We start from the raw sequence: 72,089 nt of genomic DNA on the forward strand, positions 1-72,089 counted from the left end.
TTCTTTTCCTCTAACTGAGATACCCAAAAGCTTTCAAAGCATACAGTCTGGACACAGCCACAAGAGATTTTTAAAATACCCCAAAACCGGCTCCAGATGTTGAGTAATCAGCCTCAATCATTAGTCACAGACAGAATAAGTCTACTCTGCCATTGATGGGAAGACAATTTCCATGTGTGCATGCATGCCTTACAGCACAGTAGCCCTGAAGTCACTTGCAATTCCTCCTGTAGACAATAAAAAACGTCTCAGCCCAGGCCACATCTCCCTAGGTAGTATTTCAGGTCTTATACTTTCCAAATGCGCATAAATGTGTCAGTTATATAAAGCGTTTTAGAAGGATTGGCATTTTTTTTTTTTTTTTGTATAAACAGCTGTCTGGATATATAGTAATAAATTACAGTTTAAACTCACTAACCAATCTGCAAAAGTCCCAAATTATATGTTTAATTGTAATAAAATGAGCTCACAAGTAATAGCTTTTAATTTGGAGTTTATACTGGGAGGAAAACCTGCTTTGATTAGCAGTAAGTGTGTGTCTGTCAGTCTGCTGGCCAGCCCGCCCATCGCACTGACATAATTGGACGCTCCAGTCACGCTGCAAACTGCGACTCACTCAGCTCCATCACATGCACGTCTTGACTCAGTCTTTCTGTTTTGAAAAGGGAGCACTACTGTTTGTTTGCATCCTGCAGAAGAACCAGCATCCTGCAGCAGAAGAACCAGCATCCTGCAGAAGAACCAGCATCGGTGCGCTCAAAGCTCCTCGGACACCTTTGTTTTTTCTTCTTCCTTCCAGAGTTGAATCTGTTTTCATTCAATGGGTCTGTGTGTGGTGCTGCTCTGCTCTCTGTTCGGAGTTCTCCTCGGCCAAGGTAAGTTATACCTTTCTGGAAGAAACTGTAAAGATCACTACTATAGCTACTGGTATTGGTATGTGATGCTGATGTGGGTGGATGTTACATTGCAAGGTAACTTTACGCACGAGTTTGTGAAGGCGTTTACAGTAAGAATGAACGTTTTAATAAAGCAAAGAGTGAGAACCAGGGAGGTGATGAATTTGACACAGGACTAGTTGAGGCATGTGATGAAAGCACAGTTACAAAGCTGGGTGCTTCAAAGTGTTGCCAGGTTGTGTTGAAATGAATCAGGGTGGAAAATTTCCACATTATTTCATCACATAAAATGTAACAAAACATCATCATTTTACTGCTTTAGAAGTTTTTACATTGTTTTCCTTCCAAACTTGCAATGTAGATAATTGTTAATTAAAGTAATTTCTAGCAGCTCTAAACTCTTTGCACACTGCATTGTGTAGGACAAAATCCAGATGCTATACATAACTTGAAATTGTTAAAAAGTAAACTGTGTCTTTAACTCTGTATTTCATTACATTTTGTTTATGCTATACCCTAGATCATTTATTAAGTGATAAAAGAAGACGTCACATGACATAATGAGTGTTCAAAAGTTTCACACAAGTTGGTAGCCAGAGTTCTCCCTGCCCTGCCCTGCCCTGCATGGTTTCTGTACTTTCTGCCCCACAAGTCAAAGGCCAAGTGCCCTGGTATGCTGTGATGCCAGGTCAGAGCGACCGGCGTCTCACCAGGACCGGGTGGTCTGTGACAGAGGAGTGTGATTTATTACATTTACAAATGCTTCCCCGGTCACACATGGGGAAACTTTCACAGTCGGCAGGGACACTTTTCCCGGAGCTGCCTTCTTTGTACGGGGGTCGCGTCGGTCACGGGTCAGTTTGGAGTGAAATCAGCTATCAGCTCGACCAGTTTGACCAAATCTCACAAAAGTACCTATGTGTGTCATGTAAAGACCTGGGAATATGACATCATAGATAGATAGATAGATAGATAGATAGATAGAGTGTGTAAAAGCTTTTTTATATCACTATAAACCTCTACATAAAAGCCTTGAGTGCAGCCTGTGAAGGAGATGCTCTCTGCTGTTGTGATGTCTGGCTCAGGCCAACTACTCTGCATGGGCGGAGCTCCACCACTGGGCTCATTAAGCCTTATTTACATGAGGCGTCTAGACGCAGGCAAGCCATGTGCATGCTCTGCCAGAACAGCCCTCACACAACCAGCACCGCCATTCCAAGATGGAAATCAGCCCTCTCTAGACAGACAATGCATCACGGAGACAGAGAGAACCGTGGCAGACTGCGTCTAGGCCGCCGGAGCACGTCTCTGTGTGCCTGGTTTGATAAAACAGCACCACACAGTTTAACGGCACTTCTGGTCTTTCGATTTAGGTTTGCTTGAGCGGCAGACAGTGGTGGCGTTGGAATGACTCTGTGATGACTTGTGGGTTTGAGTTAGTTATCAGCAGAGTGCTACTGTGGGGGCGGGGGGATCTCTCGGACAGAGCAGAGAAGTTACAGCATGAGACCAACTGACATCTAACATATTTGACTTTTGGTCACCTTCATATGAGGCATTAATGGCACAAATTTCTATCCATATTATCTTACATTTGTAAGCTAAATCTTTTGTTTTAGTCTCATTGGAACTTTGCAAACAGATAGAGGTCTTTAACATTCACAGACAGACAGAGAGAGACTTTGAGAGGACCTACTTGGTAGGCCCATGTGAAAAGCTTTTAAAATGCCATCTCATTTCATCCAGCTGCTACAAGGTTTATTGGCCAGAGGACTCTGGGATGTGCCAGACTTCCAGAAGTCAGTAGTGAGTCAGCTAATGCGGCTGCCTATAGTAATAAATCCTCTGTCTATATTCACTCCTGTCTGCCAGCTCAATCATCCTTTAAGTAGTAGCAGTGGTCACCATAATGTTTTAATTCTCTGCTTTGTTTTCCTGCAGCTTATACTGGAGAAATGACTCTTTTTCTGCAGAAAGAAAAGCACATGAATGATTGGAATAAACTCTTAGTCATTGTAATATCCTGCCCCTTCTTAGTTCTGGGTTTATAGAAACTGTTCTGGGAAATTAAGAGTTTTATTGCAATACCTACATTGTGTTGTTACTAAGTTAATCAATGCAGAAAACTGTTTGTGGTGATGATTATTCCTGCTTGTGCTTCATCTTTGATTTACTGGTTATAATAAAATTCCTCCTGCCCCTCATGGGAGAAAGCAGAAAATCCATAAAACCGAGGACTGCTATTCCAGACACTTGTCCTCCCAATGTGATCTAACTTATTATCTGAAGCTGTTGACTCTTGCCAGACTGTTTACGTCAGACGCTGTGTCTCAAACAGATGGATTTGCTCAGTGCATTTCACAATCGCTATTCCCAATAATTCAATCACTACCAGCAACACCTCATATTCTGTTACGTTGCTTCGACAACATTTATTTCACGGTGAGTTTGTTTTCCCCTTTTTTTTTTTTAAATCTCGGGGGACTTATTGTTAATAACAATTTGGCGCACTTATCCTGAGCCGAAAGCAAAATCAATTCCAAGGAGCCGATCTGCCAAAGCTATTTCACGTTTGGCAGATCACACAAACCACAGGCGAATGAATTTACTTGATGTGATTGGGACGGCTGGTTGTTTACAGAGTCGGGGCATTCCACGCTCTCTAATCCACATGGATAATAAACAGCCAGATCACCACAGAGTTGGTTGTGCTCCAGTAAAAAAAAAGCCTCTTGTGTCTGCAACAACATATTCATCATTCATTGTTTTTGGCAAAAAAAAAAGGCCTAAAGGCAATTTGAATTGCCAGAATGATTTTGAATTTCGTTTTTCCATCACGCTCTATGCCTTAGAGGACAACATCAATATCCTTTTTTCGTTAGGGTTAGATTTCCAAATCTGATCATCATGACTTGTGTCAATCAGCACGTTTGATTTTTGCAAAAAGAAAATGTTTGTCAAAGAAATAATACTTAAAGGTACAGTGTGTAGGATTTGGTGGCATCTAGTGGTGTGGTTGCAGATTGCAACCAACTGAGTACCCCTCCGTTCACTCCTCCCTTTCCAAGACTGTGGTAACGTGCTCAGAGGCCATCCTTACCATAATAACACTTAATACTTTAGGAGCAACGGAAGTCAGATGACGGCTGGCGGTACCACTTTAGCACTCTGCTGCTAACGTTACCTCAGTTTCACAAGCGTGTCGGAGAACTACGGTGGCCTACCTGAAGAGGACCCGCTACCTATGAAGATATGAAGAGCTCATTCCAAGCTCACAAAAACACAACGATTCTTAGTTTCAGGTGATTATACACTAATGAAAATATAGCTATGAATATTATATTCTATTTATGCTAATAGATCCCCCGAAATGCTACACACTGTTCCTTTAAAGGGTCAATGTGTAAGATAAGATATGGCCAGAATTTTAGAGTTTAAAGTCAGGGTGGTCCGCGATCAGACTCCCCAGTGCTGGTTTGCACTGGCTGGGTTCGAGCTAACTGCTAACTGCTAACCGAATCTCCGTCATCTCCTCCTGGCGAAGCAGCCTCCCAGTGGCGCAGAGGACGAATCGTACACAGACCCTGTACCTTTTAACGTGATTGACGAGCTCTCGGGGCAGCTCTACTCATGCGTTGTCTCATCTTGGACTGAGGGCAAACTGGATGCTACAGCGACTCACTATCGCCTCTCGATCCGGTGCTAGTCAGTTAGCATGCTCATTATAGTAGATATCTCTGCAACACAATACACAGACATCTTTGACATAACGTCAAAACTGTGACTGCTTCACATTCTGTTGCTATTTTTAGTTCATTATTTAAAATTTTAAAAATAAACTTCTGGCTGTAACTTACACATTGCACCTTTAATAATAATAAAACAATGCTTATGACTATGCCATTTGATATATTTTGCTTCATCATGAACAGCTTTTTAAGGGAACAATAGTCTCAAGGCAAGTGTGTACTTGTGAGTATGCAGGCAGGTGTGAAATGTGCAGATGCAGCAGTTCTCCACAGTGATTATGTCAGCGGGGGTCCCCCCACTGCGGCAAACCAGACAATGCCAGATATTAAAATATCCCGCTGATCCAGTGCACACTGAATGGGATGTGTACGCATTTACCTCCTTTGCACACAAACACACCTTGTGTTGTTGTTTTTTTATGTTTGCAGGAGCAGAGCAGATCTCCATAGAGGACTGCTGTAAAGATGGCCAGAACCGAGGCAACGATAACGAAGACTGCTCGTCCCTCCGTCTCATCTCCGCGTCGACCACATGCATGTGAGCAGGAGCTATATCTGCTACTTTGCTCTCACCGTGAGGTTTAAGAGTGTCGGTTAGGAGACTTGCCTGGGGCTTATTCAGATTTACAAGTCATTAACTGCTGTCACAATGTTCTATCTGCACCACAGAAGCTCCTGCACTATTGGCCCCCCGAGGGACTTGGCCCGTATCACGTATGGGATGTCTGCAGGCCCTTTAATATGAGATTGCTTTACCTTACTCCCGTAAATCTCCAGGCACATTATTCACTTCACGTGAGAGGAAGCACTAATAGTGATGGGATAATAACAGGTCTGCTGGTAACCCTAGAGGGTGTGCTGCCTGCCACAGGTTCAGGGCTCATAAGCCGGGGAGATCCGCTGCTGTGAACACACTGATGGCAAACACATTTACCGTAGCCACCCCAAGTGATCCCAAATTTGTCTAAATTATAGTGTGTGGAGGAAGAGAGGGAAAGGGGCACAGGTTTGAGGGGGAGCAGGGTGGAAGGGGGGGTCAGAAGAGGGGCTGTTTCAAAACCCAGGAAATACCTTAGAGGTGAAACGCGTCATAGAGGGAGGATAGAGAGAGAGAGGCAATAACAGGAAATCTGAACGATTACTTCAAACACCAAAGGAGAAAAAAAAAAAAAGAAAAGTAGAGTGGAAGAGAAAAGAAAAACAGGAGGGCGACTGTGCCCTTAAAAGGTTCTGCAGAGGAGGTGTGCGCCTCGACATGAATTTGAGATCTACCGTAGTTTATTTGGAAAGAGGTTTCTGGTAAGAGTTGATAAAGAGGCTAGTTGGAAATGAGAGCAGAGAGGTGAGGGGGCGGCGTTTTATGCTTTGTGTCTTGCAGTGAGACGGATATCCACACCAGACTCACTCTTAACTGATTGGACTACAAATGTTAGACAATACAATGAAATATGAGCAACTGATATTTCGATAATAGTGGTCTCATGTGAGGGGCTGTGGTTGTTCCAGATATTGCTTTTGACATTTAAGCAGCCGTGATAGTAATATAAAGTATTTTATTGATCCCTGTGGAGATATCGATTTATGATCCTCATTCCGCAGGGAGCTCAGAGGTCAAGGTCAGCTTGACTACTTCCAGTAACATTGTGTTTCTCACTTTATGTGATAAATCCGTAACATGTCATCACTGATTTCTTAGGAAACAGTGATGGTGGTGGTGATGTCATTCACACCAAGCAAACTTGACAGCACGTACTGTCAAACAGTACAACTGTTTCTCCACTCTCACAGGACACAGCATGCTTATCTAAAGGGAGTGGTTTGTTTTAGTGATATTATAATAAGATGAATTCCTCCAAAAACCACAATCCTACACCCTGAGTTAGGACTATGTGGAGGTGGACAAATGTTCATCTTGGGACTGAAATGTTGGTTTAACTCAAAGGCCTCAAGGGAATGTGCTGCTCAACCCAGTTTAAAGGGGAACTACGCCCATTCTCAAAGTTCATACATGTTATTCTTATGGTCTAAGACAGTCCCAAAAATATTAGTAAACATGAACAACTCTCTCCAAAATCCCCAAATCCCCAAAACTAGAGTGCTAAAACTCAAATTTGTGATGTCATAGGGTATAAAGTCTGGAGCTGTTCCATAGACAATGAATTGGGGAAGGTGTAATAGATAATGCTGAGAGCACCTAGGGGAATGTTGTTGAGTATATGGGAACTCTTTCTGTTTCACAATTGACAACACTACCTCCACCCCTAATGGAGTTTCACATTGTCTATACTACAGCGCCTGACTTCCTCTTCTGCTCCTGTCATAATTACTACGGTCACTAGAGGTCAATGTTGTGTTCTTTCATACCTTATTTCTGTGATCTACCATGTGAAGAGATGATAAAACCTACTAGTAGGTGTAGTAGGCACCTAATGACCCACATCTATGGGGCTTATAACGACTGATAACGCCTATTTAATAGCCTGACAAGAGTCTTATCGGCTGAGAGAGAGTAGCTCATGTTTACAAATATTGATCGAACTTTCCTAGGCCATGGAAGTAACATATTGCAATTTTGCAGTGTTCCCCTTTAAGTCAGCATGGCAAAACACAATAAACGTCCAATGCCCTCCTTGGAATCCACACAGGACTTACTCAACCCACTCATCCACACATTTTTAAGTGTGACAACTCTGAGATCCCCATCAGGCTCGCCTCGGGCTGATTTTAATGGGCTACACTTTAAGGCAGAGTTGTATTGCACCGAGGAGATTATAAATGCACCACCTGTGTTTTGTGGGTTTTTTCTTGCTGACAGGATAGTGCAGGAGCAGTGCTGTGTAACAGTGCTCGAGGACAACATGTGCACCACCGGTATCAACATGGCCAAAGACCAAGGATTGTGCGATTCGTTATTCACCAACACCTGTGAGACCAAGACTACAAAGGTGTGTTTGTACCTGCATGTGCACATATGTTCGTTTGCTTTACTAGCTGACAATACTGTAAATAGAGACAAAAAGAGGGAATGAAATCATAGCGTGCACCAAAAAAATCTCCCTCTCAATCAACGTACGTTACATCATTCTGCCGGACAGCCAGTTTGGAGGCAAATGATTGATGAGAGCGATGATGTGCATTTATGTGTGTGTGTGTGTGTGTGTGTGTGTGTGTGTGTGTGTGTGCTTTGTGAGCAGGATGAGGCATGTCACTCCAGGGAGGAGTGGAGCTTGTTCCTGTCAGATAGATTATAAATTCAGCTCCGACTCTAGAATCTTCTGCAGGCTCACGTCCAAGCACATTTCAGACTTTTTTTTTTTTTTTTGTAAATTTGTGCCCCTATGTATATTTTCACAACACATCACGAAGATAAATGCTTGGCAAAATGTACCAAGGAGAGAATGCGAGTTGGTGCGTTTTCTTTAAAAAGGATGAGACAATTGTCAGCGGGGCAGCTTGTCTTTACTTAATCGACTGTGAAGTGCAGGTGGTGGCGGCTCATACTTTAATGTGCACAGGTAAGGTGAATTAGATAATAGATATGTATGATTAGGAAATGGCTTCACCTACTTTAACTGGACAAAATAATACATTTACTTTACAGTATAGATGGTTTCATTATATTGTGTAACAAGAAATGAAAATCAGTCTCCACCTTAACCTTCAGTTTTTTCTGTAACATCAGGACACAACTGAGAGAGAATATTCCTAACCGTTGAAGAAATGCTTGCTGAGAGTTATATATGAAGATTGATGCTACTGTCGTGTCTGTGTAATAGGCGACTTATGGAGTTAATGTACAGCCAGGAGATGGTTGGCTTAGCTTAGCATAACGCATGGAAGCAGAGGGAAGTAGCTAGCCTGGCTTCTTTTTAGTTCTGTTTTTTGGTTTTCGCTTAGTCCGGTGGTAAGTATCTCACTACAATGTATTCTCATACAACGGTTCGTATGATATCTTATGATATCGTTCGTTTTCCTAGGAATGTCCAGCAACACGTGTCAATTTAAGCTCATCACATGCATACAGTCTTTTCAAAATAAACTTCTGTCTTCACAGGAAACAACTTGGTTAGGTTTAGGCAACAACACTACTTAGTTAGGTTTAAGAAAAGATTGTGGTTTGGCTTAAAATAACTCCAGAAGTGGCGTTACTTAAACTTAAGTGACAAATAAATCAACGTTGACTTCTGGTTTCATACGGGACACGAACGTCGGTCTGCTGGGCAAAAGTCCAGTATTTTTTTTACCCGACCTCCTCGCTACGCAGCGTTCATAGCCTACTCACACATTAAGCTGTTAACGAGTAAGCCCTAACGAGAGTTGTGATATTGTGGCATGTGTCCAGTCGTGCTATCGCCATCACTACACCTATACACCACACATGGTTTACATATACATTTATATACATACATTTCATATACTGTATATGCCCTCATTTCCCAAACTGAAACACAAACACACCCATCCCCCAAACTCTGCACCACCTTTCATCCCCCTCCTCCCGACTGACATTACCAGGCTGCCATAATGATTGATTGAGCATGCTTCAGGCAGAGGGGATGATGTCATCTCATCACTGTCTGTCTGTCTGTCTGTCTGTCTGTCTCGCATACTGACTCACTGCTTTTCATCTGTCACTTGGCACGTCCTCTCAATCAACCTCCTTTTTGTGTCTGTCTGGGTTGATTGAGAGCTTGGCTGTCTGTCTGAATCACGTCCTCCTCCTTTGTCAGTGGAAAAGCCGGTTTCATCTACCTCTAGTGTTTTTACCAACCAACATGATCCCACAATCTCCTTTTCTCTTTTGGTTTCACTTCCCCTGATGCATTAGAGAGCTGAGCTGAATTCTCTATGACATAGTGATTTTCCTCTCCTTATGTATGCTACGTCTGCATTATGCACCAAATATATTGTATTCTACTCTTTGTCTAGATGTGCTGCCACTGTTGTCTTCTGGGGAAGTCCAATCAGGAGCAGGGCCTACACTGTGACCACAACCTGTCGGTGGGCTACCAGTGTGGCCTGGTGTCCCGCGCCTGCTGCGTGGATGGAGCCCCAGACAACCAGACCACACCCACAGCAAAAACTGAACGTGGGTGCAAAAAATCATCAAGCATGAAGTAGGCCAAAGATTGCAAAGTTTGTTTGCATCAAAGAAGGCAACTGACATTAGGGTAGAAAAACAGAAAGCACTATGGGAAAACCTGCGCCCGAACACATTAAACATCTCAAAATATTGGAGCAAATGAATGAAGAAATTTAAAGAGCCGCTGGTGTTGTCAAACATAAGCCCACACTGCCCCCTGCTGGATGGATGTGGTCATTGCCTTTTACTCATTACTTTCACACTGATTTACTGTGTCGCTTATGAGCATCCCAGAAAACTGATGGACAGACAAAACAAGATATTTCAAGATGTCAGCTTTGTCACAGTGCAGGGAATACTCAAACAGGGATTGGACCCTGTGATGCCACCACCCCATGTAAAGGCAGATGAGGTGGTTGGGCACTGGAAAACTTTAAAAAGGGATGTTGGAAAAAAACAGGTTGATAAGCCAGAGTAGTGCAAAAAAAGTGAAATTTATTAACCAAAGTTCACCGAAGCAAAAAGCAAAAATGAAACCGAGAATTTCAATGATTCATTTAAACTAAATCAAAAGAACTGCAGCCTGACAGCAAGCTGTTCACTCTCCTCTCCCTCTTACCGATCTCATCCTGCTACTTTATAGTGCGCAGTCCCTCCCCTCTAAGAGGACTGAACGAGGCAAACCTGATCCACACCAACATCCTAAACAGAACAACAAAATCCCATGAACCCACAGAACAAATAAACTAAACAGGCTTGTGTCATACATCTTAACATATTCAAATTGAACTGAAATCAACAATTAAGCAGACACAAAAACACTGTTAACTTTGGGGAACAGGGCTCAGGGAAAAGGACAATAGATAGCCTTTTCACATTTCCCTCTCCCCTGGAAGCTTGCCATCAGGATGGCGAGACAGTGAGAAGAGGTGAGCAGGAGGTCTGGAGAGTGCAGGACTAAGGAGGGACAGGTGTAACTAATCAGGGCGGGGCAGACAATCAAAAAGGCAGGAAGTGAAGTTATCTGAAATGGGAGGAGACGTGAGTAGCAAAATAAAACAGGAAACGAAAATGATACGAATGGAAAACATGGAGCACGGCAGATTAAGACATTATTGGCCTTTAGGAAATTATAGGCTAATAGACATTCTTCTCTTTTTTTTCTGACATTTAATAGAAAAAAATACTCAGTTAAGTTAAGTTTAATTGATGATGAAAATAATCATTAGTTGCAGCCCTGGAAAAAAAATAGCAGCTTTTTTGATGGCTAAAAAAGTTATTTTTATAAAACTATCATTAACCTGACAGTAGTGCATGAGACAGATAATCTGTGAAAAATATCAGCTCTGATTGGTTGTTTTTTTAAGATAGAGGCATAAGGTGTTACAATGTGAGACATATAAATATATATATTTGTTTCCTTTCATGCAGTACCAAACAAGGATAACCCGAGTGGAGACAATGGAGATAATTCAGTATTAAGTGATCAGTGCAAAGGTATAGTATAACACGTTAAAGCTTTTCTACACCTGACTGATTTAATCTGGCCAATGCAGTGATCAATTATCAACATGTTTGTTTCTTTTTTAGGGAAATGTGCTCATAACTGTGTGGGCAATGACACTTGTGCCTGCTTCAAAGGCTACAAACTCAAGCCAGATGGAAAGAGTTGTGATGGTAGGTGGTACTCCTCCGCCTCTTCCTCTTTGAACGCTTCAGTTTATGTCACAAAGAAGTTAAAGAGACACAGAGAAAGATTTTGACACAAAAAGAACAGTAATACTGTATTTCACAATAAGAGACCCTCTGCTTTGAAACACTCCCAGATATCAACGAGTGTTTGCTGGGAGCCAGCAACTGTCGGGCGGGAGAGCGCTGTATCAACACAGAGGGCTCGTTCCGCTGCCAGAGAGAGGTCAGCTGTGGGACCGGCTACGAACTCACCGACAACAACAACTGCAAAGGTCAGTCAAACATGTGCTCAGTTTGCCTCTGTTCCTGTTGGTAGGTATTGGCATTGTGTTCAATGGCAACTTTTCGCATGATTTTTCATTATCCAGATATTGATGAGTGTGAGACCGGCATCCATAACTGTGGACCAGAGTTTGAGTGCCAAAACACCCAGGGGTCGTTCCGTTGTCTCCCTAAGGTCAAGTGCGGTACCGGCTATATCCAGGATGCCCTCGGCGCCTGCATCGGTAAGCACCACACTACAGCAGCCCGTAACAACAACTGCAAGACAATATTTGACATGTATTCAGGTGATTTTCACAGTTAGAGCCTAAAAATGACAAACCATTGCGACACAATTCACTATAAACCTTATCTATAAATCATGAGAAGAGTGAATTTATGTGTAAATAAATGTTCCTGACCATTTTTACTGCCATCACCTTATATTATCTTTAATAGGTAAACCAGCTATTTGGAGAGATATACCTTTGATAAATCACAACTTATGCATGTGTTATTGGAAACATATGCACATGTAAAATACTTTATAAATGAGACCTAAAAAAAAGGCATTTAGGTGGAGTTGACAGGCTCTCTTTTAATTTTTTTCATCATTAAATCAAACGTAATATACGCTAGCCTTTCATATTAGGTTCAATGTTATAAGAGAGCTACAACTATCAGAACAATTCGAACATTCAGGCTCCCTCATGTGGCTCAAAGGTGAACTGCAGATATAAATGTTGAATAAAAGACTGGAAGAAATTCTACAATTTCATTTGGAGACCTTAATGAAATGTCTAGTCTCTTGGAATGAGCACCAGGCGATCTGGCAAAGACGGAGTGTAGATGGACCAGTAAAGGCTAATCAGGGAAATGGGGAGCAGGTGAGTAAGTGGGCGGATGTGGTCAGGTGAGGGGAACGGCGGGAAATGGGTTACTACAGGGAGGGAGTGGTTGGATCTGTAATGACAGGGTGAGTTAGTATGACAGGTAAATGCAGAGCAGGTAAATTAATGAATGTTTAGGATCTGGCTGAAGTCGTGACAATTGTAATGACTTCATGGCCTTTGTCTAGAGCCACCTTTAGAACAAAGTTTGCATTTAAGTAACTGTATATTCAGTTATATAAGACGAACATGAGCAATCTTTTCATGTTTACCTCCGCCAAGGCCGAAGGTATAGGAAGGAGGTTATGTTTTCACCGGCGTTGGTTTGTTGGTTTATTTGTTGGTTTGTTTGTTTGTTTGTCCGTTAGCAGGATTACTCCAAAAGTTCATGATGGATTTGAATGACATATTTTGGAGGGGTGGGGGATGTGGCACAATGAACAATCCGTTAGAGGTTGGTGGCGATCCGGATCATGATCCGGATTCAGGAATTTTTTTAAGGATTCCGATTAGCCAGAACATTAAGACCTCTGGGTTTAACACATGCGAAGTGTAACTGATGACGCGTTGATGACGCATGATCCCGCCTCATTCCTTCAGAGAGAGAGACAGAGAGAGAGCGGGGGATTGGGGGGGAACAACTGTAGAATCGGCGTTTTTTCACATTAAACTCGGTGGAATTACAGTTGAGTTCGACCAAAGCACACTTGGTGATTGTTGGAAAGAGTAACGACGACGGTTTAGGTGAGTTTTACTTTGTTTCTGTCAAGTTTGAATGAAGTGTTTTACGCTGCTCCGCTACGAACAGCTGATCTCAACATAAACAAAAATACACCTGGATGATGGCGCTAACTGAACGGAGAGGGGGGCCTATCGTACTCGGGCGGAGGTCTGTGCTCTCCAAGTGCCATTCTAGTTTAATAATGTCATCTGTGTCTATATTGTCAGATATCAATGAATGCGTCAGCCAGACAGGCCCATGCCACCGCGGGCAGATCTGTATCAACACAAATGGCTCCTACATCTGCCAGAGGAACTCCGTCAACTGTGGTCGAGGATACCACCTCAATGAAGAGGGAACACGCTGTGTTGGTACGGCGGAAAAAAACTCACCATTCCTACTGTAGATGACAAAGCATCTTACTAACCTGCCTGAGGTGCATTATATCATGGTGTTGTTTGCATCCCCCCTCCACAGATACTGATGAGTGTAAGGGCGCTGAAATTGTCTGCTCAGGTCATAGTTGTATCAACCTGGTAGGCTCCTACCGCTGCGAGTGTGAGGCCGGCTACATCTTCAACAGCATCAGCCGGACCTGTGAGGGTAAGCAGCTGGTCGATGATGTTCTTACATAATATCCAAGTGTATGTAAATAAAACATATATACTGTACGTCTACTAGTACTGGTCAAATTGTGTATAAGATAATTTTGGAATCATTTTCAGCTTATCACTGTGGCGTATTTGTGTTTTAGATATTAATGAATGCAGGCACTACCCTGGCCGTCTGTGTGCTCATAAGTGTGAGAACATTCTGGGATCCTACATGTGTAGCTGCACCACCGGCTTCAAGCTATCTGGTGATGGCAGGAATTGTGACGGTGAGACAAATATCTAAATCAGGAGAATTGCAACTTCTTATACAATATACAGTATGTGTTGCGTACCCTGTAGGCTATACTGTGCATATCTTACCAGTGACTGAAACAATAGAAACCCCTGAACAGCTCCGAGTTGGACGACCTTTTGCCTTTGGTTACAGCGAACACATCTGTTCTACTACCTGCTATGGCATCAAGCTGTTTGTCATTTGCTAAGCAACATTTATACATACATACATACTGTACATGTAGTTGACTTATCTAGGTGTGCAAATCAAGAGAGGAACAATTCGTAATCCGTAGCGGAAACAAGATTCCAAACTGAAGCACTTGTCTATCACTTGCAGCTCCTACCGGCCGGTTAAAAGTAGAGAGGAGACCGCAATCAATGACGGTATAAACCAGTCAATAAAATATGTTTCCAAAATGCGTGAAGCACTGAAACCACGAGAGGTCCTTCAGCGCACAGTCATAAATAATGAGAGTGATGGGTCCAGCAGTTTAAAAGATTAGCCGTGATGCACACACGACCAAATACATAATCTCCTGGCGAAGATAACTAACTAAGATGCGGTAGCCACCTTTGAAAAAAGTCCACCCTCCAGGCACTTACAATCATGCTTTTTTCAAAGTCTCTTATATTTCAGCCAATTCTCAGTATCCCGTTCACATGCAACTCAAGTGCGTAACTGTGCAAGCAAATGTTTATGTAGTACATATTGTGTACATACTGTGTACTACACTAGTAGGACAGAGTTCATAATGGTCTGTAATCATCTTTTTTCTCTGCTTAGATTTGAATGAGTGTGAGAGCAACCCGTGCAGTCAAGAGTGTGCCAACGTGTACGGCTCCTACCAGTGTTACTGTCGCCGTGGCTACCAGCTCAGTGACATAGACGGCATGACTTGTGAAGGTAAAATGGAACCGTTTTAGCAGATACTTCGACTAATACATGAATATTTTGAAGCAAACTATAACTATACTATACTACAAAATATATTTTTCTTAATTTAAATTTACTCTCTGGTTTGACTTGTTTTTATCTCCCTGTTATATTTTTAGATATAGATGAGTGTGCCCTGCCAACTGGAGGTCACATTTGCACCTATCGCTGTCACAACACCCCAGGCAGCTTCCACTGTTCCTGTCCTGTCACTGGCTACACATTAGCACCCAATGGGCGCAGCTGCCAGGGTAAGCTGTCCTACACGTGCAGACTTTCAATGTCAATTTTCTGATACAAGTTATACTTGCGAATGTTTTGAAATCGCATTTATTTCCACTTTTTGTCCTTTCGCTCCCAGATGTCGATGAATGCGTGACGGGAACACACACATGCACAGTGAATCAGAGCTGCTTTAATGTACAGGGAGGATTCAGATGCCTGTCCTTCGAGTGTCCAAACAACTACAGGCGTGTTGGAGAGACGTGAGTATCTGGATTTACACATTTTTCTATTCTTCTAATGTGTGCTCATAACGATACGAGATTTCAAAGACAAATATTAGTAACACAACATCGACAGAAAACCTTGCACCCACAACACTCACAGAGCAATGTATCCTCATAAAACGGTTTGTATGATATCTTAAAAGTTATCCTTCATGTTTCCTATGAATGTTGACGCACGTGTCAATTTCTGCTCCGGTCTTTTCATAATAAACTTCCGTCTTCACAGGAAACAACTTGGTTATGTTTAGAAAACAAAACTACTTAGTTAGGTTTAACAAAAGATGGTGGTTTGGGTTAAAATAACACCGGAAGTAGTGAAACTTAAGTACGGAAGTTACGTGACAAATATAACTTAGTTAGGTTTAGGAAAAGATTGTCCTTTGGATTAAAATATCTCTGGAAGTGGCGTAATTACGGGAGATATGTGACAAGTAAATCAACGCTGATGTCTGGTTTCACACGGGGTACAAACTTCGGTCTCCTGGGCGAAAGTCTGGTGTTTTTTGTCTCACACGTCCACCCCGACCTCCTCCCTACGTGGCGTTTGTCGCTCTTTACACTTCCTGATTCACAATTACGTGGATTACATACAATTGTATTTTGTGGGATATATACAGCACGAATTACAGTGCATTACATCCATGTTCCTCATAGTCCAGTCTGACTGGTCGTCCTACCAAGAGCTCTCTCAATAGTAAACAACGTCAGGCCTTTTAAACCGACCCTTAATCACTTGTTATTCAAGGCTCTGCATGTCCAGTGCGCTCAATGCTGGAATGACTTCAGAAAAGATTCGGCTGTAGCATGTTCTGTTGTTTTAGAATGATGAAATGCATATGGATATTCTGTCATTGGCTCAGTGACAGTAGAGGCTGTGTATGACCTATGCAGGCACCAGCGACAGAACTTCTTGCATGATCCCACAGAGGGCACCATGACTGGCCTGTGAAGTATTGTGCTGCAGACTGATGTTCCTTCCACTGCATGCAATGCACGGCAAATTAAATTTACACCTGGTCTCTCTCTCTCTCTCTCTCTCTCTCTCTCCTTCTCTCTGTGCCTGTTTTGTTCCGTCTTGTCCCGTCCTGCCCTGCCCTGCCCCCCCCACCCTTCTCTCTTTGCAGTCGATGCGAACGCTTGCTTTGCAATGAGTCTATCGAGTGCTTCGACATGCCCCTGAGAATAACCTACTACTACCTCACCTTCCCCACCAACATCCCCGTCTTCACCAACATCTTCCGCATGGGCCCCTCGCACACCGTGGTCGGCGATGACATCCAGACCGTTATCACCGCCGGCAACGACGGTGGTTTCTTCAAGACGGAGCGGGTGCCCACCGGCGGCGTGATGTCGGTGGCAAAGCTCATCAGCGAGCCGCAGGACTTTGAGCTGTCTCTGGAGCTGAGGCTGCGTCGCTACGGCTCGCTCAGCACATACATGGCTAAAGTGCTGGTGTTTGTTACCCAGGATGAGCCCAGAGTACCTTACAATCCCCTACTAGAATAAACACAGGAGTTACGTAGGGTTACACAAGTTACTACACTCTTAAAAAGGATGTGTCATCTTTAATGCGTTGTCTCGTAGAGAAAACAGAAAAAGTTCATCCTCAATACAAAATGCATGCGATGTCACCATACGGTATGTTGATAGACATGCATGGTGATGCAGTGACTACTGTATGTAACATACTGCATAGATGTATCCAGGTCAATAGTAATACACATTATGATTTCCAATTAATCATCATTATAAGACCAATATTCATCTTTACACTACTAAAGATTGTTTATTTTTCTTGTGGATTTATGCGATTAGGTTGCCAAAAAATATGGGTAAACTGTATTGGTTTAAGGCCTGATGAACCGGCTTGGGGCCCCTAATGACCCCTGTAGCCCTTCCTGCACTCTCTGTGCATTACCTTCTTAAAATATAGCCTACAAATGTGGACATATTGTGATTGAGTAGTGCACATTCTTAAAGGAATAGTTTGATTTTTTAGGGACTAGATGCAAAGATTGATACCATATTTAAATGCTAAGTATGAAGCTACGGCCAGCAGCTGGCTAACTTAGCTTAGCATAAAGATGCTAGCTTTGCTTTAATCAGTGGGCTACCTCCGGGTCTGAGAAGTGAAGCCAATGTGGAAGTGCCTTGAGTTTGAATCCTTTCTAATAGCCAGCAGGGGGCGACTCCTCTGGTTGCTAAAAGAAGTCTGATTGTTTAGAAGTCTTTGAGAAAATGAGCCTACTTCTCTCTTGATTTATTACCTCAGTAAACATTGTAAACATTAGTTTATGGTCCCAATCGCTAGTTTCAAGTCTTCTTCAATACAGCATGATGTTCATTTAGTAAATTATGGTCCCATTTAGAGTCAAATAGACCATAAAGCAGGGGATTCTTTAGGGCGTTGTCCGGTCTGGGAGTTGTCCGTGTTTCCCTCTTACAACTTTAACCCTTTCATAGTGTGTTTTCAGTCCATGAAAGTTAATTACAACCTTTTTGGTCACCTAAAAATGTCAGCGTTTGGTTGTACTTAGCTCCACCCTCTCGTGTCACTTCTGGTTTCAAAAACCAAGTTGGTGACGGACAAAATGCTGAACTCGAGGCTTCAAAACGGCAGTCCGCAAACCAATGGGTGACGTCACGGTGACTACGTCCACTTCTTATAAACAGTCTATGGTTCTAACTCAACAAAAAAGCAAGTGTGAGTATTTTTAAGTACATTTCCTAAAATGTCAGACTATTCTTTTACACAAATTTTCAATGCATCAGATCACCACAAGCCACAGTGACTGTGAGGCTTTCAGGGACACTGGTCATCCAGGACCCTGGGGCAGCGCTGCCCCCCTTTGTTCAGCTTTGTCTATATCACTTTTTTTTTAATAAATTACCACAAATATGAGTCTGTTCGACACTAAGCATGTGTTAAAGATGACACGTCATTTTTTAAGAGTGGATATGAAAAAAAACAATACAGCACACAAAATCAGAAGAAAGAAGCACAGTTTTTTTTTTTTTTTTAGTACAGTAGCATTTTACATAATCAACTTTTTAACACTAGAATTAAGGATCATTATTCAGCAGTATGAATTAGGTCCAATTGAATGTATCTTCTTGGAGGTAAGGCAGTGTGACAGCCGCTAGGTGGCGTTCTAGGTCAGGGTAAATCATGAAATGGTAACGACCCAGGTCTGCCTACAACTGAGTGTAATTTGATGATGGTTGCATGATAAAGTCTGACGTTTTTTCAGTATTTTATGGTTTATGTGTTGGATGAACAGTTTTCTATTAAAATTGAAATAGAAATAACACATGTTCAAGTCAAATCCAGTTCTTGATAATGGTGCATTGTGGGGTTTAATCGAATACAGCAAAGGGAGCAGCTAGAATGTGAGGCCAAATCACAGATGGAGGCTTCCTCACATAGTTTCGTATTACTATTATTCCAACAGGAAATTGATACATGCAAATCTCTGATGCATATATTTAAAGTTAATGACCACAATCATCTATACACAAGGTACTTTAAACTAACAGTAGAAAAACAACAGATGTTATTAATAATGTTATTAGTTCTTATTAATGTCTCCTGATGATTGAAGTTTTCCGGCATCAGTAATTTTTGTAAACAGAAGCAAACCAGGCCTGTATTTTAAATCAGCCAAGAAACACACACAAGTCAAATTCCCCATCCATAAGTCAAACCCCTCAGTTAAATGCGCATATATGTCAAATTTCACTATTTATTAAGTCCATAAAGTAATTCCACACCTCCGAATTCCAGTCCCAAACGAGCCAGACTGGGCCTTTTAATGCATTGTTACTCCCACTTCCCAAACATCAGTTACCTTTCACCGCAAATACGTCTTTCCGTGGCAGTTATTTTCATGCACATCTCTTTAGCTCCCATTACATTTTAGGCTTAATGCGAAATGCACAGATTTCCACTGCATACTGCGGGTGTAAACCCCAAAGCAGACAGATAATCCAAATGAAGGCTGAGTAAGTGACACGCGATGGGATGCAGTGGCAAAGAAGAGGGGAAATGTGCACCAGCAGGAGAGAATATAAATAGTCTGACATGCTGTGAGGCTGCTGCCCGAGGGCTGTGGCTTATAATAACTGTAAATTCAGATGTCCTAGGTTCCTCCTGTCCTGAGCTGTCAGGCCAGTAAGGATGCACTTGGTCCCTAGTGGGGATATCCTTAAAATAAGAACATAGTGGTGCGCAGAAGGTTTTTTCCTCCCCTTTGACATTGAGTTATGGGGCTCTGGGCTCTGGCCGGTGGTCTGAACAATTTGTGGTGCGGCAACATCACCGCGCACAGAATGAATGATGCCCTGCAGTGTTTGTGTTGGGTCGTTATCAATGTGCCGACTATAAATAATAATTACCAAAAAAATAAAAGGCCCTACGCTTGACCAGAGGACTTTCATCCAAAAAGTCTGTTTTTCTTTCTGGTCTGAAAGTATTGGGGTTTTTCTCCTGGGCTGGGCCACGTGAGGCATGGGGGAGATGAAGAAGACGTATGTGCATGCACACGCACACACACACACACACACACATATACACAAGCATGTTTGCATGCACAAAGGCACACAAATAAACACACATATAGGTATTTCGGGTGCAGACTTATACATGCATTAAGACACACATGGAGCTGTAATTAGCTCCACTTGCTGCCCCAGCTTTGAAGTGCCCATCTGTGTGTATGGGGGCAGTTCACCCTGGGTCATTATCTTCTCGTAAATTTACTCTCTACCCCAACAGAGCTTTCACCTTGTCCTCTAGAGCCCCGCTCGGGTCTTTCTGCAACTCAGGCCGCGGTATTATAAACTAGGAGAACATTTTGTGGGTTTGGCGTGGGCCAAAGCAAAACTTGGACCCACCCGCTAATTGCTAATTACAAGCCCCTACCCAGTGGTGGCTTGACTTTTTGTCAGGGGCTTCTCTACTCGCTCTCCATTGAAGGAGCCCTGCAACCCAAGCCGGGGCCTGCAGGCTTTGAGCTGCAGCCTATAGGTCCCCCGAGGACCGCCAGAGATCCACGGCCCATGACTCACAATGTGGCTATATGGCTGCCATGCACATTAACTGGACTTATACATGGCAACTTGTCTGTTTTCATAACCCAATATAACCGTGTACTGACTTGTCTCCTTTGTGAAAACCGAGCTTAAATTTAACATCTTGGATGTCGAAGTCGAGGCTTTTATTTTGTTTCAATAGCTCTCTCGTGATCACGAGTTCCTCGTCGTTTCAAAGACAAACCCGTGATTTATGAGGTTGTTAGTGCCTTAGAAGCCTCTCTCAAAGTCTTATGTAGCAGACAGGTAGTGAATAGCGATACTTCAGGTGGCGTTAGCCTTAGGAGCCAGCAGAGGCCCTCCATTCCCCCCCCGACCTGTCACTGATTAGTCTGTGGAATAAACAAAGCCCTAAATAATAGGATGAGAGCTGCCCTGGGGAGAGGCTGGGGAGTTGTCTAGTCATGTTGCTCACAATTTAGGAGTCTTTTAGAACACTCCCTTTCCCCATAAATCCTCCTCAAGAGATTATCTGATGTGAAGCCGGGGATGCTCAGCAAATCCAAATATTTTTCCTGAGCAGGTTGTGGATCATTCTCTGTGAGTGCAGTAATTCATTTCCCACACCGCTTGAAATAGTGCATCAGAAAAGCATCGATGGCAGCGCGCTAGTCTCCACAAGCTACAAAAGGCTGGCTTCGGAATGACCTTTGGTTATTGTTGGTTTATTATTCTTCCAAACCACACAGCATTTGATTGTTTTTGATGTTGACTGCTATATCCAGTGTCCCTGCTGTGTTGTTCAGCTATTGTTTGTGTAGCGGCCATTGGAGTTGTCCCACTGAGCTCTTGATTACGCAGTGGGCTGCTCCCAAGGATGCCCTGTTATTGTGAACTTTAGAAAACCAAAAGGCGGTTTGACTCTGAAGTCTTTATAACCTAAAGGTCAGAGGCCATGTGTGTTTGTGTTTTCTTTTTTTTGTGGGTGTGTGTATGTTTGTTCTCTCCTTTAGAACGGCGAGGCTTGAACGCTCTGACACCATCCGCTGTATGAAGTCCTGTCAGCCCAATGACGTAGCCTGTGTTCTGGACCCCATGCACTCACTGTCCCACACCTTTATCTCCTTGCCCACCTTCAGAGAGTTCACACGGCCAGAGGGTAGGTACAGTTTTTTATGTGCATACTAATGATGGAAATGTTGGTGTAAACATGATGGTCAAACATGCAGCAAAAGTGTAAAGAAATGGACGAAATACAATAAAATATAGTTCCTTATTCCCTTTTTTTGCCAAGAGTTAGATGAGATGATCGATACCATTCATATTGGTAGGGTAACAATGAAGCTTTAGCCGGCTGCTGGTTAGTCTATCTTCGCATAAAGACTGGAAACTGTGGGAAACAGCTAGCCTGGCTTTGTTCAAAGTATAGACTGTATATAAGAAGTGTACGTAATCACCATGGCTTCACCCATTGGTTTGTGAACTGCCGTTTTAAAGTTCGGCATTCTTGGTTTTTGGCCGTCGCCATTTCGGGTTTTTGCGACATGCTGCAGCATGCTGTATTGAAGAAGACTTGGAACTAGCGATTGAGACCATAAACTCATGTTTACAATGTTTACTGAGGTAATAAATCAAGTGAGAAGTAGGCTCATTTTCTCAGACTTCTATACAATCAGACTTCTTTTAGCAACCAGAGGAGTCGCCCCCTGCTGGCTGTTAGAAAGAATGACAGTTTAAGACACTTTGTAGAACCGGTCCAAAGGTAATAAAACCCACCAGCACCTCTAGAGCTCACTACGAAACATTAAGTAGTTAATACAAAACCCAGAAGTTTAAAAATGACAATTTGTGAGTGTTGAGTGCTCGTGAGCTGATTTTCTGGACAGACTACCTAATCCTCTCTGTTTACAATCTTAAAGCTAAGCTAAGCTAACCAGACCGGTTCATTTTTACGAGATATAAGAGTGGTATCGAATCAATCTTCTCATCTAACTATCGGCAAGAAAGCAAATAAGTGTATTTCCAAAAATGTTGAGCTGTTGCTTTAACACAATACTTCAAAATTGACTGATCATCTGAACTCCCCTAAACTGTATTCTGTGTATCCTTCTATTCTACATTTTCGTTAATCCACAAAGGCCCATACATGAGAGTTCATTTGGTGACAGGACGTCCTGTTAAAATCTTTGGAAACAACGAATTTGAAGACAGCATGATGACTTTTTTTTCTCTTTAGCTCTACTTTATCTCCCTTAATCTCTGAGCGCCCATCAAATGCATTTCCCTGCAGTTGTCAGAATCCATATGACTACCTCTGACCTCCAAATTAGTTATTCCATGATGTTCTCCATGCAGTCCAGGCTTGGCTGGCCCACACCAGAGAGTGAGTGCCACGCTGGTTGGATATGAGTAACCACGGTAATCACTCGCAGACAGTGACAGCTCACAAGCATCTATTGGCTGGCATGCGGCGCTTGTTTCAGACACACTCATGCTCAACGTCACGGGGAGTTAAGCTCTTGTCATTTCTCATAAACTCTGAGTTGGGGTGTAAAGGACTCGAGGCCCTTCAGCTGAACAACAGCACTGAAAAACCTCAACCTTCCCGTGACCCTCTCAGTGTACAATAAACACAGACGTTTCCATCTCCTATTTTATTGTCTTTCTCTTAGAAAAGGAAAAGAAAAGCAAAAGTTGGCACTGGTCTGATGGCGCAATCCCAGTGTGATTATGAGGGTTTAGGCTCCGAAAGCTTTTTGTGTCTAATTGTTATCTTCCAACAGAGATTGTTTTCCTGAGAACCACGGTGCCGGCTTACGGGTCCTATCACTTAGGCAGTTACGACGTCAAGTTTGACATCCTGGAGGGCAACGTGGAGAACGCCTTCGATATCATCAAGCGGGTAGAGAATGGAATGTATGTGGGTGAGTACCGGGATTTTACTTTGCTTTGTGTGTTGTGAAGTTTGGGTGCACCAAACTAGTGCGTACATTTGACAATAGCAGCTTTAACATGCAGTCGATATCACCCCGACAGCCTGTGACTGGAATCCTTTGACAAAGGGGGCGGTATTGCTTACCTAATTTCTCAATTTGAAATGTATATAATATATGTGTATTTTTTTTTTTTACAAATCAAACTCACATGTGCACATTGGGAAGGGACAAAGAGCTCAAAAATCTCCCATAAGGAATGTCTGGACTCCCTGACATAAATACATCTGACACAGTCCGTTATGGTCTTTGCAGTGTTGTGGCATCACATAGCTGTCATCATCTTCATGGGGGCTCTTGGTGTCTGCTTCTTCGGAGAGTTGTCCTCTGAGTGGCTCTTTGAGACAGACGAAGGCCTGTTTCTGTCTCACCAAATATTTGGCATCAATTTCCACAGTCTAGTGGTCAAACAAAGTACCATTTAATTCACTTATCTACGGCTATGCTTATCCCAAGCAGATCGTTACTTTCCACAATAAGTCATGGCGGTCCGAATGCACTGGAATAGAGGGCGTGGATCTATACATGCATGTGCGCGCAAGTGATTGCAGTTGACAAGCAGTTAATTATAACTACCTGTTTGGAGACCGCCAGCATGCAAAAAAGAGCCCTGCACTAGTTCAAGTAGGAGCAGTAGATTTCCAGTGGTGTGTAACAACAACACATCTGGGGAGAAGCCATTCCCATCCTTTAGTCTGGTGGTGACCCGAGGCTGCTGCACGCCTGTCGGAGAGCTGAACTGGGAGGATGAGGGTGCTGTGAGCCTAATGATGACACATTGTTGGGCCCGTCTAGGTGTTTTTGTTTTTGTTTTGTGACGAGATGCAGGCAGGGTGGTAGTGCAAGGACATCATTCTTCTTCTCTTGCTGATGGATGAAGGGATGGGCCATCAATATTCACATCTGTCTTTACGGAATGAAATGTAGAGATCGAGGAGGAGAGAGTGCGCGAATGTCACTGGTTCAGGCGGGATTGTGGGCAAGTGTTCCTCTTGTACATTTGTGCAGAAACAGATGTGTGCTTATCAAACGAACCCAAATTCACACACAGAGACATGAGAATGTTTATAACCAGCAATAATTCACGTAAGTCGCTGTTAAAGCAGTTATAATTATATCGTACTGTTTTATAATGGCATGTTTTCGTTGGAATGCACAATGGTGTAATTCTGCATGAGCGATAAGCCTTATTTTGTAATATATCGTCTACTGTGTGTGTCTGTGTGTGTAAAGAGGATTTAGAGAGAAATTCCCTGTTTATTGTGGTGCTCATTTGCAAGGGCAAGTATGTATGTGTGTGTGTGCGTGTGTGCAAGGGAAGAATGAAATTGCAGAGAGAGAAAGACAAGTGAGAGACTGTGATTCAATGAAAGAGGAAAGAGAGAGAGAAAATATGTGCAGAAGTAATCCTGGGCGCTTTGCTTCATGTGGTTAAATGTATTGTTCCATTTCCCCACGCTAGGCCTCAGTGTCTCGCCGAGCATTAGAGCACTTAAACTGACGACCACATGAAAGGCCTGTTTGTGAGGAGCCACTTCTCTCCCAAACCCATCGGATGCTTATTGGATGCAGCTCTTGCATGTTAGCACCAGTTGCCCGTCGCACATCCAAATTGAGGCCCTGTGCACCGGAGCCCTCGGTCACCGACTGCTCGCCGTGAAGTGTGGCGTCCACGGTGCGATGAAGAAGGCCCCTTTTGGTTTTTATTTAGTGGGTTGTGCCGCTGGTGCTTTGGCCTGCAGACGCTGCTGGTTGCGTAACCATTGTGCGAGGCTCGCTGACGTGTCACTTAAGGAAGCTTGGTTTCCAGTATCTCCTGCGTCTCCAGCAGTGGTATTACAGCTTGGTGGGATGTGAAGAGCAGCAGACATTGAGGCTCCACTAATGAACAAGTGCGAGAACTCAAACTAACTTTGGCCATTATTTTTGGCCACTTCTTGTGTTTTTGAAAGGGACAAAAGAGGCAATTAGGAATCCTCAGAATCCGTTGCTAATTCTTGAGAGGTTTGATTGGCTGACGCTCTTTTCCCGTTATGCTCACTTACTCTCTCTTTTAAAAGCAGTCGACTGCACACACAGGCATGCTGTGTTTGCATAGACATAATGTGCACACACACATAGAGGCTGACAGTACACCAAATAGTGTAAGAATTGCACCACTCTTTCCTAGCTCCTGGTCATCCATCACTGGTTTTCCCAGCACTGTCACATCTGGAAGACAACCCTGACAGCCTTACGCATCTGTGCAAACACAACAGGCCCTCGGCGCTTGGAAAACATGATCAGAACCGATCAAACACTTACAGATTCCCATGGCGACCACAGTAGCACAGCGGCGACCACACAAATATCCCCGCAGGTATGTAGACACACAGCAGGAGCGATATATATCATCCTCACAACAAAGACAACATTTGTGACACATCATACTCATATTTGGAAACACAAACAGTGGAGGAATGCATTACTCACGCTAACGCTGTCATCTTCAACTTTTGATTAGGGACAGGTTGTTTGAATAGGGTTGAGCATGGGATGATTGATTTTGGCAGCCAGGAGGTGGATGGTCTTCCCTTTGAAAACAATGGCTCTGTGGTCTCTGCTGGAAGCATGGGCTGAGTCTCTCACCTCTGATCAAATGCTGGTGGTTCCCTTGTTTTATTATCTCTGAGTGACATACAGTACATCATTGTGGGGCTCAATATTGTCTTTGACCAATCCCATTGAAGGTATCATAGGCTAGTGTTGCTTTTTTTCTTTCATGTATCAAGGCCGGCTTGCTGAGCATGCATGACTTCTTCCAGCTTTGCTTTAGCCATTAATATAGACTGTAAATAAAATTGGACGTAATCACCGTGACGTCAACCATTGGTTCGCGGACTGCCGTTTGAAGCCTTGAGTTCGGCATTTAGGTTGTGCCATCTTGGTTTTTGGCATCGCCATCTTGGTTATTTGCAACCAAAAGTGACACAAGAGGGTGGAGCTAAGTACAACCAAACGCTGACATTTTTAGGTGACCAAAAAGGTTATAATTAACTTTCATGAACTGAAAACACACTGTGAAAGCGTTAAAGTTGTAAGACGAAAACACGGAGAACTCCCTGATTGGACAACGCCGTGGTAGCGACCTGTTAATCACAAGGTAGCCCCGCCCTAAAACATCCCCCGCTTTATGGTCTATTTGACTCTAAATGGGACCATAATTTACTAAATGAACATCATGCTGTATTGAAGAAGACTTGAAACTAGTGATTGAGACCATAAACTTATGTTTACAATGTTTACTGAGGTAATAAATCAAGTGAGAAGTAGGCTCATTTTCTCATAGACTTCTATACAATCAGACTTCTTTATGCAACCAGAGGAGTCGCCCCCTGCTGGCTGTTAGAAAGAATGCAAGTTTAAGGCACTTCAGCATTGGCTTCACTTTTCAGACCTGGAAGTAGCCCACTAGCTGTTACTCAGAAGTTGTTGAAATGATATATGTATGTATGTTTATATTATGTGGGGAAACAATGTGACAACCCACCAATTCAATTTCTTCCTGTTTACTATGTAAAGCTTCATTAACAAAGACCACGCCATTTGTTCGGTACTAAAGTAGTTTTACTTGGAATAGCTGGAGGATGCATGAAAGATTGTATAGAGGTCGAGTTCGGTGGGATGGTGGGGGTCGAGGGAACTATCATATCATATCACATAGTTTGATCCATTACACCTGTGGTTACCTGTAGGCCTGGGGTTTGAGAGGGGAGGGTCGTGAGAACTGAGACAAACAGGAGAGAGTAGGGTTTGACACACCTATATAGATCTTCACAGGTGATTGAGTTAGTGAGGCGCAGGTGGTGGAATTAACGAGACACAGGTGAAGAATTAGCGAGGGTGAGAGGCGTGGTCTTGTTCCTGAACCTTGGTTATAATAACTTTATATAAAGTTAACAAAAGCAACATGCAAATCAGTAACATTTGTGGAATGATGTGACTTGTGCTTTTACTTGACTCAGCTAGCTGGCTGACCAGTATCAACCAAATTCAATCAGTAGCCATCTAAACAGTGAGCACATGTTTAGTCATGCCTTGAATGTGTCCAAATGACTCGTCTTCATGAGTAATCATTTGTCACGGAAGGATTTTGCCATACCATTAATATCTGCTGTCTAATTCTTTTTAGCAGGAAAAACTGATTTATGTAGTATTTATGTTTATCCTACTGGACAGAAACAGATAATATAGTACCTTCTCTTCATGAATCATATATGCCATCCTCTGGAGGAACTGCCAGTCTAAGACGCCGCAGCTAAATTCCATTCATTTTTGAAATGCAGGTGGAAATGTGCCTTTGCGGTTTATATCCTGCCCAGAGAATAAATGCCTTTTGCATTGCCGTTGGCACACGGGGCTGTCAGCCAGTGAGGCAGCCAGCAAGATGAATGGAAGAGGAAGTGGACAGTTTGTCTCTATGCAGGTAGTCAATGGCCGTCAGTGCAGCCGTCCACAGTGGCGGGTGGAATGTGAGCCTACTGTGTGAGACATGACTATTCCAGAGCCAGTGGAGCTTGTGGTGCTTCTGGCTTGTGGCTGCGCTGGTGAGGACTTGAGGACAGCGGCGCAGATAAGCAGACAACTCGCTCCGTTTGAGAGGCTGTCATTTGGATGAATCATGACATGGCAGCAGCGGGCCCACTAGAGCGCGCCAAGCCCATAAGGAATCCTCGTCTGCCCCACAAGAGATTAGAACGGCTAATCAAAACAGGGTCTTCTCCACCCAACAACCCCACAGTCCAACATGCTTCCCCTCGGGTGGTCCTCCACCACCACCAATGCACTGATGAAAAGATAGCAATACAGATAAGTCACGCTCTAAAGGATACCAGTATGTACACATATAGCATATAATACTCGCAATAAAACTGTCTTAATAACTCATCAGATACTCTTATCTCCTTTGGGTTGATGATCTATTTAATTTATACTCGTCGTTACTCTTTTCTGTCTGGCACTGTGATTTTAAGAGAATGTAACTTTGTTTAGGTAATAGCTCAATTCACAAAATGAATGCTGTTTTTTATCGGCGTCCATATGGTAACATGCCAAAATAGATAGCAAAGTACTTAAACAGCTTATCAAGATGCCGTATGCTTTCCTCCGTTTATAATGTAGATGGAGGACATAATACAACATCCTGATTTAAAATGCAAACAAAGCAGGTTTTCCATTTAGTCTACATTGTCAAGTCTATATTTTGCTCCTTAGTTATGGGTCTTAGCTTTTGAAAGGTCACTTGTAATGTAGTGCAAAGGTTGTGGTAAAGATAATGGTGCGTGTTATGTCATCTCAGCTGCTCGGGCCCACAACTGCTAAAACAGAAAAAGGCCAAGAAAAGAACCAACCAATTCCCTACGGCCGCTTTTCAATGATGTCACTAACCAGCTCGCGACACCGTCCAACAATGACCCATGGGCCATTTGAGAGATCTGTAAGTATGACTCGCTGTTAATTGACCTTAAAATATCAAGCCACATGTGCTGGCCTTTTGGGAGCAGGGGTGGGCAGGGCTCCCACCCCCTCTTTGGAGTGGTCAGAGTTGTGTTTGGACAGCCTGACCTGACTGGCCACCGTTGTACCAGTGACCAGTGACCAGGCCCGTAAATACAAAAGCAGGTACCCGAGGGGCCTGTGCACTCAGTCTTCGTACAGTGGTTGGCAATTTGAATGGATTATATTTCAGCCATGCTGACGGATTATCAAAACTGAAATTGGTTGCTTGGCTAATAGGGTAACAAGGGAGCTAGTTAGCAATTTCTTTGGCATGTCTCCTAGCTTTTATGGACTTTTTTGGAGAGGCAGTAAAAAAAGAATCATTGAATAAGAAACCACTGTTTGCTGTGTTTATGTTTATGCCAACAGCTGTACCTCAGCGATACGGTTAGATACAAAACACATCCCAGTTATAGCCATAATGATGTTGGCGAGTGCCCTCCAGTACCCTCTTTGCATACTGGAACTTTGTACACCACCTGGATCCTCTCCAATGGTTTCACTGCAGTGAGTATGCATAGCGCCACAACCAATGTGTCATTATACAATACTGTGGTGAGGCCAATGCATATTTTTCATTTGTCTCTGGTGTTAAACCCGTTCATTTTGGATTTTGTCATACACTTCCTCGCTGAGTTGTAAAAACCAGAAAACCCAGAAATTGTACTGTTTACATGTAACCCTTCAATATTGCAGCGCTCGTGGCCATGAAGGATGACAAATGCCTCCTGGCATTCGCTTCACTTTGTTTTGTGGCAGTGTCTCTGCTACTAGCATGCATTTATTTAAGGCTATTTTCTACTTAAGGGGCTACTTTATGGTGTGGCGGAATGTTTTTGGAGAGCGGACAGATTGCACAGCTGTTTGTTTGATGGTGGCTGTCGAAGCCAGCGCAGTCACCTTTGCACCCTGTGGCAGATACCTCAGCGAGATGGAAAGACACCACAAACCTTTCCAGCACTACGACTGGATCTCATGCTCGGGAACTTCGGGCCTCAGATTACATGACCTTGCAGCCCAGTCACAGGGCAGATTGTCAGCTGTAGGGTTTTGTAAACCTCCCCGTGTTTATTTATGTGAATCTCAGGTGGTATGGTAGCCAATCAGAGTCAACCTGTTTTGTGGCTGTTGGATTTTTGCCTTACGGCCCGGATGAAATGTTAAAGATGAGTATGCGGTTGTGGTTTCACCTCAGGTTCACTGTGAGTATGTTGAGGCCCAGCTGTTAGCTGATGCTTTCCCCTCATTGCGGATACCACTGCGCCTTTGATGGGCAGCGTACGGAAACACAGAGTCATCATGGTCACATACACTGACTTCGGTATCCAGCTCCTTTGTGCAGAATTGGGCCCACATTGTAATAACATAATTACCTTTTTCTCGCCCTCAAGGCTGTGCAAAAAAAACAAGTCAAACAAAGGCTATAGGAGTTGTATAAAACATGTTTCGACAATTTGGGTGTTTCTTACAACGCCACAAATCACCACAGTAACCGTGATACAGCTTACATGTTAACATACAGTCTTTGGTTTTGATATCACGCCCAGATTCCCAGATTTGTGTTAAGTTTCAACCCACCAACACTGAGCTTGGAGGGAATTTGGAGGAGCTATTGGCCACTATACCATAATTTCTGTTCCTAAGAGCACGGTCGTGCCCTCTGCGTGTGCTAATTAGACCACAAACAAATTTTAAAAAACAAACAAACACATTCCACATATTGCACTATTTATATGACCTTAATATATTTTCAGTTTATGTGTCTGTGTTTTCGTTATTTATTCATGCGGTAAGCTTCTTATAATAAAAAACAATTTTAAAATTTTCAGGGGAAAACCTACCCGCAGTTGACCCTGATTATAGTGTTGAGTGTTAAGCCCTTGTTAGATATAGGCCACACTTAAAGCAGCAGTGGGTAGAAATAGAGCCAATATGATTGAAACAATTTTCTTTTATTAAATGGTCGCTATATCCTGACAGTAGTGCATGAGACAGGTAATCTGAAAAAAATCTTCCGGTGTCCTCCAATCTGCATGATTTCAGACTGGAGGAAAACAACCAATCAGAGCTGGTCTGGAGTCTGCCGTCCAGCTGCCGTCTATGAGAGCCGGCTGTCAATCACTCGCGAAGTCCGATCGAACGTCAAACTAGGCAGCGCTGATCAAATATGAATCAATATTATGTTACGTTAATGCCTATTTCTCACCTCTAATGTTTTCAGAAACATCTTGTAGTGCACAGTTTAGCTGTAAAATGAGAAAGTTTGTGATCCGTCAGTCATGTTGAGATCTGTTGAGGAAATACCAAGCACCGCCCACCAGCCGGAGCACAGCCAATAGGAACGCTCTCTCTCTGAAATGACCTGTGATTGGTCAAAGTCTCCCGTCATGGGCTAGATTTTCTAAAGCCTAAAACAGAGCCATGAGGAGGAGCAGAAGTCTAGTTTTCTCTCAGAATACCTCAATTACAATATGCTGAAAGGTTATTATGGAGTTTTTGCCCGATGATGCCAAAATGATTCTGCCTACGGACACTTTAAAGCAATTAATAAAAAGCTTTAATGTTGAATGAATCCCATTGTGTCTTTGCGGTGGTCCATATTGTACTCATAATATCTTACTCATCTTCATTATGTGCTTGCTCAACCCACCACTGCACTGATTTTTGTTTAAGTATGTCGACAAATCATGAACCTTCTGAACTCACTTTGAGTTTGCATCGGTCAACTCGGAGTTGCGTGCCATCTCGATTGGCTTGTGTCTGAAAATCATTTTCAGGCTCAACATTCAATCTCTTTTTCCATGTCAGTTATTCTCTTAATGTTGCGGCTGTTGTTAGGTTTAAGCAAAGGTTAGCTCCTTCTGATGGCGCTGACGCTTTGGAAACAATAAAATCTCAGTCCCTCTCCCCTCTGTCGAGTTGTCACTACGCAACAGAGTCCCAAAACACCAAAACAAGGGGGGGCAACCCTGGTCAAAGTGGGCCTCATTCCACACTCCTCCGAGCGCTTATCGGCGGAATCTGCTGGAATCTGTTGTGCGCCCACAGATCCGACTGGGAGAGGGACGAGAGAGCAAAATAAAGTGACAGAGAGAGAGAGAGAGAGAGAGAGAGAGACGGCAGTTCAAGCACATATTGCTCGCCCCTTCCAGAGTTAAAGATGGATTCCTGGAGGAATGCCTCCATGGCTGTATCGCGTGACTGCGACTGCTCCCCTCCATCAAACACATGGGACTCATTTACCCTTGTGGGCCACAGTGATGGTGCCACAAACACCAGGCCCCCTCAGGAAGGATGGGAAGAGAGCGGAGGAGGAGAAGGAGGAGAAGGAGTGGGTGGGCGGAGGGGGGGCGTCTGCCATCATACAATGCCAGTGTCCCAGAAGACGCAGCGGATGGCGCATAATGGATCATCATCTGCCCTGTGGTGAACAACGACCAAATGAGTTTTACTGCTTTATTACAAGTACCGCAGAAAGGAGCCTCATAATTCAGACCGATCGTGGCAGTGATCTGTCGTCGTTTAGATCCATGTTGAAGTTAAACCCATGAGTCATCACACTTTACTGACTCATTTATGAATAAGAGAGGAAATGAGTAAAAAGAAAGAGGACGGTTGGAGGTGTGATAGGAGGACAGCGTGGTGATTGTCCTGCCTGACTGCACTCCACTCTGGCGATGGTTGTTCAAACAGGCCAGAGCTGAAATGTCACCAGCCCTCTGCAGAGAAAAGGCCTGCTGACAGCCTGTATAAACACTGGCATTTTTTTCCCCGTGTAATCGCATGTTCACTTAAAAAAGAGCACCCAATGAATTCCATGGGCATTCAGTAATGCTCTGTTGTAGTGTGTTTATTCTCCCATCTGTTTTACCATGATAGAGGGCGTCTTTGGCCACGGAGAGGCTGGAAGGCGGGAGGGAGGAATTCAATTCAAATTGTCATGGATATCACTGGGCTTTGGTCAGCTTGTTAACACCACTCGCCATTTGAATGCTCATCCAAATGCACCAGCTGATACCATGGTGCACCTGAAGACAGGAATTCGTGTAGTAAGTGATGGCAGCAAGTGAAAGACTGGGGAAAGGACAATCATTTGCAAAAAAAACAGTGCCTTAAAGAGATAGTTTGAGTAATTTGAAGTGGGGTTGTATGAGGTACTTATCCATAGTAGGTGTATTACGTACAGTAGATGATGGTCGGCATGCTCCCAGTTTGGAGAAACAGACAGGAGTACCGACACCGGAGCAAAGCAATACAGTCCTGTTGTCGGGGACGGCAGAAAAACATATTTCTGGCCACCTAAAAGAAAGGCCCACCTAAAAAATTCAACATTAGTTTTAGTGTACGCTTTATTTAGAATATTTTCTGATGGCAAACTGAACTGAAAGTGAACATTATCTATACTGTTTTTGTCATCTTAGCCTGCTGACTTTGGAAAGGAAAGGAGACAGAAAGGGCTGTCTGACGGCAAGATAAAGCAGTGAAATATTCTAAATGTAGCGTACACTTAAACGGATATTGATTTTTTTTAGATGAGCCTTTCTTTTAGGTGTCTAAAATAAGTTTTTATGCCGTCCCCGTCCACAGCACTATATTGCTTTGCTCCGGTGTTGGTCTGTTTCTCCGTCATCTATTGTAGGTAATATACCTGCTATGGATAAGTACCTCATACAACCCCACATCAAAACACCCAAACTATCAGTATTCATTGGAACTCTTTTCTACCAAAGAAATAGTCTTTATGAAAACTGCCAACAATTATGTCTGTGGATTATCCGCAACATAACATCTTGTCTACACCAGCTAGCGCAAGAAGCACATCAACATCGAAGCAACTTGATGTGGCAGCACTCACAGCCCGACACACAATAGTCAGAAGAAAGTATTCTTGGAACATAAAAGTACATGTCGGGTCAATAAGCAACCAACATAGACAGCTGTATTGAATAAAGTTGAAGTACATATAAATTTGACAGAGCTGTCAGACATGCGTGAGACGGAAGACTGAAGAACGATCCTGAAACGCGTCTGGTGTAGACAGCCTGTGACCGGGACATTGTTTTTGAAACGATACTTTGCTGTTGAAAGACCAAATATAATTTTTCAACGCGCTGGGCACCACAAAACAAAATTCCATTATCCTCAGTAGTATTGGGGTGGCAGTGGAATTTCAAAATCAAAACCTCAGCACTTATTAAAACCAAAAATATCTGCTTTGCAAGATACGACTAGGGGTATGAGGGGAAAACATGGGTGACCCTTTAAACCTAATAACCTAACCTAACCTATACCATCACATTCTCATCCCAACTCGTCACATATCGCTCCTTGGCGTCACTTTATTTCTGGCATCAAAACCATTACAGTTACCCTTGGCGTCACTTTAGATTTAGGCAACAAACCACTTAAATAGGTTTAGGAAAGAACATCATGGTTGGGCTTAAAACTACTATGTTTGTACAGTGAAAATAGAACTGAACGTTGTGAAAACAGGACACAAACAAACTGCTGATTGTAACATGTAAGTAAGACTTAACGCACGGAACACAAACAGCGGTCTCTTGGATGAAAGCCTTGTGTTTGTTGGACCCATCCACGTCTTCTCCTGACCTCTTAGTGTGTCTTTTTGCTTTTCAAACTACGTCAGCACACTCCCGCGGCGCACTTTCTTGGAGCATTGCATTGTAGTTCATGGATTGGCTCGGTGCGTCTTATACCGGAGCTAAAGGTGCCTCGGTATTTGACGGAACAATACAGAAATAAAAACATTCAAAATCAAATCAAAATGAACAAGCACAAAGACAATCTTATCTTTGCTAACTGCTGCTCTTAATAAACCATTATGTTTCCGAAGAAATAACAAAGCCAACTATCATAGTGTTACGTATTATTGCCACTGATACTGTTGTTCTTCTTTGTCCCCTTCAGGTGTTGTTCGCCAGGTGAGGTCTCTGATTGGTCCACTGACTACAATACTGAAACTGTCCATGCGCAACCTGACGACTCAGGGCGAAGCCGGCCAGAACATCATCAACGTTCACATCTTCGTCTCGGAGTTCTGGTTCTGAGAGGTGGAGGCCAAACCTTACCACATGTATCAAGACATCCACTGTCAACACTGTACACATTGATTTTGTTAAATCAATGCATAGGTCAGTGTCGAGGTTTTAATGTTGTGTTTGATTACTTTTGACAGTCTGCTTCTGATGAGAGCACTAACCTACACTTTGTTTTGATGACAAGCTCAGCCTGAAGTGCACTCCTGCATTGCGTCTGGCATAATGGAGCTAAATATGGATGAACGTTATGTTATTAAAAATCTCTTAAGAAATCCAGAGTTTTTTTTAAATTGAAAGTGCATGCATTTAGAAAGGTCATTAAAGGATACGATGATTAAATTCAACAATGTTCTTTTCATGACATTATAAGCCTTTGTTTTTGTAGCATTCACTTTTCCTTTCTTGCTGTATGCGTTGGATGAGGTATTTTTTCTATGGAATAAACACTATTTTATTTACAGTATTCGTTTATTGTATTTCCTCCCAGTATAGTGTTTGAATTCCTTACTGAACTGAACTGAACTGAGTAATTAGGGGAAGTGAGAAGAGGTGAGCAGGAGGTGAGGTGAGTGCAGGACTAACAAGGGACAGGTGAAACTAAACAAGGCGGGGCAGACAGTCAAAAAGGCGGGAAAACACACAAAGACAGGAAGTGAAGTGATCTGAAACAAGAGGAGAGATGAGTAACATAATAAAACAGGAAACACTAAACCTGAATGAATGAAACAAGTAAAACACATGAAGCAGGGAAGATTATGACACTAGCCTATAGCCTAAAAAGACCATATTTTCTGGGTTGCCCACAGCAGGGGTTCTCAAACTTTTTTGGCCAGGGACCTCCTCTTAATCGTAATTAAGCATATGCCTACTACAATTTGTGCTCTTAGATTTCATTGGAACTTTGTAATCTAAAACTCTTCAACCTAAATACTTCAGGCCTGTTCCATAGTGATAAACAGAAATTTAAATCATGTTAAGATAAGATAAGAAGATACTTTATTAGCCCCACAGCAGGGAAATGTGTAATGTTATTGAATGTTAATATATACCTTTAAACAGAGGGTGAGTTTATCAAAATTGGATTTGGACTGAACATAGTCCTAATAAATCTAGATATTTAGCAGTCTAAAGCTGACTGTCAGTAAGTGCTTTCACCTTAAAGATAATGAACTTATTGCTGTGTGTCACAATCATATCAGAGTTTCTATTGGCCCAAAGCTAACATGGGTGGGAATAATGGACACAATATGTTTTGTTTTATTGGCGCAAATGTATATAGATGTCTATAGCACCTTTTAATGATACAGCTCAATTTTATAATTTATAGAAAATATTTCACGGGACCGCACTTTGAAAATCACTGGCCCACAGCATCACCCTAATAGCTAATAAATAGCTAGAGTTAAAGTCAGTTACTCCCACCTTAAATTCATTAGGGGAAGTTGGAAAGACTATCCAGGTGTTTGGGGAATAACCTACAACATCTCATGATCTGCATAGCTTAATCTCACAGACATAAAGCTAAGCAGTTTCTGTAGGAGTGTATGAACACGCCTTTTTTCACCAAAGACATTTTGATGTCACAGTACGAACAGAACAGGTATACATAATGAAATTAATGGTGAATTCCATTTAGCTGCTTTGACTTCAGGGTCCTAGTATTGTGCATTCTGGCTCACTCTCACTGAAACTCTTGCATAGAGCAGAGTCATTGTTAGTGTTATTAGTAACAAGTCTTAAAATATCTGCTGTGAGAAAAGGCCCATTGGTGGTGGAATTGGCTGCGATGCGAAGCGGCACCAGCTGAAATATCGCCTATAGGGCACCAAATTGGTCCGGTCCAGCTCTGAGACCGCCATAGAGCAGGTATAACGCCAGCTAGCGCTACTCGATCACCAAGAAAGTGGTCCAGTTTTCCACAGACTTCTTGTCTCACAACAATTCAAGTTCTCGTTGTACCCCATTATTTCTCTTTGTCCCAGCCTGTTGATGGTCCTTTGGCAGGCTCAAAATTAGAAGGCTGCAGTTCATCAAATGTGTATAAGTACTTGCTTAGTATTTTAAACCTCATCTGGCTGAATGGGATCTGTCATTATACTTGTTGTACTTGCTTGGTCCCTCTCCCTTATGTGACGCAATGTTCCAATTTTTCCATGGGCATGGGACTCTATTTTACAAAATAAGTCCTAATGTCTGTATATACATACAGTATACAGCTATATTACTGAATGATGATTCACAGAGTCTCAATCTTAATTTACTCACTACAGCGTGTCTCTTATAGGGAATAATGAACAAGGTAAAATTGATTTTGCCAATATGCTAGCCTATAAAAAAGTCATTTAAATGTGTGAAATATGTTTTCATCACATTCAGAACAATTTGACTTGGTGAACCCTGGTCATGAGAACATCATGACTTGTGCAATATCCTGAATAAAGCCATAACCCAACGACAGGAAACTTGATTATGATAATTCGGACAAGTCAATATTAGCTAACAAACAGAGACGTGCAAATAGAACTATCTTTGCACAGTTTACTTTTATTCGTGGCGGTCTGTGGAACGTCAGTTTCCATGGTGACATTTAGAACATTCTGTTTACTTTGCACCCAATGATATCTGTGGAAAGGGGGCAGTAAAGACGTATATTGACAGCTTGTCCTCAGGATGCCCTCAGTGGAGTTACTGTAGGCTACATAAGCTTCTACTCAACATACTCTGTGCATGCGTGTAAACACGCTGACTGTGGGTTTCACTCGTGGTCTCTTTGTCATTATGGGAGCTGGGGGATGTAGGATTTTCAGAAAATCCTCTTTGGTAGAGTAACAGAGGGAGGGGAACAAGGTGGCAGCAGTAGTTAAAGACCATGGGCATGGGTACCAGCAACCACAGTCCTAATTACGTTTATCAGTGAACCAGAACTCCTCTCTCCATCAAACATGGGGGGGTGGCATCAGACAGAAAGTGAGCTGAGCACATGTCAGTAACGGCCTAACTATGAGACTGTAATCATCACTGTGGCCGGGCCCAGCCAAAGCCCCCCCAACGCTTCAAAGACAATAGCGGAGGAGGCGCATACATCAGGATCTCAAGTCGTCTGCCGTGATGGATTTTAAGGCTCTACTGAAGGGGGATATCCTCTTCAGAGGAAATAGAGGCCAGCAGGTCAGCCTTGTGGTCGACATGAAAAGAGGGAAGAAATGCTGTGTGTGTGTGTGTGTGTGTGTGTGTGTGTGTGTGTGTGTGTGTGTGTGTGGGCGTGTATTACTCATGTTGTGGGGACATAAATCTGTTTACACAGTCACATTGTGGGGACTCGCCTTCCTAAGGGGACAAAATGCCAGTCCCCATAACGTAAATCATTTCATTTTAGGGCGAAGACTTGGTTTAAGGTTAGTTGTAATGGTTAGGATTAGGCAAGTAGCGGTTATGGTTAGGGTTTTGGAAGTGAATTTAAGTCAATGTAATGTCCTCTAAAGTGATGGAAACACGACTGTGTGTGTGTGTCTGTGTGTGTGTGTGCATGTGAATATGAACTCACACTTTCAGGCAATGTTTGTTATGGTTCATGTTTTCTAATGCTTCCAATAAAATGTTGTTACTTAATGCTAATGTAAAACTGAGTAACCTAACTTATATGGTAATAAAACCCAGTCTCACGGGAAGGAGTATAAATAGCATGACATCACACGGACATTCTGCGTGTCATGAGGATGCATTTTAGCCTTTTTTGCGTGTCATTTGTACGCCTCGCAACGAAACTACGGTAATGTCCGCAGTTAGGTTGACGCAACAAAACCACTCACTTAGGTTTAGGCAACAAAATCACTTAGTTAGCCTCAGGAAAAACATCATGGTTCGGGCTTTAAATAAGTAAGTAAACTAAGTAAAACACATACGGAAACAACAAAGCAAAATTACGAAAAGCATGTCACAAACGTCGCTAACATAACTTACGAAACACCAGTCTTATGGTTAAAAGTCCTGTGTTTGTTGGACCCATCCACCTCTACATCCGCCCGCCATAAGCGGCCTTTCTCGCTTTTTATTTGACATCACTAACTCTGAGCGTAGCATATTTATGTGTTAACATTGCAGTCGGAACAGACTACATGGCGTACAAATGACACGTCAAAAACAAGAAAGGTGTCCGTATTGCACGCTAAATAAACGTGGCATTTATGCGCCTTTTCATGCAAATCGGTTGGATAATTAAATTCAGTTCTAAATGGGCTGGTTTGGAGAGTAGATGGAAATTTTCTTTTTTCGATGGCATTTTGGTCTTTTTCAATTGCTAATCAGAAGAAAGAAAAGTGTCCATTTTTATCCATTTTAAAGGAGGAAAAAGCATGAGTATAATTTCTGGAAAGAGCTGTTCACACTATATGAGAATTAAGGCCACTTCTCTGTGCAAGTTAGAAGAACAAGAAAATCTGTACATTGTCTATACTACAAAAACGTTGTCTATTTTATCAGTGTGTAAGATGAGAGACTGTCTAGAGACTTTAAATTGGCTCTGAGTACTTTGCAAGAGAAAACAATGCCTACGTATTTGGCTCACGCATGCTACATACCAAAATCCACAGGAAACACATTGTAAGGACGTAAACAGCTGAATATGAGCAACAGAAAGCCGTATAACCAGACTGTGTGGGAGGACATTACCCAGGAAAGGCCTGGCTGGCTTTGAATCTGGACAGTAAGAAAGGCTGGGGCAGCAGTCCCTAGCAGCGTTACCAAACCACATACATGTGTGGGGACAAATGAGCAAATATCTTCTGCCAGATTCTCCATCCAAAGCCAAGAGGGAGCTGCTTGCACTGGAAGCCCATGGTATGACTAAGCCGAGTGGGCTTGATGAGTCTACGTAATGGCAGGGGAGCAGACCTGTGTGTATGTGTGCACTGTTTGTTTGTGTACTCTGCTGTGGCACAATGGCGGTCAGGCCTCTCAATACAAGCGGTCATGGTGGTGTCTGGCCCAGAGTAGACGGGGTATGGGGCTGATGGGAGTCTAGCCCAGGGGTTGGCGAGGCGGACCGATCCCAGACAGAGACCAGAGGACCTCAGGAGGCACGTGCTCGGCCGACTCCTGCACTCACCCACTCCCTCTTTTTCCTGGCGTCCTACCCCGGCTCCCACCGCAACACATGTTATAGGATATAAGTGAGTTCTTTTAATAAATTTGGGGGTATTTATTTTTTTCCTCTATTTTACAAACCACTGTTCCTCATTACCATAAACACAAAAATGTGTCTTGTAGATGGGCACTACCAACTTGCTGTGGTTTTGCTCCTGTCTCCCCGAGATTTTCATCTTTGCGGTACATTTCATGTTAGATAATGGGTTAATTTACATCTTTGAAATGTGAGAATAAGTTTTAAGTCTTGAAGCAGATTTATTGCAAACTTAGCGCATGTGTTATATGTCATGTTATAAATCTGAATAAACCGTAAACAAATTACCATTAACTATCTCCACTTTTTAAACATATTTCACCTGTGTCAAAATGTTCACTTACTGTGCTTTCAAAGGAATTTGCAAAGTGGTGTTTCATAGAAGTCCAATAGATGGCAGACACATACAACACAACACTGCACAGCCACAGAGTTTTAACAATGTATTTCCCTGGACAACTGTCACCACCTTACATTACAATGGCAGAAACAGCCAAACTAAGACCAATGTTTTTGTACTTTTCAGTAAAAAAAAAAATCCCCTCATGAATCTAGCCTTCTATCCAGTAGGACAGACTCTGCAATAAAATCTGAACTCGCTGAAATTTATGCCCATCACTTTTAAATATATTCCACTGGGACCTAAATAGTACAACATTAAAATCCTATAAGATTCTGATTTAAGCCTGACAAAGTGTTGGATTGCACAAAAAACAATGTGGGAATCTGATGTGAATGTTACGGAAAAGTCTACTGGGGCCTTCACCCAAAATAGGATCATAAATGATTGGCTCCACAGCTCTATATTTCTTGACAAGTTCTATACAGCCTTTGTGATATGGGACTCCTATTATTGCCTCCCCCTTAAATCAATTAAATCTTTTGAGGTTTAGCTTGATAGACAGTCTGCCAATTATACGGGGGCTCCACCTTGACCCAAAGAAAAACACAAAGCACACAAGTGTGCCCCTCCATAACTTACAGATTTTAAACGTAACCATTTACAACCACTACTGAACTGGACCTGCTGCCAGAGTACACAGTGGATCAATCACATTTGGGAATATAGACCGAGGCCGTACTCATGAAAATTCAGCGTGCAGCCTCTCTGTTGTTACAAGCTGCTCGGAACACACTGTGACGTCCGTGGTGCTAAAGTGGATGCATATCATAGGGAAGGAAGGGAAACAAATCCAACCACATATAAACGCGGTGCGATAGCCACCCAAAACAGTCTCTGACCTTACGCTGTAAAGTCATTTAACGTGGCATTTATTTGCTTCATATTTGGTGAACTTTTATTGCCTGTTGCGACACTTAAAACAAATGTGTTCTTAATAATGATAAAAAAGCACATTGTTTATTGAGGAAACTATCCCTATCCCATGAAACACTGGCTGTAAGATTTAAATATCTAATAATGGGGATAACACTTCAAAACGTCATACAAGAGCTTTTCTGAAATGCTTTTTTAAAAGTTAAAACCATAATATTTAGAGAAGTAAATGCATTATATTGCTTTGATACAGCTCGTATGCTATTTTCTAGTTTGCCATGTCAGTTTCAGTTCAAATCGAAGGATTTTAAGCGGATTCTAGTCCCACACTAAACCTACATCATAGCTGTCTGCACTTTGAAAAACTGGTCCAGCAGTGAGGCTAGTGAGCTTGGCCCTTAAGGACTTCAGCCATATACTCTGACAACGACCTTGATTTCACAGCGGACTGTCTGCGAAAGGCTTCACTGACATAAATGGCCTTCTGACCTCAAATGTTTGACCTTTCATTGTATACGTGAACATGAGCTGGGAGTTTGCTGTGTCTGCCAGAGCGTTGTTTTGTCTGTGGCCGAGCACACACACCCAACTGTCACCCCTCGGTGGACACCTTGCACCGTCTCACATGTCTTAAGGTCTCGGAGCGCTGACCAGACAGGGAACACGTCGGGAGAAGGGAGATTTGCTCTGTAAACACAGGGAGTTGTCAGTGGATTTTGGCATTTTCAATACAAGGGAAACCATTACGTGCTGTATGTTTTGATCTGAGGTGTCAAGTATGTAATTGTGGGGAACTTACTTTGCACTTGACCTTTTGAGTTTGACACTTACAATCATCACTTACAGTGGTCAGAATCACACCCAGTAATTCATCACCGGATCACTCAACAGAATGTGTAATGAACCAAGCTTTAACATTACATACAAAATCTAAAGGAAACGTCTGGCTTTGGAATCGCCACAATTAAAACACAAATGTGTGACGCAGATTTGAAAAGACAAAACGGAGCCTGCTAAGACACTCAGTCTGAACCAATCCTGGGAAGTGGAGAATAAATCAGCCGCTATGAGACAATGTAAAAGCTATAATTGTTTTTGCCTGAGCTCAATGAGAACAAAAATGTTTTTTTGATAGAAATACTATTTTTTTCTTTGTAATGGCAAAGCTCAATCTTCCAGAGCACATCTGTATGTCATTGTTCCTAAACCACTGTCTCTGCGTACACTCAAATTTGAAGAACAGAGATTCAGAGAATTAATTACCCGAGCGTTCAGAGGCATCATCATGGGGGAAAAGGACTTAAGGCGTCAAAAGGCACATTTTTTAATTTGGTGACAAGTCACAATGCCTGCTTTCCCATTACCATCATTGTATCTCTGCCTTCTCGATGCTCCATTTGACTCCGTGCATGACTATGGAGCGGTTTCGGTTTCCAGGAACCGCAATGAGACAAAGGTCATCTGTGATATTAATGAGTGGAAGGCCTTTGAATCTGGCACGCTGGCACGGAGTTCTTCTGTGTGACTAAACGTAGCTTACAATTGCCAATGATAATTAATATGTCACATTTTGTTTCTCAACATGGGTGTTTTCTGCCTTTGTAACTTCAGAGCGTTGGGGAAATCCATCAAAAATGGTTCTTGCATTGGTGCTAGGTCATACACACAAAAGTAGGTTAGGTTAATGGTTACCCCGCTACAGTATGGACGCCTGTAGAGCACGTCTGTGAACGCCACTTCATCACAGTCTGTACGCCATACGTCTGTTGACATAGCAGTCACCCTTGCAAACACACACATCTACTACACAAAATGCCTACTTAATGGACATATGGCCTACATTGTTGGTAGACCGCTGTGATGATGTCTTTTTCTGTTTCCTCTCATGTCTGGGTGAATTAAATAGATCAAGCCTTCCTGATTCCGACCTATTAGAGTAAAGTTCAGAGAAACCAGACTGGTTGTTAGACACCATATCCTGTGTGTATGATGATGTTATACAAACTATGTATCACACAGCCTTGACTTGTTGTGTGGTAAGGGTAAAGCAGATGCTACAGATAAGGTTAGGGTTAAAATGCAGTTAAGCCGGAGGAGACTCTGGAAGCCATTGAGTCATTGATCTCAGGGTTTCTCCAATCCATACTGAGCCCCGAGTTATTCTCTATCCCCTCACCCTCCTTCCTTTTTCACCCTTTGTTGTGGTCACTGGGACAATCGGTTACAGCCCAGCGGAATGGAAACCACTCAGTCAGTCCCCTGCTACAGCAAACTATTAAACAGAGGATCCAGTTACCATGATCAGTCTGGGAGGGAAGGCATCTTTAGGGGAGATTTGGTTCCTCAGAATACTTCTACTATAATCCCAGCCAACAGAAAACATTTCCATACATGTTATTCAAATCATTTACATTTCAGCCAGTGGAATTCCTCCAATTACGGCGACTACCAAGATATGAGCTTTTACATGACGATCACTCTAAAGAGTGTTTATTTCAGTGTAAATGTTGTGTTTTCAACCGTTCCCCCCGTCTCTTTGCATTTAGGATTTCAGGTCGGGATGGACGTGGCTTCATTCCCAAAGCTATCAAAGAAACAGCAGAAGACAAACACAACAATGATGATAAAGTGGATAAACAACATTCCCCCCGGAAACCCAATACAACTTGTTGCTGTGAATTGGTCTGTCTGTCTGTGTGTCTCGCCGAGGCAACTATGGTGATTTCTGTTTGCGTCTTGTGGGTTCCAACCCCAGACCCTGTCTCCCCGTCGGAGCAGCAGAAATGGAGGGTCGTGGTCGCCGCGGATGCTTTGTTTTCCACAGTCGCTTCTCGCTGCCGTCCCGCCCGCGATGGGACCATCTGCCTTCTCAATTAAAAGGCATGTTTGTGCTCCACATTTGTTTGTGCTCACAGATGATTTTTGTAATAAAACTCAGACGTTCTGGTATTTCTTGGATTCCTGGGTGATGACATTGCGCTTTGCTTTTTTGGGCTTGTGGCTGTCTCCCGTGGAAAATGGAGCTTGCAGAAACTACTAGCTGTTTTCTGGTGTGTCTGTGGGATGAAATGAAGAATAGAATGAGTCTTGCCGATGTTCTCCCTGCCACAATTAAGAGCAGACCCGCTGTGTGCTGGGGAACGCACAAGATGAAGAAGCAGCCTTTTTGCCGTCTCCTTTGAGACATGACTAGGGGGAGTATCTCATCCCAGAAAATGTCATCATAATAGTCAGCTTCATTGTTCTGTCTTATCATCACAGTCACTAAATTAATAATCATTATAATGCAAAAGTAATTTTCTTTGTGAGTTACATTAGAATGAGTTAGGACTAAAGACACAAATGGTTTCCAAATTGTTAAAATAGTTTGTTATTGCGTTTTGGTGGCACAAAAAGTGTCCTTTATAGAGCAAGAATAACAATACTTTGACAGGGACAATGACGCATGTACAGTCCAATGGAAATATTTACAGTATATTCTAGAAGAGTAGATGTCCTTTTGTATATTCTTCAAAATATAATTTCCCGAATTCGAGGAAATGTTATTACGTTTTTACGTACATTGTGGATTTGGCATTGGCTTTCTTTTGGACAACACTAGACTGTCGTGGGAGCTCCATGGACCACACACAGCCCTTTACCCAGAGCACGTTCTGGCTTCAGTGCCCACTTGCCTAGACACCAAGTGTGGGAAGAGGGTGGTACCCACTGTGACCACTGGTCACCCTTTGGATCAGTACTGTCCAACAGATGGACCTGCCAGGAAGCCATCCGCTTGTTATGAGGAATGGCTGAGAATAAGTCTTAAATGCATGAGAATACATTTAGATTTCCTGCTGATATTGGGTCAACGACTAAAGAGTGTGTGTTTCAAGAGAGGAATCAGCCTTAAAATATATTGTGATCTCATCAGACTGTCAAGGTTCCCACTTTCGAATGACCACTTGAGCAGAAGTAGGTAGATTTAAGAGAGCTCTTTATTTTAAAAAGAGCTCGTTGCCAATCAGTCAATGGTTTCTTACAATTTATGGATGCCGGCTGTGTTTTGAAATGGACTGTGTGTGTGGTATTTGGTAATTGAAGAGGAGAGCGAGAAAGGCCCAGTTTGTACGCATTGTGGATTCTGAGAAGCCATCGTGTTCGGTTGGCGTTTGTTAAGCGGCCATGGAGGCCTTTGTAGCTTAATCTCAAGGATGTGCAATTGGGCTACAGGGTGATGAAGCAATGGTAGTTCACGCAAGGGTCTGTCACCAAACCTCCCACCATCACCACTCAGCGAGCAGCAGCATGAATAGATTTCTCGTTAGGGCATGGTTGCCGTGGTAAGGGGTCTTACACTGTAATGATTTTAACATGTGATTCCAGAGCTGTGGCTTTTTTGCTGGGTTTTCTCAAGACAGTCATGGGTATGGGACCTCCCTCTACACTTCGATGCTTCAACTCTCCTTTCCACCATTATGAGTGAAGCATGGCACCATTTGGCTCAGGGAATTAAAACCATAATGTGATTTTTCTCCATTGTTGTTCTTTTTTCCCCACCGACGCAGACCCCCCTTCCTTTAAAAACATGATTGTCTAGTCCGTCTTTGTGGATATTCTTAGCTGTCATCTTTCAGCAGTCACTGACTGAAATCTATAAACACGCTGAATACTTGGCAATGGACTCCTCCACAAAAGTGCAAACCAGAATACTTGAAGACTGTTTTATGGTGCTAACACTGTCTTCTCAAAGGCCTGACGAGATCCTCCCTGGATGGTCCGATATATAACAGGCATTTTGGCATTAATGTAGTTGTTTCTTGGCATCTAGACTGATGAGGAAGGATAATAACACTGAAGGTTGACATTTTCATGGATTTTGATGTAAATAATGTGTTAAAAATTGTGTTATGTGTTTATCAGCCCATTCTCACCGAATGGCTTATGAATGACAAGGCAATTTGTAAGTAATTTAACGTGCAATAAAAAACTTGTTCTTGCTTTTGGCATGTTTAACGCCGTGTACTCTGTACTGGCTGCAATTTAAATGCCTCCATGTGAATATGCAACGCTCAGAGCTAGTGACGTAGAATAAAAAGTTAGAAAGACTGCTCACAGTGGGCAGTAGTGGAGGTGGATTGGTCAAACAAATACAGGACTTTCGACCAGAAGACTGGTGTTCTTGTCCCAAAGTAATGTTGAGTTATTATTAAGTTATGTTATTTTCATACATATTTATTTTCCATACTTGTTGTTTATATACGGATTTTACTTAATTTACATACGTATTTTAAGCCCAACCATGATGTTTATCCTAAACCTTACAAATGTTTTTGTTACCTAAACCTAATCGCTGCTGTTACTGTAGTTTTGTTGCCTAAACATAACTGCGACCATTTCACGGTAACAACGTGGCATAAATTGCCAAGTGAAAAGCCTAAAATGCGTAATCATGACACATGGAATGTGTTACCTACTGAGAAAAGTCTTTTGCGTTACCAAAAATGAAAACCCCTTTGCAATTCCTTGCGCATGTGGTTAGCCTATATTGTCCATAGAGTATCTCTCAGTACAGTATAGACTACAGTTCTACCATAAATTACAAGTATTAACTCTACAGTCATTGCATAACCCTGTCTACGGCATCTGTAACTCTTCAGGCAGGAATTACAGAGGCCATATCCCCTTTACAGCTCTTTATTGCATCGAGGTAGCTAGCAAATGTTTTTTTCTGTCAGTGCACTCTTCCCTCCATGTGTCACAAGGATTTTATTAATGATTTTACGGAAAGATGGAGACTCTACAGTTGATATTGGTAGCAATATCCTCCACCATGTAACCAGCTACAAACTCATTAATTTCCCTCGGATTGACACCCGAAAGCTGTTGCTGTTTCGGAGCTGTAGCACCGGCATCGCTCTCCTCCTCGATGCACCTCAACAACCACCAGTGTTGTGGAGCTGTGCGTATGCAGGTGCTTCTTCCCATTTGAGGTAGAGTTCAAACAGACAATCAGAACTCCCAGGCACAATTTACAATCCACTGTGATCTTCTTATAACAGATTGCTTATTTGAGAACGTATCTAAATAACTGATTACTTGAATTGCAAACTAACGCATTACTTTACTCGTTACAGCAAAAACATAATCTGAGTACTCTTAACGCGTTACCCCCAACACTGATTATATGTATACAATTATATCAGGACATTATTATATCAGGAAAATCTGCAAGATGCTGACCTATTTCTCCCTCTGACAGGAAACCGTGTCATCCTTAAATTAGCTGTGTCAAACACCTTTAAGCCAAGAAACATATATCACTGTTAGCTCTGAAATTGCCATATGGGGCATCAACTTTCATCCTTGCATGTTGTAAGTCCTTCCCTTGGAGGATCCGCAGTTACATAAACACGGAGTGTCTTATGGGGTTTTATAATTGTGTTATTCAAACTGCATGATACAATCAACCATAAGCCAGGTTGGGTGCAGTGCCATGAATGGTGGGAAGAATATGTGAGCAGTAAACATGAGAAGGTCTGCTCCATTGACAGGAATTCCACTTTCTGCTGCTGCTGTGAAACATGGCATACCTAATTGTACAGTGGTCACCCACTAGGTCTAAATAGGGTTCAAGACCACACAGTACGATGCAGGCCCACTGTAGGAAAGTCTAAGAGACACAGGAAGAAACTGTGAGCTTTCTTCACTGATTGTTTTACTTTAGGGTGATCCATCTGCGTAAGCTCTCAAAATACCCTATTCTCCATTTATATCTGTTTCATTGCTACATCTCTGTTTCATGTATACCAACAATGGGACATACTTTGGAGTATGAACCCGTGTGACCAAGGCGTTTGCTTGCATCAAGCAATTCCTTTTCTTGCAACACCTGCAATAATCCTCTTTTCAAAACATATATTATATTAATGAATAAGGACACAATATTGTACATGTGACCATGTGACAATAATACCCATCAATATTTGGATAATACCAATCCAATGTATTGCATAGAAGTCACAGAAGCTTCAAGAAACTACAGCTTCATGACTTGGACAAGTGATGAGGAGGTGAGAAGATTTATGAGGTGATGAGTAGTGCGCTTACTCTTGAGGCTATTTTCCCCCCCAGAAAATCTCCCAACAAAAAAAGGAAAAAACAAGTGGTGTCTTCGGTAGTATGTGGATTTCACTCCATCACCGGCCAGCCCAAGTTTAGATCACCCCCCTCCTGCTAATGACACATTCAAATTAGCTGTGGTTAGGGTTTTCTTCAAATACACAGCGAGATTCACACAAATTCTTCTCCCCACCTCACCTCTCTCTGGTCTGGCCTAAAAAAACCACATGCCGGGGTCACTGCGCTCTCCTCAAGCCAAACCAGACCCATAATTTTGCTTTTGTTTCAGATGTAGCCTCAAAGCCTGAAATATAAAGACCCAGGCCAGCCTGGGAAGGTCAGTATGTAGAAGGAAAAGATAGAGAAAGAGAATGGGAAAGACTGAAAAGAGAGTGAGAGAGGGTGTAGAGAGAGAAAGAGGAACTCAAGAGTGCTTGTGAGAGCGGAGTGGTTTCCAATCTGTTGAGGAAGTCTTTATTATACAGTATGTGTGTGGACAGGAAGAGCTGCGTAACAAGGCGCAGTTCTCGCCAAACCACCGGCCATTACTGACCATTACACCCAATGAGCTTTAACTATTTTGGATGCGTGCTATCTCCAGGTTAACGGAGTACATTCACACTTAATGTGAAATGAGAGCAACTTCTTCTCCATAACTTCTTCCTTTGCCAGCCATTGACTTTAATATAGCTAAGAAAAATAAAACAAACGTCTTCTCATGGATGACCTTATAAAATGAGATGACTCAATTTTCTTTCTTTTTTTGGACTACACTGTTTATGAAAATGACTCTTTTTTGTCTCATTTTGTGTCAGTGGATGTTGAGAGATTTTTTTTTGTCTTTAAAGTTAACCATTTTTGTCAAATATGAAAAGGCCATAAACTTGTGAAATGGCCGTTCATACATTGGCTGTGTTTGCAAATGGTATTTTTAACAGTCTAGCGCACAATATGTGGTTTATTCTGTGTAATATTCTTAATGTCAAAAGCCTTTCCAACAATGGCTCTATTTACACAGTCCACTCTTCAACAAATTTATACACAGCTGACATTTATGCGGGCCAAACCAGAGCTCCAGTCACGATGAAACACGTTTTCTGCCAATCACCACCTTGTGTCAAAATCAAAAAGGTCAAAATGCACACACCATAAGGCTTCCATTGTAACAAACGGAGAGGAGTGGAGGTGGTGTGGTGTGGGGGTGATGGACTGAAAACCCCAAAACCTCAACCTCCTTTTAAGAAAAACAAACCAGTTTTATTTGAGAGCCAGCTAGTGCATTATATTCCCCTGACCTCAGGAAGCTTTCCCTCTCAGTCCAGCTCTGGACACAAAGTTCCACCGTCAGGGGACCGAGCAGATCTATGACACATGTGATGGCCAAACTGCAGTGTGGCCCTGGCCACAAATCCAGCAACATTTGGCCCCTGGAGCCTTCCGTGGGAAGCCGACGCTCTGACCACAGACGGACAATAACATGGTTATTGCTTGGCTTAGCATTACCTATTGTAAAACTATCCATAATCATTCAACTTCATGGGGAGATGTTGAGTAATGGCACGCAGTATGAGGACTTACATTAGAAGTGACATTTACACAAGCATGTCAGGGTAATACAATGCAAGAATATCGCAAGAAAATACATGGAACTTAAATATAAACCACTGCTAGTTCTGAATGTCCCAGACTTTACCACATGGCATATAGCAGCAGCATTGTAATACTGCCATCACCTGCTAGTGGTGGAACAAGTCGGTCATTTTATAATAATGTGAGTGTAAAATCTTGTATGTCATGACAGGAATCAGACCTCAAACCCCAGCATGTTTTAAGTTTTTTTTCTCCCATCAGTCTGTGTAACGGTGCAATGAATCAGATATATTTTTGTTTAAAACATTAAAAAATTAACTTTATCAACAGAATGTGAAGAAGTAACAGTGTTGACGTTATGTCAAAGACGTCTATGTATTGTGTTGCAGAGATATCTACTGAAATGAGCATGCTATGTTGCTAGCCCCGGCCCGTCCTGTCTTGTAATACCACTTGTACCTCGAGAGGCGATAGTGAGCCATTGTAGCGACCAGTCTGCCCTCAGTCCAACATGAGAGGACGAAGAAGTAGAGCTGCCCCGAGAACTTGCCCATCACATTGACAAGTACAGCCCCCGGGTAGTGGCACAATACGGGAAAAGATTGCTGAAGCTCTTAGTAAGCGGCCTTTATTACCATCCCAACCACCCCTGGCAAGAAACCACATTTGGCGACAAAGAAAAGAAGCGATATAAAAATAAGCAAAACAAGGGTAAACAGTCATTTAGACTGGTTAGTTACATCTAACGTTGGCTATTTAGTGAATCGTGTCTTTGGTGCAACTAATGACAACACAAAACGTACCGAAAAACATTAAAAATGATGCCAATATGTGGCTGTTTTTTCTTGCTACTATGGGCTCGCTAAAACTGAGCTAAACAAGCTTTAACGTAAACTATAGGCCGATGAGACCATAACTGTTATGACTAGAGGCAAGATTGGAAGTTTTGGGAAGTTCACTCTACAATTTTTGAGAACATTGCAAGGTCGTCTATTGGGCCCATAGAGCAAGCACAGTAGCGTTTCCTCTAACTCCGCCTCCCAGCCCATGGTCCAGTCTCGGTCTGGGGCTCATTCACATGAACGGAGGAAGGGAAATAACTCCAAATCGGGCTATTAGTGAATTTTACAACTTTTAGACCCTAATGATTTAAATAAGGGCTATTCAAGTGTTCGTACTGGGAAGTTGATTCACCTAAAATAAAATGATCCACTGAGTTACAGACGTCTCTTTCCCAATGTAAGTCTATGGGAAAAAGTGTTTTTGGGCCTAATGGCATCACGTGACGGACACGGAAGTTGAAGTACCGCCGTTTGGTCACTTCGAAAATTTACTTCAAAACCCGGCGCTCTTGCTGGGGGCTTGGTCTAACTGTACACAATCTTGAATGGTGTCTTGAACAGTGAAGTGCTGCCCCCTATTTGTCCGCAGCATGTGTCCGGGCATTACACATTGCACCTTTAAATAGAACATCATGTCAAAGTAAGTAATTCCTCATAATCAAACTGGTAACAAATACCTGTTTTCACAGTTACCAAATCTTCTTGCTCTTTTCGTTCTTGAGCGGCAGTTTTATATAAGCAGCGGATTTTTATTTTAGCAACAGTTTTGTTGGGCTATTCTGTTCCGGGAAAGCCATGCATACCTCTCCATCAGACAATGTACTGATTTTATCTGCTGCTTGACAGAAATGCCACAGACTAAAACACTTTTTTTTTTTTTCTCTGCCTTGTCCAGCCTTGTGCTGTTGGATTGAGTTCCTTGGAAACCTGCTTTGTAGAAAGACGACATCTGGAAGCCTCGACGTCTACTGCTTTCATAGTAAATGTTTATGTTTTGAGACCATTGGCGAGTCTAATCTTGTCATGTTTTATTAAGACCTGTATTAAAGACTCTACAGCGAAGAATCCGTGACAGACCTGCAAGATACCACCACCATGGGGAGGTTCGAAATCAGAACTGAAATGCACTGCAAAGGAATTTTCTGTGCTTTTATTCTAATCTGCTCACGGCCTTCAATATTGAGCATGAAACACAGACATGTTGGCATCTGGTTGGTCAGGCCATGTGTTATATCCAAGGTCGGTGAAATTGCCAAATCTCAGACATATTATTGTAATGTACGTTGCAAAGGAAACAACATTAAATGCAGCCCAGAGGGCAACAATCTAACCCGGAATGTATTACTACCTCTATGGTGAATTGCTTATTTCTAGGAAGAACGTTTGCTGTACGTAATTGCATCTGACAGAATACCCTGTGACAAGAAACCGCACAAAGACATTATATGCTCGTAGATTGGAAAGAAATGTACATTTGTCAGCATTATGATTTATTTTGCCCGAGTACGGTAAACAAGGCGAGACAGGCAATTCCTTCCTCTCTGAAACCAAGCATATCAGGCTGGATTCCATTCTTCTCCCGTTTCATTTCATATTTCGTGCAGCCCATTTGAACAATTGTGTTATTATGGCAGTGTAAATAGACCTTTGCACTGGGCAAGACTTCAGGAATGCTGATGATGTGTTAGCTGACACTATGCTGGCCGCAGGAAGCTAAAGCATCATTTACTGTAGATTGGTGGCCCTTGTGATAGGTGGGTGGTGTCTATTGCCAGCCAATCGTGTGCATCGGCCGTCACAGAATGACGGGTTAAACTGTATCAGTGTCGGCATGAATTAAATATAATGACCAGTTTGGAATTGCAAATATTCACAGTGACGCTTTCAAATAGCTGCCCCCTGAATCCAGTATTATTTCTGTAGGGCATTTTCCAATCATTTGTATTTATGATTACACCAAGGATGTTATAGAGACAGGCCAGATTCAGATTACAATACTATTAAAACCCGTTTTAAAACCATGATGCATCGCACATAATAAGTGGTAAAATTTCACACATTATCTGCAGTCAAACTGTCAAAGTTTCAACAATATGAAGCTTTGGCAGTTTGGTGTAGCCCTATAAACTGGACCCCTACATGCAGACATTTGCTTACCGCAAACCGCAGGTCAAAACATCAACAGTCATTTAATCTCCACTGCCGTGCCTTGTGTGGCTCAGCCGCTTTGAGTTCTGTTGCTGCTTGCAAAAATCGAACCGTGTCCTGTTGTTTTCCCGGCAAACATTTCCTCGACCTCGAGACCGACATTAAGATGTCGAGTCACAACATGACTTCATTTCGACCCTTTGCCGACATGAAAACATAATTTAAGGGGGAAGGGGATTTCGAGGAAATCTTGTTTGACAATTGTGTAACTGAATAAACACCGTTTAACATAACAACGATATAACGTAACAGCGTGTGAGTGTGAATGTTTGTGTTTACACATGAACTGTGTTATCGAAGAGTTATTATTCTAAACGCAATATGCTATCATGTGTACAGCCAATATAGGAACTTAACTGTATGTTTTATTCCCTCAAGTTTCATTTAGGACTATTTTTCCGTGCGCACCAACATTAATCCATTTGGCCTCCAACGCAAGCGCAACAGGTGATGTCAGTTCCACGCCGAGTTCGTCAGGGAGGGGATGCGAGTTGCAGGTGAGTTCCGAAAAGACGCTCAAATTTAAAATGCAAATGTATTTGTAAAGACATTATGCTTTTACCATTTTCATACTAAACTGTTGAGTTTGAGGCTACATGGCGAGTTTTCATATTTGTAACGTTACATTTGAACCAGGGGTGTGGAAGCTAGCACGCTAGCTGTGTGTTTTTTGAAAATGAAACGTGTGCATAGTCGGGTGGCAAAGCAGCTTTCCTGTGCATTAGTCCTGCAAACTTTTGGTTAATTTTAGGACCAATTCTTCTCTATTTTTCCAGTCTTTATTCATAGCAAGAGGGGTGATAACTTCTGATGTTGCTAGCTTGGACTTGATGTTTCTTAGCTGACAGTTATGCTGCATTCCCGTGCTCCTCGGATGGTCCAATTTCCCGCGTTGGGAAGTTGTTCTTCCGACATCAGTGTGTTCATGAGTTTACGTCGTAATGTGGAAACAAGCTTTTAAACAACATTTCTAGCCCAGATTACATTTGAAAATAATTGCAATTAGATCATTGTTACATTGTCGAGGATTACTTCATCACATTTTGATCACGTATTTAAAACAAACTATTATCCCACCACAGGCTTAACCATTTGAAATTGCTTTTTTCGCATCATTTAAAGCCCATCATCATGGTTGGGCTTAGAATAAGTATGTAAACTAAGTAAAATACATACGGAAACAACATAACATAACTACGGAAAACATTTTCACAAACTTCACTAACATAACTTAAAAATAACTCAACACTTAGTGACACAAACTCAGGTCTCGAACACCCGGCCTCCTGGTTGTGTTTGTTTTAGTGACAGTTGAACGCTTCTACTTGCAGTTTACCGTGTGTTTCCGCTGCAAACATCTCCTCTGGTCCACACGTTTTAAACGTCTTGTTTAAAATGATACAGCCACAATCAAAATTGAGTTTTGCAGAAGGTTGATAGGGTTTAGAATATTGACTGTAACATGCTCACATTACCAGAAATTCTCTGAACACTGATATCAACCAAGGCTATGGACCTTCATATTTCACTTCATTAATTCGGTTTACACAGCTGACTCAAGCCACAATGATAGAGGCCAACGGAGTATAGTTAACCTGGATCATGTGCATGGGCTCAGATTAACCCCCTCCACTGCTTCCTCCAGTGCCCTGGCCTCAGCTGCCCTCTTCAAGCCCCTGTTAACCTCCACATAAGACGCCAGTGGAGCCCGGCCAAAGAATACACAGTATATAAGAACTTTATATAGACTAACCTGCTGATGTGAGTCATTTCTGTTGCTTTCCTTTTTATTACAGTATGTTTTTTTTGTGTCTGAAAGTTTGAAATTTCTATGAAGCTACTAATATGATTTCATAAATGCAGATCTTCCATCTTTCCTTTCTTTCCGCTGTATTCATTTTGTTGTAAGAAGTCAGAAATGTGGGGTTTGTAAGTGTAGAGGCTTTAATGCAGAACTCTTCTGGTGTACCTGAAGGACGACCACAGTGTAAATCTTCTCCCCTGAGGAAGGAGATTCAGGATGTGGCTTTGAAGGAAAGCAGAACTGTGTGTGTGTGTGTGTGTGTGTGCGAGGGAGAGAGGAGAGTCCAGCACTCAACATGCATGCATACAGTATGTGTTTGTGTGAGTGTGTGTGTGTGTGTGTCTGTGTGTATGTGTGTGTGGTCCTTTTAGTGAGGTGGAAAATTATTTTTAAGTTTGAGTTCAATATTTGCTTTTCCTTCAAGTTGCCAGTGACGTTTTTAGAACTAAAGGAGGACTTGACGCTGGCGAGACGTGTGTGAATGCCGAGAGTGGAAGTTAATGTGGGATCCTCCCGTATGAATGAGCGAAGGCATTACACAATAGGAGGGGAGATCCTGAGGCGTATTTACTACACAAGAGGACAGCAAATTGCAAGCAATTTAAGCCATGTTTATTTTCATCGCAGGAGTGTTTGAACCTTTTACATTGAGAAAATACACAGACACAACTGCAGACATCACAAACGAGTTACTTGGCATCCGTAGCACTATGGCAAAACCCAAACAAAAAACCCAGGTTTGTTTAGTCAATCCGACCAATACTTTGTGTTGTGGGCAACTCAGTTCAGCTGCGATGCAAAAGTTGATGTAGTCTTCCAGCCTTGTTGGAAATAAGTCATGGTGATTCTGCAATGTATTGGGGCTTTTGTGAACCAGTTTCCCCAGCCTGTTCTCATTCTCAGGGCGTCAAATACCGACGCTTTGTCACAGCCGTCGGTGTTCCATACCGCGGCACAAGGCGTCTTTTAGCAGCGCTAGCAGTGGCACAGAGTTTTCCATTTACTACAATGTAAAAACCCATCTGCAGCAACAGTAAATACTCAGGGAAAGTGCCTGGTGACGTAGGGAAAGAGACACACAGGGCGTGCGGGAGGGGAGGTGGATGGGTTCAAGAACACAAGGCTTTGATCCAGGAGAGCGCTGTTCGTGTCCCGTGCGTCACGTCACAATCAGCTGTTCGTTCGTGTGCCGTGTTCACAACGTCCAGTCACATTTTTACCATGCAAACATAGTAATTTTAATCCCAACCATGTTGTTTTTTCCTAAATCTAAGCAATGTTTTTGTTTAATACACAACATTAAGCACGTGTTTACTGCGAACGAAAAGAGACGCCGAGGGGTCTGACAGTATGCGACGAATTGGGATGAGAACGTGTTGGTTTCACTGGGCTTTCCTCATGAAACATTAAGTGTAAAAAGTGTTAACCTAAGTTTAATGAAACCTACAAATACTCAAATACATAAACTATGCATAACGTATTTCCACCAAATATACAGGTTTGTTAGTCTTGAAGCCTCTGAACAGCCACACAGGTGTTTTCAGTTAACCTGGTTGAGTAGACCTCCGCTCAGGACTGTGTGGGCGTGTACGGACTAATTGAGTGACATCTTCCTGAGTCTCCTGTTAGCTTTGTTGAATCTGTTAGGGCGGGACAAATTACACCTTTGTCGTTCTTATTGGTTGATGATTATCATCATAGCTCCACCTACCTTCAACCTGAGGAGAGGTCTAATCAGCCAGAACAACTGAAAACACTTGTGTGGGTATTATATATATATATATAAAAAAAGCAAAACATTTATTGAATGAGTTGCTAAATACAGTAAACAACAGCAACATGTAGCCTTTAGAGTTGTGTCAAAAGGTAAACCCCAAAAACCTGCCAGAGCATAAATACTTGCATATATAATACATTTAAAATAATAAAATTAGCATTGCCACCTAAGGGGCAGTTTGCACAGAAAGTAGCACAAAAAACGTGGGGGGTGAAAAAGATGTATTTTGGACAAAATGGTGTTAAGACATGTGTAACAACGTCTAAACTCTGCAGTACGAGTCAGAGCGGAGTGGACTGTCTCCACCTTCGAACTTCAGCCGAGCCGTGTGATTGGCCAGCTGTGCCGAGGTGAGAAAGTATAAGCAGGATATGAATTTCTCTCTCAGGCTCTGTTTTTACACAACTATTTCTGGCATTGTTCATGTGCAAACTCTATGAATGCCTCCCAAGATAGACTGTCTGAAAGCGCCCGCCATTATCCCCATATTTAAATGATTAATGCATCTCTCCCCTCTCTATGAAGGCCGGCTTTTTTGAGACTCTTTTGAGTGCAGCCAACCCAGTCGCCAGAATAAAATGTTGGCATTGAACATCTCAGCCAACCAGGGATACGTGGAATCTTGACGTTTCTGAACCATATCAATGTTCATCTCAACATTTTTACATACATGTTTATCAGCGTTATAGTGTTTTAACTGCTTGTGGCGCTTTTGAAACTGTATTCTCAATTATGTTTAGGTTTAGGCAACAACACTTCTTGGTTAGGTTTAGTAAAAGGTCGTGGTTGAGTTAAAATAAGTAAGGTTTAATAAGGGACACAGACACCAGCCTCCTGGGTGAAAGCCCCGTCTTTGACCCATCCTACCTTCCCAACCTTCTCCCTATGGGGACTTATGCAGACTTTGAATAAACGGTTTTGTGATATGTCAAATAGAAACATAATCCTGAGAAGATACGTTCCCATGAAATGTAATTGACAACATTTTTCACTAGGAAAATGCAGATATGAGGAACTGGGGAAATCTTACTCACCAGCGGGTAGATTTATATGCTACACTGAACAATGTGTAATATGATTTAAAAAATGTTTTCATTGATTTTAGCCGGCGCCAAAAAAGTTAAGCCGTCTTCACGGCCATCACCGGACTGCCTGGTGTACCGTAGGCCTTGTTGCCCTAAAAACTGTGATGCATGTCTACATAGGAGAGAAGTTTGATGTTGTTATCCAGTTTACTCCGAGTCCCAGCTGTGCCAGTGCTGTGCCACAGAGCAGCGTGCAAATATGGAATTGTCAAACAGAATAGTGGCGCCAGTGTTTCTTTTTACGGTAGTGTGTGTGTGTGTGTGTGTGTGTGTGTGTGTGTGTGTGTGTGTGTGTGTGTGTGTGTGTGAAATACGCTTAACTCTTAACACGCTTTTAGTGTGAAAGGCACAAAAATCCTTGTAGATGTGATTTTTTGGGTCCATAATCTGTAAAAGCATCCACCAATAAGTGGACAGTTAGAGCCAAGCCTTAGTTTAGTTAGTTTTGAGAGATGCTCTTCCTAACTTTGTGAATACACTCTAAAAGGAAACACTTAGAAATCCTAGAAAAATGCTTTTTGAATATGGCGTCTGAGTTGTTCACATTACTTTTTTTTTTTTTTTTTTTTTTAAAAGTGGTTTGGAATATGTAGTAATAGAGGTTGAAATGTTTGTTTCCAACTCTATAATGCCTTAAGAGTTGTTGATCAACACAGTTTGTTTCCACAGTTATTTCCCGTTTCAAACAGCTCAACAGTCCTTGGCGCTGTCACATTGTGAGGAATGTGTGCTGTTAAGCCAGTACTGGTTCATATGTTCAATTAAGAGTGGTGGCTGGTTGGACTGCCATATAAAATGATCTTTTACAAAGAGACAGAGTTTCTGATTTGATCCACAGACATTGTTTTGGACCACAAAAGAAAGGCCTGACGCAGGATTGTCAAATCCTGAGACGAGACTTCACTTTCGTAACTAGAAGTGTGCACTCAGTAGAGTGCAGATCTCCGCCAGGTGTGTCTGCAACGACCACTGCTGTAATGTTTGATTGAATGAATACAAACCACAAGCAAATGTTTTTCACTCGCACGTCTCACACCACAGATACGCTCTCATTTTAATTTATGTACAGTAGCTGTTTGAGCACCGGCTCCGTGCAGCTGAACTGCAGTTCACTGTGGAACGCTCCATGTTGCTTCCTCTGAACACAAACTGTCAGTCCTGCTGTGTGTTGAGTTCCGTTAGCTGTTAGCTCTGTTAGCTTCATTGTATTCAGCGCTCGGTTCAGTTTGACAGACATTCATACATACATGAAATTTTAAAAGTGTGAATCACTGCAACCACGAGAGGTCCTTCAGCATACAGTCATAAATGAGCACAAAAAATATTAGAATGATGGGTCTAGCTGTATGCAAGATTAGCCATGGACAGACACTGAGAAGCACATACACGCACTCACTCACGAACATGACTGAATACATAATCTCCTGGTGGAGATAATAATAATAATAATAATGACTCATTCCTGACTTACATGCCATAGACTATAACCAATGACATGTAATTTTTATTACATATATAAGTAACCTTTTTGTGTCACCAAAGTGAAGTAATGCATCCTTACATCCCAATCACCTTACCATTTTAATGCCCCATCCTTGTTGTCACTGACTTTATTTCTAACAGCTGAATAAAGGTGATTCAACATTTTCAACACAAAAGCAATGGCCATGGCCAAACTGAGCTAAATCTACTCTATTGCACATTTCTGTAATGGTACATTATTGCATTTGAACGCTTTGAAAAATACAATAATGCATTCAGTTAAAATAACAACTCAGTATGACGCCCCACCTTTCCTGAAGGGGCACACAGTCAACAATAGTTACTAAAATGTGCATAATAAGGAAGTGTGATAAATTATTAGTTATGTATATATTTATCACCTGACATGTTCTCTTATAATATGGGGTATGAGTCAAATAATAAAATCTTTCAGAAAACAGATTTTATTGTCCGTAACAAAGTTTTTTTATCTTGCACTTCATCACAGGTGTCAAGTTTTTTATTTTTTTTATTTTCAAGCAAGCACCACCAGCCTGCGGGTCATGAATATGGATTTTTAAGAAAACAACTGAGGCAAAAATGCCTCCCAGCTCCCCTTCGGTGGCTGAAGCACCCTTCCCTCAGCTCTCCCTGAAATCCCCACCTGCGGAGGAGAGGTACCAACATCTTCTCTGCCTACCTACTTGCCAAAGACTCCCCGGCTCCTCATTCCAGCGCATCTCTCAGCACCAACGCTCTTATCCTCCTCTACACTCTGCCAGAAAAGCACCTGAGGGCCTGCACTCCTCGGCAGGTATTTTCTGCTGAAAGCTATAATAAATCATTTGCCTTTTGTGTCTCGGCTTTCTGCCTATTTTGCTAATGTGTTTTCTCTCCTCCTATCCTGGTTTCGGAGTTGAAAGAGTCCTACCTTAAATAGGTGCAGGAGTGCGCTAAGACAGATTCAGTGCTCGCAAGTGATTCTTCCTCCTTGTCATCACTCCAATGCCCCATTTCCCCGGGCTGAATAGCACAGGAAGCATAACGCTGGAGACGCACTGTGACGAGTAGCAGGTAAAGAAGAGGAAGAGGAGGGGAAAAGAATAGGCTTTTGTCAAAATGTTGAATTGAATATTTGATCCATAGTCCTTTGTTTGATTTTTTGTTGCTGTCCACAAGTGTTTTGACCATAGCTCTATATCAAATGCCAGTGACTTTGGTTGTGGTAAAGTGACTCTGCAGGGAAGAAAGCATAGTGTTTATTCAAGGGGGAGAATTTCACATTTTGACCAAATTGACTCTGTATAGAGAACAGCTCCGCAGGCCATGTAAATATCAAAAAAGGTTTAATGAAACCATGAGGGATGACAGTTTCCAAAGTACATATTATCTATGGAGAGGTCACAATGGGAAGCCGGCCCGCCATCCGTCTGCGTTGCTATTGGTGGCCAGAAAGTCATGAGCGATCATTGGAATTTTTTGGTCAGAGCTTTCGCGCTTGAGCCCAAGCCTTCCTGACAACCCCTTCCTCACTGTGTCATCCCCCTTCCCCCCCACCATGCACACACACACACACACACACACACACACACACACAGGCACACGTGTACGCACACATGCGCACTCTGCCATCCAGCTCAGTGGCTTGGAGCTCTTGCAAAGTTCCTAAATCCGCCTCCTGCATTCGGGGTCGGTGGGAGTGGACTTCCTGAAAACAATGGACTGGACTAATCTGCGGATTTGCCAGTGGATTTGATAAAGGCCCATGTTCTAAGCCAAAGTTTCTCTGACCTCTTGTTAAAAACTTCTCATCTTTCCCTGCCCATCCCTCCCACCCTTGTTCTGTTCATGAATAGGGTGAGAGTGGATTACCAGCGGTGCTGTGTCTCTAATTAAACTCTTCTCTCTCTCTGTTGCATCCCCCCTTTTACTTCCATCCCTCCGTCTTCTGTCCCACATGCACCCAGACAATCCTCACATTCTCTCTTTCTTTTTGGTGTTTTGGCACAACCGTTAGTTGTAATGAAAAGGCTCATGCTGATGACTCCCAACGGGAGTAAGGCTCAGCGGTGTCGGGGTCACAAGTCAAAGGTCAATCCTGAAGGGTCATGCGGAGGTTAATAAGGTGTTTTGTCACTTGAAGAAATGTCTAATCTCCCTGAGACTCAAAAGGATGCATCTTTCCTTTGGCAAACTTCACAAGTAGCCGCCTATACCCCCCCTCCTCACTCTCCGTCTAACCTCTTCTTTCAAGTCCACTTCTCTTTGTAGTCCACCCTTTGTAGTCCATTTCAACCAGACAAAACTTTCCAAAGTTGTGTCCGGGATTAATTTACGGCAACATTTCCTAAATCCTCCCTTTCTATCTGCTCATCATCTCTCATGGAAAGCTGTCCTGCGCCAGCCTTGTTTGAATGGCTAACTAGTTGATTCCCGTGAAACAATTAAAATTCCAGCCTTTGGCCCCTTCGCTCCGTGAGCCGTCTGGAAGCACGGAGCTCGGCCGGGCACAGAGGCAACTTCGCTGACAGGAGCCCCACTTGATGAGGGTATTATTTTAATGGAAAAGAGTTGCCTATTCATTACGTGCATGTGGCCATCACTGAGACACAAAGCACAGATAATGACAGGAACCAAAAGCTGGCGGAGCGCCACGGTCTGCTCAAAACGCTGCTGCCCACTCGCCAATTTACAATGCCAGTGACTCAACCAGACAGCTGCAGACAATAAAGAGGAAAACTGGCCTCCTTTATGGTTTTCACTGAGCTCATAAACATCACATTTACATATCTACTGTCACTGATTAGACTTGTCATTTATTTGACCTATATGGTACAATATTATTTCACTCCAAGGAGCAGTTATTTTTTCTTCTGCAATGATAGCCTGCCGGCTGTTTTCCCAATCTTTCCCAGAAATAGATGCTGAGGACAGACTGGAGCTGAAACTGCAGAATGCATTTTGGCATTCTTACGCCCATGTTTCCTGTTTACCATATTATTTTCTTATGTGGTGCTTACTTCCTTATGGGTGGGTGGCGGTATCTCTGGATGCATTTCTGTGTGCATGTGAGCGTGTGCTTCAAAGTATTATCTTTAGGAATTATTCCTAACACTCAATAGATACTATTTCCACCAACTTTCCTCGATTAGTGTTCCCAGAAACGTATCAGTGCAACACATGTTAGTGTGAAATGTGTGTTTGTGAAATATGCTTTGGCTACTCCTATGCGGAAACCCACAACATTAGGCCGAGGCCATGTGGTGTGTTGTGCCACTGATGGGGAAGAATGTGACATATTGAGGACAAACAGGCCTTTCCACAAACAAAAATATGGGGAAAGCCCGCATTCGTGTTTTCCAGTTGTTTGTGAAACAACCACAGTGTTATTGTTTTCCTGTCAATATGAATTACAGTAGTGTGAGAAGACTTCTTGGCCTTCTCTATTATTGTCCTTTCCTGTGAGAAAGGAATACCCGGACATCGTCCGACTTTGCTGAGGGAGTAGTTCATTGAGTGACTTATGAACGTCCATAATCATTTTGGTTTCTGTTTTTGCAGTTTAAGCCATTTCTTTGTAATGTAATTTTGTATGCAACATTACAACATCGTAATAAAACGCCCTTTAGGGCAGCGCAAATATTTGGAAGTATCAATTTCACATGAAATACAATATCATTTTGAGTAAATATACCACAGATGCCTTGTAATTTGTCCATATTTCCTGTAATGAGACAAGGAAATTTCTTCTGGGATCCATATTTCTTGTTGCAAAAATTGTTCGTTGCGCCATCGTAGACCATCGTAGACACATAAAAGTTCATTGTAACCTATGCACTGTAGTGTTCTGTGGGAAGATTATAAAGAGACGATTGTATTGTTGGCTGACTTTATTAAAGCTAAACGTTAGCATAACACATACTGACTGGACAAAAGACCACTACGCTCTGCACAACAATAAAATAGTACCGTTACACTACATCACTCTTGCTTTGAGTCTTTTAAGACACGTTGCGAAATACATAACAACGAATATTCTGTATAAATTACTGTTTATAGTCCAACTCAAAATAAATCTTCCATTATGAAAACCCTGTTTCTTCATAAAACATAAATTTATTCGCACATTTATCTTCAGGATTTAAACATTTTTATGCTTCTGTGCCAGCAGCAGCCGTGGCCAGAGGCAAGTACGTATGTCCGTCCCATTCTCGTGAACACAATACCTCAGGAACGCCTTCAGGGAATTTCTTCAAATTTGGCACAAACGTCCACTTGGATTCAAGCATGAAATGACATTTTGGTGGTCAAAGGTCAACATCACTGTTTTATTCTTTAACTGACTAACAAGCAACACATTGATCAACAGAACACTGGCACTATAATAGTCTTTTATGAAACCGTCTCTTAACATGAACCAGTTGATCTGGATGGACTACCAGTCACCAACATGCAGCTGCTGTGATCATTCTGCCACTTGTTGCAGGCTATGTGCTAACCACTGAATATGTCACAGTAGCTGGAGATGTAACAGGAGGTGGATCTGCATCAGGACCAGGTGAGTTCAACTCTCCATCATTCACTGTACTTCCCTCCCCCTCCCTGCTGGGAGGTCTCAGATGGCGTTGGTTCTTGCGCAGCACTCCCTTATTATATCAAGTCAGCTTTGCCTGTGTTCCTCTTAAAGGTGTTGTAGTACTTTATATCTATTTTTGTTCGGAGAGGATGATACAGCATGATATTTCCATGATTAAAAGGCTTTTCCCTTCGGTGAAATCTCTGCGACTCATGCACTGGTGAATAGTAAACACTATTTCACTATTAATTTACATAAAGCCTTGAAGTAGCAGACTTAGATTAGTCGCAGTGGACACTTTAATCTTGAATACCTCCATTATTTTGGTCAAGATGATCAAAATGAAAAAAAGCTGTCACATTTAGTGTTTGTTCTGTTTGTTGTACGTTTGTATAGTGGGAAAGAAGAGAAAGTCTCAGACAGCGCGGAGCAAGGACAAGTTCATCACAGCTAATTTTATATTAGACGTGAGGGAATCACTTCTCAGTGTGGGGCGTGATCGACCGGGAACGAGAGAATTTTTATAAAACTTTATGTGAATGAGGGAAAATTCACCTGGAAGATCTGTAGTGATTTTCCAACAAAGAAAGAAGAAGTGCTGCAATAGGCCAGATGTTTTTGTCTTCACCAGGTGGAAGAGAAGATTGTCAAAGTTATTTTCTGGGCTTCTCCTTTTGTATGACCCATGTCTCCAAGATTACAGCCAAAAATCAAGTCCTGCTTGGCACAAGGTGGCAGGCCCACAGCGACGAGAGAGAGAAGGGGACGTGGCTGTGGGTCTTCATGGTAGTTTCTCAACGCGGTGGGAATCCAAGTTTCCCAAGGCAGTGGACATAACTGCACATTCTCAGTGACATTTTCAGGCTCAGATCGGCCTTAAAATCTAACCTCAACAGCACATGTTTCACCCAGCGACAAAATGTTAATGATGAACTGTAGTACCACACATTCTTACACAATACGATGTGGTTTCCTTTCTGAACACTCTGTCTCATTTGGCGAAAAAACAACCTTTAATAACGCCTGTTTTTCCCTGTTTTAATACCACTGAAAATTCTTCTCATACTAAAGAACTGCCAGAATTGTAAAATGCTCAGCAGTGGCAGTCAGTGAACCCTTTGCACATCCTCTATTGCATGTTTTAAGTGTAATGTATAGAGTTCCTCGCTCCTTAAAGTCAGCGGTGGGACGGTTGCTCTTTGCTGACGTTCTCCGTGTGGTCAGTTATTTCAACAGTGGGTTACAGCTGCTCTGCCTTTTCGCCGTGGCTCCCAGGCTCCGTGCGCGTCCTGCGGTTTGGTATCACCCAAAGGTGTCTGATGCATTTGGCCGTCGTGCTCGGGTGGCCTGCCCTGCGGTCGCCCTCTGTTTGGGTTTCCGCTTCATGCTCAGATTAGCAGCTATCTCCACCGGGCTCTGGCTTTTTCCTGGAAGCTGGCTCATTCATTGAGTATTTGCTTATGTTTCAGTGTGAACTGGCACACTCTCCCGCGGCCCAGATAGCCTCGTCCGTCTCTGAATGGTTCAGCTCGGTGCCAGGAGCCGTAGTGTACTTCTCTAAATCTCAACTTCGGATGGTGCAGCCACTTTAACCTGTATCTGGTCTCATCGAACATAAACAAATTTCTAAATCACATAATCAAGCATAATAACACGCTATACTTGATACAGAGATTATATTTATCTTTGATAACTCGCTGTGTATTTGAGCGGTTTACCTACCGTCGTCTCCACTACTTATTGTGTCTATACGCCGCTTGTTGTGTCTGCGGGAGACGTGTGCAATTTACAGGCTTTTATTATCAATATATCCCATTGCGTATGATTGCATATACAACAATCTCCAGTAATAATGAGGAATGCCAGGCTCAGAGCTCGGAGCTTTGCATGAGATGAAGCAATATCAGTTGCGCTGCCAGACTCGAGTTAGTGATACCCCTCTGGAGGTTTCACCACACAACTCAAACATGATCAATCCCAATAAAGCTGTCACATACATAGTGTATAAAGATTCCTTCCTCGCAGCCTGCTCATCCCTCCAATACATTTTGTCAAAGGTCAGCGACATCTCCACTCGCGATGTATACAACTTTACAGCACGCTCTGCTTGTAACGTTGCTCCTTCGCTAACGAGTGGATCTGGTTGCCCCGAACTGCAGCAGGACAAATTAGCACAGATGATTACACTGCCTTTTTTTTTTTACAAACTTTATCTGCTAATCTCTTGTTCTCTCGGTTTCATTTACCCTCTCCCTCTCCGTCTACTCGGTGGGAATACATCATTGTCTCAGCAGCTAGCGTGTTTCAGTCTCTCTTTGAGTGATAAGTAGAACCCCCGAGACGTGCCAAGTGCCGTTTCCCAGAAGTTTACCAAAGGACGTCGCAGCACCTCTCTCGCTCTCGTTGCTTTCATTGTGCTTATTTGCATTCATGATTAGTCTTGCTCTACTGGAAGTGTGGCCTCATCCCCGCGGCATGAGTCCAGGGCCTTTGTTGGGCTTCTTATAATAAATGCAAAGCCCGGCTTCCTTGATTGGCTCTATCATTGTCTCGTTAGGTGGTTTCCTCAGTTTAAGACTTGGAAACGGAGATGCAGAGGCTTCTACTCCTCCTCTCCGGGCTGAGATAGATAAATGGAGAAGCAGAAGCAGTAGATAGGTGAGGGGATACAGTTACACGGATTTTAGTTACAAAATATGAGCTCCCAGTGAACCAAGACAAGAGTTTGGAAATGTTCCAAACACCAGCTCTGATAAATCATATTCGATACTGTTCTCCAACATTGTTTTTCATGACATCTTTTATGTCACTAAAAATGTGGGTATTTTATTTATGTGGGTGAGGCAGTTGCCTGGCAGAGGTATAGGTTGGTGGGGGTGGGGGGGCTGAACGCAGCGGCGGTCCAAGCCCAGTCATTCTCACGAGAGCGCTGCTGGTTTAGATTTGGAAGCCGGGGCAAAGTGCCAGGGGCTCTTTTCACCGGGGATGAGCCACTAATCTGAGTTTGTGTCCCACTGATGGGGCTTCCTGACCAGTTGAGGATGTTGTCATCATTGGTTAATGTTGAACTTGCTCATGGGGGGTCACATGAGCCGCTGCCAAGAAGCCGCGGCAGGCGGTGCGAGGGAGGAGGGGAGACTGGTAGTGATGCGATGAGAGGTGTGTGGCCTGCATGGGCACTGCCATTTACCACTCTCAAGAACTTTATTATTAGAAATCATTCTACATTTTGAGGAAGATCGACACTACTCTCATGTCGGGACAGTAAATAGGTAGCTAGACTTTATGTTAAGATAATTTTGTCAAGTAACTAAGTAAATTATGTGTAACTATAACTAATATCACAGACACATACACATCCCTCTCTAAACTACTAGCATCAGCTCCCAGAGCAGGCTGTTCTCATACACTGTCCGTAGCCATACCTACGTAAAGTACTGCACTGTAATTTGTGTATATTTAAAAAAATACATTTCTGTATAATTAAAGTAATCGTGAACCAGGAAATATAAATAGCGGCAAATGCTGCGAAGGACGGACTTTCGCCCAGAAGACCGGCGTTTGTGTCCCGTGTGAAAGCAGAAGTCAACGTTGATTTATTTATCACGTAAGTTACGTACTGAAGTAACACCCCTTCTGGAGTTATTTTAAGCCAAATCACGATCTTTTTCTAAACCTGACCAAGTAGTTTTGTTGTCTAAACCTAACCAAGTCGATCTTTTCCAAAAGCCTAAGTAGTTTTCTTGCCTAATCCAAACGAAGTCGATCTTGTCCTAAACCTAACTAAGTAGTTTTGTTGCTTAAACCTAAGGTAGTTGTTTCTTGTGTGGACGGACGTTTTTCACAAGATATCATACGGACCGTTGTATTAGAATACGTTGCACATATAAACTGTATATTTACTGTCATGGGGGCAAGTGGTTTGTCTCTACTTGAGGATATGGTGGACCTTTGCAGCACAAATCTCAGGTGATACGTGTCCAACAACCTGCACTAGTAATAATAAATGAGTAAAATGTGTGGAAGCTTCCCTCCTCCATTACAGCTCTCAGTGGCAACATGAGGACACTTTGTGTAAATCTGCTCTCCAGAGCAGACCTGATATTAGACCTGTGTTTATTTGAACAGTCACAGAGAGCCAGGTGTCTGGGGTTTGCCACATCAGGTCAAACTCAGATAGTCTGTTAAGTTGTCGTTGAAAAGTGTAATAAACTTTCCTCCAAGCACTTCCCTGCGCTTGTCTAAACAGCCTGGGATTCACTTATTGTACCTACAAATCTGGCACCTCAGCGGGCGAAAACAAACAGCAGAACGGTATTTTCAACACTGTTTGACCCAAGTCTGCTCCAGAGGAAGAGCGGCTACAGTAGAAGGGCTATATTTACTCTCCTGGTCGAGAGCTTTTTTGAAAGGATCCAGCCCCTACAGCCACAGGAAAGGTGCCATGGTTAAGCAAGGTGTGGGCACAGCACATTCCTGGCATCGCATGCGAACCCGCGGGGTGGAAGCCACCCTGCTACCGGCCCTCATGCGGCTGGTGAATGGAGGCTGTTGGACGGCGAGCGAGGAGCTTCAGGGATGGGTTCATGTTGAGGTAAACAGAAAGTGTGACTCACTGCTAGTCCAGACAAATGCCACCCGAGACCACAGACAGATAAGTCTGCCACACTGTCTGTCGGCCACAGATGATGTAACAGGAATCAGATCCCCCTCCCCACACCACCACCACCGTCTTCCTCTCCTTCTCCTTCTCCTTCTCTGTGTTTGTCATCTGCCTCTTTGCCGACAGCTCGGTACAGGCCAGGTTAGACCATGAGGCCACAGAGCTCTCTAATCCCCCTTCTCCGCGCCTCTTAGTCACCTCCCAGACTAAACCAGCTGATTCCTGCTTGCCACTCTGATGCTAAAATAGTTGCATTATGTGATTGCCATCTGCCCAGCCAGACATGAGCTGTGTTCAATAAATTTTGTCCGTCTTTTTCAGCATCCCAGACACCCTGCTTGAAGATGCAGATGTGAATTCAGCCTGATGTTTGTCACGCACCATTTTCCTCCATGTGTGTTTGGCTGAGTGAGATGCAGAGGTGTGGTTCAGCAGCACTCAAATTACCTTACATGCTTCACATTCACCAGTCAGGTATGGGGAGGAATGCGTTCACGGCAGTCTTGGCTCATTGCACCTCAGATATCACACCACCTCCATGCCTATACCAGAATAAACATGCAGCAGGGAAGGGAAACATGCTGCTGTAATTCCCACGGGAGAAAATGAAGGAGGGGAAACCTCTCTCTGTGGTTGTGGTGGTCGTGCTGACCTCATGGAGGACTTCATGATCATTGAAGGAAGGAGGAGGTCAGCTTGGTCATTTCATGGCACCTCATTATTGTGGGTGTATATTGATATAAATGAATGCATGGACGGATGTTCATTGCCTGCTTACCACTGGTTATATAGTGCAACTCATCCATTTTCATTTTTCACGAGGGGTTTAACTGCATAACATTTGGAATGGTCAGGCAAGAGACAGGAACTTGGTCCCTGACTGACTAGTTTCACAGAAATGTTTCACGATTGCTAAATATAATGATGAGATAAGCTATCCTGTAGATAAAACTCACAGAAGGCAAACAGAGAAAGCGTGTCTGATATACACCAGATCTGTCATTGCACCACGGACAAACTTATGAAAACTTTGGAAAAGCATGAACCGACATCAAACACCTGCCACTTTTATTGGTTCACTGCAGTGCTTTTGTACTGCTGCAGCCCAGTCGCCGGAACAAATGATGGCATTGTACGTTTCTGCTAACCACCGGATACGTTGAATGACGATGTTTCTAAAATATGTTTCATATCAGCCTTGTATCGTGCTTGTATAAACGCACAATGCCACGTGGTTAACGTTGTGAAACAATTGCTTTGGTTTAAACAACAAAACAACTTGGTTAAGGTTAGAAAAAAAACATCATGGTTTGTGTTAAAATAACGCAACAGACTTTCTTAAATAACGTTACATACAACGTTATGCAACAAACGTAAAGTTTACTTTCACACGGGACACGAACAACTCCTGGGTGAAAGTCCTGTGTTTGTTGGACCTATCCACCACCCCTTCCACCCGCCCTTATTGGACCTTCTTGTTTGTTCTACTCATTATTTTCCCACGTAACTCTCAATAACGGTCGCGCCATATACTACGCCACTTGCTCTGACCAAATGCAACATTCAACGTATCCGGGGTTTGCCGAAACTTACGATGCCAATATTTTTTCTTGGTGACTAGGCTGGTTTTACAACTGCTTTGTATAACAAAATACACTTAATCTGTTTATCTCTCTAAACATCTCCTAGCCAAAGATTGGTAGGAATATGGAAATATGCACCACTCAAGAAAGTGGTAGAGAGCACCTGCAACAACTAAAGAGAGAGTGTCTTTCATGAGGTGAACATATGCTGAAAGGATATTCTCAAAGAGCATTTACATGACAATCTATTGGTGCGATTGGGAAAGTAAGTTTGTGCACAAACTCTGTCTTCATATCCTTTAATGTACACCACCTTTTTAGTGTGAAATATCTTCTCAAACATCACAATCAGCTGAGGTCAATTTTCAGTGGGATAGAGGTCCTAACTTAACGATGTATTCTTCTCATTTAGTGAAAATAACACATTCCTTCCAACAAAACACATTTTAAAAATACAACTCTGTTTTATAATTGTGTTTTCTCAGCGTCATAACTAAAATAATTGACATTGTGGAGATGATGAAACAAAGTTCGTTCTTGACCATGGAAATAGTACTTTGACAAAACTCAAGATCCTCGTGTGATATTCAAGTCTGGAGCTTTCAACCATATCACATGGTCCTCAGCAGCAAAGTGAGCAATCTCTACCCACTGATGAAGACTGTTGGAAATATGTATCTTGTGTATCTTTATTTTATTGTTGGCGCATATTATTATTGGTAATTCTATTTTTTTTTCTATTTTCTTGTGCAAATGTGTTTTATATATTTTATATTATTTTGTTTTCATTTAATTTTTTTTGGTGGGATGTCTCTATAAGCCCTTTTGAGTGCACAATCCTTTTTACTTCTTTGATACATTGTGTTTTTTGTGTCTTGCTGTTTGTGCAGCGCCAGAAAAAAGTAATTAATGGACCTTGAGTTGGGACTGTCCCTGCACATTACATCCCATAATCATTTGTATTTCTTTACTTTGATTTAAACTTCTGTAAATAAATTAAAGTCAACACTGAAAACTTTCATCTGCATGAGTCTCACGCCTGCGTGCTTCCTCACCAGTGTGTGTGTGTGTGTCTGTGTGTGTGTGTGTGTGTCCATGTCTACGGGTGCTCATCGGTACATTTCAGCTCAAGCGCATACTCGCGACCCAAATGCACACATTATTCTTCACGTTCCTGCATACGGGATTATGCCATCACTTGAGAGCGTTGCAGTAAAAGTGTGTGATAGGAGGGGGGGGGGGAGCAGTGACAGCTGGCTTTATGTGGGTTATACCGTTACCAGCAGGGCCGGTAGGACTCAACACCAGCCGGCGGAGCTGCTGAGAGGGGGTCCTGGAATTTACACGCATAATTATCACTCTCTGCTCTACGGCTTTAAGAGGCTCACTGTTACGTGCATGTGTGTGTGTGTGTGTGTGTGTGTGTAAGCCATATGATGGTATTTGTCTTTGTGTGGTTTTGGAAACAATGTCACGTTCAGTTGTATCAGCATCACTCACCTCTCCCCTAATTCATATTTTGGTTCAAGCCTCGCTTCTGTTTGTTTTGACAATCCGGCGTGGGAAACACAAACCTCTCTGTTTGTGTTTTTCATACCTACATGAATCTCCTCGTAGTCCGAAGTATCCCTGACAGGCACTGTCTTGTGTTGCTGTAAAGCCCCATTAATGAACTTG

General features: G+C 42.6%; 1 protein-coding gene across 2 annotated transcripts; it reads left to right on the top strand.

Annotated features, from left to right (window-relative positions):
* Positions 1-576: 576 nt before the first annotated feature.
* fbln1 (fibulin 1) lies at positions 577-35,706 on the top strand. Of its 2 annotated transcripts, XM_074633994.1 has the most exons (17): positions 577-875; positions 5,075-5,183; positions 7,461-7,590; positions 9,575-9,734; positions 11,160-11,225; positions 11,319-11,405; positions 11,555-11,692; positions 11,789-11,926; positions 13,520-13,663; positions 13,770-13,895; positions 14,047-14,172; positions 14,967-15,086; positions 15,236-15,367; positions 15,478-15,601; positions 21,670-21,815; positions 23,440-23,580; positions 35,116-35,706. In XM_074633994.1, exons 1-17 carry the CDS (start codon positions 821-823, stop codon positions 35,253-35,255), a joined length of 2,082 nt encoding a protein of 693 aa, XP_074490095.1. In that variant the 5' UTR covers positions 577-820; the 3' UTR covers positions 35,256-35,706. The 2 variants fall into 2 exon arrangements, with proteins under 2 accessions (XP_074490095.1, XP_074490096.1); XM_074633995.1 differs by lacking the exons at positions 21,670-21,815; positions 23,440-23,580; positions 35,116-35,706 and adding an exon at positions 16,750-18,934.
* The last annotated feature ends 36,383 nt before the right edge of the window (positions 35,707-72,089 follow it).

This window comes from Sebastes fasciatus, chromosome 4 (assembly GCF_043250625.1).
Source record: "Sebastes fasciatus isolate fSebFas1 chromosome 4, fSebFas1.pri, whole genome shotgun sequence".
Taxonomy (NCBI): Eukaryota; Metazoa; Chordata; class Actinopteri; order Perciformes; family Sebastidae; genus Sebastes; species Sebastes fasciatus.

Coding starts and splice junctions, on each gene's coding strand:
- fbln1 (XM_074633994.1), top strand. CDS start 821: ATGGGTCTGTGTGTGGTGCTGCTCTGCTCTCTGTTCGGAGTTCTCCTC. Junction 5,184..7,460: donor TCCGCGTCGACCACATGCAT/GTGAGCAGGAGC, acceptor TCTTGCTGACAG/GATAGTGCAGGAGCAGTGCT. Junction 11,226..11,318: donor ATTAAGTGATCAGTGCAAAG/GTATAGTATAAC, acceptor TTTCTTTTTTAG/GGAAATGTGCTCATAACTGT.